The 71,785-nt window shown below is 49.0% G+C and overlaps 2 protein-coding genes across 2 annotated transcripts; both read right to left on the bottom strand.

The window, feature by feature from the left end:
- Positions 1 to 9,220: 9,220 nt before the first annotated feature.
- Positions 9,221 to 12,219, bottom strand: LOC144486751 (zona pellucida sperm-binding protein 3-like). Its single transcript, XM_078204778.1, has 8 exons — positions 11,797 to 12,219; positions 10,690 to 10,805; positions 10,499 to 10,602; positions 10,230 to 10,407; positions 10,016 to 10,142; positions 9,847 to 9,935; positions 9,643 to 9,764; positions 9,221 to 9,357 (listed from the first exon to the last, which is right to left on the bottom strand). Exons 1-8 carry the CDS (start codon positions 12,217 to 12,219, stop codon positions 9,221 to 9,223), a joined length of 1,296 nt encoding a protein of 431 aa, XP_078060904.1.
- Positions 12,220 to 39,908: 27,689 nt separating this feature from the next.
- On the bottom strand, positions 39,909 to 54,472 carry LOC144486753 (zona pellucida sperm-binding protein 3-like). Its single transcript, XM_078204780.1, has 7 exons — positions 54,444 to 54,472; positions 40,857 to 40,972; positions 40,671 to 40,774; positions 40,402 to 40,579; positions 40,188 to 40,314; positions 40,021 to 40,107; positions 39,909 to 39,938 (listed from the first exon to the last, which is right to left on the bottom strand). The coding sequence occupies exons 2-7, from the start codon at positions 40,970 to 40,972 to the stop codon at positions 39,909 to 39,911; spliced, it is 642 nt and encodes a 213-aa protein (XP_078060906.1). The 5' UTR covers positions 54,444 to 54,472.
- Between the last annotated feature and the right edge of the window lie 17,313 nt (positions 54,473 to 71,785).

Here is a 71,785-nt window from a genome sequence, read left to right as displayed (position 1 = left end):
GGGTGGGGAGGCCAAGAGGCCAGTGATGTTGGGGTCATTGGGGGATGGGGGGGGGGTGCGGGGGGCAGCGATGTCTGGGTCAGTGGGGGATGGGGAAGCCAGCGATTATCTTGTTTGGGGGGGGGGGGGGGCGCGTTGGTGAGAGGCCATTAATGTGTGTGTGGGGAGTGATAGGCCAGCAACAAGGCCAACAATGTCTGTGTGGGGAGTGATAGGCCAGCAACAAGGCCAACAATGTCTGTGTGGGGAGTGATAGGCCAGCGATGAGGCCAACAATGTCTGTTGGGGGGTTGAGGCCGGCGATCTCCATGCTGGGAGGACTTGTTTAGTGATCTCCCAGAGATCAGTGCATGCGCGGTGGCCCACTCAATGCACTGATTTCAGCCTCTTCAGCGGGAGTAGGCCCCACCATGGATTTTTCACGTGGTTCACACTAATGTCCTCTGCAGTGCACAGGATGTGGGAGATTCGTTTTGAAAACCCTGCTGTTAAAAAAGTGTGATTTACTCCAGCTTCCACATGAATTCGACACTTCAAAGTTTTTTGGGAGAGTCGCCCCCAAACATTTGGAAGTTTGGAAAATCTGGTGAAGGTTCAAGGCAGAGGAAGGGAGAGCCTGATAGGAAACACCGCTGAAGACTAATAGATGAAAGTAGGAAGTCAGCAAGAGGCAAAGAGAAAAAACAAATCAAGAATCAAGTGAAATCATGTGGCAGTATGTTAGTGGATTTATTATTGAAAGACCCCAGGAGGGAGGATCGTGTAACTGAAGAAATTGAGGAGCTGAGGGTGAACACTTTGAGGCAAGATAAAAATTTTCATGAAGGGTTATATGAACATATGAATAAGGAATAGTAGTGGCACGGTGGTTAGCACTGCTGCCTCACAGCACCAGGGACCCAGGTTCGATTCCTGGCTTGGGTCACCGTCTGTGCGGAGTCTGCACGTTCTCCCCCGTGTCTGCATGGATTTCCTCCGGGCTCTCTGGTTTCCTCCCATAGTCCGAAAGACGTGCGGGTTAGGTTGATTGGCTATGCTAAATTGCCTCTCATTGTCCAAAGATGTGCAGGTTAAGTGGATTGTCCATGCGAAATTGCCCCATGATGTCCAAAGACATGCGGATTAGGTGGATTGGCTATGCTAAATTGTCCCTCAGTGTTCAAAGATGTGCGGGTTAGGTCAATTGGCCATGGTAAATTGCCCCTGTGTCCCGGGATGCATAGATTAGAGGGATTAGCAGGGTAAATGTGTGGGATTATGGGGTTAGGACCAGGGTGGGGTTGTTGTTGGTGCAGACATAGAACATTACAAGGCAGTACAGGCCCTTCGGCCCTCGATGTGGCGCCGATTTGTGAAACAAATCTAAAGCTCATCTAACTACACTATTGCAATATCATCCATATGTTTATCCAATAACCCTTTAAATGCCCTTAATGTTGACGAGTCCACTACTGTTGCAGGCAGGGCATTCCATGCCCTTACTACTCTCTGAGTAAAGAACCTACCTCTGACATTTGTCCTATATCTATCACCCCTCAATTTAAAGCTATGTCCCCTCGTACTAGCCATCACCATCCGAGGAAAAAGGCTTACACTGTCCACCCTATCTAATCCGCAAATCTTTGTCTTGTCACTGGACACAGGTGAGGTCCCAGAGGATTGGAAGATTGCTAATGTGGTCCCGTTATTTAAGGGTAGCAAGGATAACCCGGGAAATTATAGGCCGGTGAGCTTGACGTCCGTGGTCGGGAAGTTGTTGGAGAGGATTCTTAGAGATAGGATGTATGTGCATTTAGAAAGGAATAAACTCATTAACGATAGTCAGCATGGTTTTGAGAGAGGGAGGTCATCCCTCACTAACCTGGTGGAGTTTGTTGAAGAAGTGACTAGAATGGTTGACGAGGGAAGGGCCGTGGATGTCATCTATATAGACTTTAGGAAAGCGTTTGACAAAGTACCTCATGGTAGGTTGGTGCAAAAGGTTGGATTTCATGGGATAAAGGGGAGGTGGCTAGATGGGTGGAGAACTGGCTTGGTCACAGAATAAGAGTTTTAACAACACCAGGTTAAAGTCCAACAGGTTTATTTGGTAGCGTATACCATTAGCTTTCGGAGCGCTGCTCCTTTGTCAGATGGAGTGGAAATCTGCTCTCAAACAGGGCACAGAGACACAAAATCAAGTTACAGAATACTGATTAGAATGCGAGTCTCTACAGCCAACCAGGTCTTAAAGATACAGACAATGTGAGTGGAGGGAGCATTAAGCACAGGTTAAAGAGGTGTATTGTCTCCAGACAGGACAGCCAGTGAGATTCTGCAAGAACTCTGCAAGGACTTGCAGAATCTCACTGGCTGTCCTGTCTGGAGACAATACACATCTCTTTAACCTGTGCTTAATGCTCCCTCCACTCACATTGTCTGTATCTTTAAGACCTGGTTGGCTGTAGAGACTCGCATTCTAATCAGTATTCTGTAACTTGATTTTGTGTCTCTGTGCCCTGTTTGAGAGCAGATTTCCACTCCATCTGACAAAGGAGCAGCGCTCCGAAAGCTAATGGTATACGCTACCAAATAAACCTGTTGACTTTAACCTGTTGTTAAAACTCTGACTGTGTTTACCCCAGTCCAACGCCAGCATCTCCACATTTTGGTCACAGAAGACAGAGGGTGGTAGTGGAAGGGTCTTTTTCCGGCTGGAGGCCTGTGACTAGTGGTGTTCCGCAGGGCTCTGTATTGGGACCTCTGCTGTTTGTGATTTATATAAACGATCTGGAAGAAAGTGTAACTGGGGTGATCAGTAAGTTTGCAGACGACATGAAATTGGCAGGACTTGCAGATAGTGAGGAGCATTGTTGGAGGCTACATAAGGATATAGATCGGCTGGAAATTTGGGCAAAGAAATGGCAGATGGAGTTCAATCCAGATAAATGCGAAGTGATGCATTTTGGTAGAGCTAATGTAGGGGGGAGCTATACGATAAATGGCAGAACCATAAAGGGTGTAGATACGCAGAGGGACCTGGGTGTGCAAGTCCACAGATCCTTGAAGGTGACGTCACAGGTGGAGAAGGTGGTGAAGAAGGCATATGGCATGCTTGCCTTTATAGGACAGGGCATAGAGTACAAAAGTTGGGGTCTGATGTTGCAGATGTATAGAACGTTGGTTCAGCCGCATTTGAAATACTGCGTCCAGTTCTCGTCGCCATAATACCAGAAGGACGTGGAGGCTTTAGAGAGAGTGCAGAGATTATTTACCAGGATGTTGCCTGGTATGGAGGGGCTTAGTTATGAGGAGAGATTGGGTAAACTGGGGTTGTTCTCACTGGAAAGACAGAGGATGAGGGGAGACCTAATAGAAGTGTATAAAATTATGAAAGGCATAGATAGGGTGAACGGTGGGAAGCTTTTCCCCAGGTCGGTGGTGACGTTCACGAGGGATCATAGATTCAAGGTGAGGGAGAGGGGGGGGGGGGGGGAGGTTTAACACGTATATCAGAAGGACATATTTTACACAGAGGGTGGTGGGGGCCTGGAATGCGCTGCCAGGCAAGGTGCTGGAGGTGGGCACACTGGGAATGTTTAAGACTTATCTAGATAGCCACATGAACGGAGTGGGAATGGAGGGATACAAAAGAATGGTCTAGTTTGGAGCAGGGAGCGGCACAGGCTTGGAGGGCCGAAGGGCCTGTTCCTGTGCTTTATTGTTCTTTGTTGTCTGGTCAAGGCCTGGGTGGGATTGTGGTCGGTGCAGACTTGATGGGCCGAATGGCCTTTTTCTGTACTGTAGGGTTTCTATGATTTCTATGATCTTGTATGCCTTTATTAAGTCACCTCTTAACCTACTTCTCTCTAACGAAAACAGCCTCAAGTCACTGAGCCTTTCCTCATAAGACCTTCCCACCATACCAGGCAACCTCCTGGTAAATCTCCTCTGCACCCTTTCCAATGCTTCCACATCTTTCCTATAATGCGGCGACCAGAACTGTACGCAATACTCCAAGTGCAGCCGAACCAGAGTTTTGTACAGCTGCAACATGACATCATGGCTCTGAAACTCAATCCCTCTACCAATAAAAGCTAATACATTGTACACCTTCTTAACAACCCCATCAACCTGGGTGCCAACTTTCAGGGATCTATGCACATGGACACCCAGATCTATCTGCTCATCCACACTACCAAGTATCTTACCATTAACCCAGTACTCTATATTCTTGTTACTCCTTCCAAAGTGAATCACCTCACACTTTTCCACATTAAACTCCATTTGCCACCTCTCAGCCCAGCTCTGCAGCTTATCTATGTCCCTCTGTAACCTGCAGCATCCTTCCGCACTGTCCACAACTCCACCGACTTTAGTGTCATCTGTAAATTTACTAACCCATCCTTCTACGCCCTCATCCAGGTCATTAATAAAAATGACAACAGCAGTGGCCCCAAAACAGATCCTTGCGGTACACCACTAGTAACTGAACTCCAGGATGAATATTTCCCATCAACCACCGCTGTCTGTCTTCTTACAGCTAGCCAATTTCTGATCCAAACCACCAAATCACCCTCAATCCCATGCCTCTGTATTTTCTGCAATAGCCTACTGTGGGGAACCTTATCAAAAGCTTTACTGAAATCCATATACACCACATCAACCGCTTTACCCTCATCCACCTCTTTGGTCACCTTCTCAAAGAACTCAATAAGGTTTGTGAGGCACGACCTACCTTTCACAAAACCGTATTGACTATCCCTAATCAAATTGTTCCTTTCTAGATGATTATAAATCCTATCTCTTATAATCCTTTCCAAAACTTTGCCCACAACAGAAATAAGGCTCACTGGTCTATAATTACCAGGGTTGTCTCTACTCCCCTTCTTGAACAAGGGGACAACATTTGCTATCCTCCAGTCTTCTGGCATTATTCCTGTAGACAATGATGACAAAGATCAAAGCCAAAGCCTCTGCAACCTCCTCCCTAGCTTCCCAGAGAATCCTAGGATAAATCCCATCTGGTCCAGGAGACTTATCTATTTTCACACTTTCCAGAATTGCTAACACCTCCTCCTTATGAACCTTGAAGAAGGGAAAGGGTTAATGTTTTTTGTACTCAATGTATTTTGTACCTAAAGGGTTGAACTTTGTACTTAGAATGCATCTTAGAAGGGCTGATCCCCTTGTTTATACTGCTTCTGACATGAATACAAGTTAACTTTTATTCTTATAACAATAGATAGTCAAATGTAAATGTGAGTGTGTTTGAGAGAATACCTTTTCTACCAGCTTGTGTGTGGTTTGCGGAAGGAAAGCAATTCCATGATGTTTGACAGAAGGACTCCCGCTGGGGCCGCTGACCGCACACAGTCACTTCAAAGGGAAGCCACGGAGGAGCAGGAAACCAGAGACTACATCGTGACTACAGCTGCCAGAGACTGGTGCTTCGTGACCTGAGAATCAGATACACTCTGATTTATGGTCAGATGCATCGTGCTTCATGATCAAGGACAGTTGTATGGACTTTGATTCATGACCAGACCAGTGTTTGTGTTGTGACTGGTGCTGGGAGCCATAATGTATATATATCCCCACTTTTCCATGTTCAGAGAGAATTTTGGCTTCTGCTTTCAAGGGCTCAGGTTCTCCCACAAGCTTGTGAGAATAAAGCCTACTCTATTTTGACACATACCAGCCTCAGGTATTTTTTACCTACTACAACGTCAATCCCATCTAGTCCAATAGTCTGTATCTCAGTATTCTCTTCGACAACATTGTCTTTTTCCTGTGTGAATACTGACGAAAAATATTCATTTAGCACCTCTCCTATCTCTTCGGACTCCACGCACAACTTCCCACTACTGTCCTTGACTGGCCCTCATCTTACCCTAGTCATTCTTTTATTCCTGACATACCTATAAAAAGCTTTAGGGTTTTCCTTGATCCTACCTGCCAAAGACTTATCATGTCCCCTCCTGGCACTTCTTAGCTCTCTTCAGGTCCTTCCTGGCTAACTTGTAACTCAGGTGCCCTAACTGAGCCTTCACGTCTCATCTTTACCAAGTCTCCTTCTTCCTCTTCACAAGAGATTCAACTTCTTTAGTAAACCACGGTTCCCTCACTCGACCACTTCCTCCCTGCCTGACAGGTACATACTTATCAAGGACATGCAGTCGCTGTTCCTTGAGCAAGCTCCACATTTCAATTGTGCCCATCCCCTGCAGATTTCTCCCCCATCCTTTGCATCCTAAATCTCACCTAATCGCATCATAATTTCCTTTCCTCCAGCTATAACACTTGCCCTGTGGTATATACCTATCCCTTTCCATCACTAAAGTAAACGTAACCGAATTGTGGTCACTATCGCCAAAGTGCTCACCTACCTCCAAATCTAACACCTGGCCTGGTTCATTACCCAGTACCAAATCCAATGTGGCCTCGCCTCTTGTTGGTCTATCTACATACTGTGTCAGGAAACCCGCCTGCAAACATTGGACAAAAACTGACCCATCTAGAGTACTCGAACTATAGCGTTTCCAGTCAATATTTGTAAAGTTAAAGTCCCCCATAACAAACACCCTGTTATTTTCACTCCTATCCAGAATCATCTTTGCAATCCTTTCCTCGACATCTCTGGAACTTTTTGGAGACCTATAGAAAACTCCCAACAGGGTGACCTCCTTTTCGGTTTCTAACCTCAGCCCATACTACCTCAGTAGACGAGTCCTCATCAAACATTCTTTCTGCCACCGTAATACTGTCCTTGACTAGCAATGCCACACTTCCCCCTCTTACCACCTTCCCCGATCTCACTGAAATATCTAAACCCCGGAACCTGCAGCAACCATTCCTGTCCCTGCTCTATCCATGTCTCCGAAATGGCCACAACATTGAAGTCCCAGGCACCAACCCATGCTGCAAGTTCACCCACCTTATTCCGGATGCTCCTGGCGTTGAAGTAGACACACTTCAAACCACCTTCCTGCCTGCCGGTACACTCCTGCGACCTTGAAACCCGATTCATGACCTCACCACTCACATCCTCCTGGAGCAACAATCCAGGTTCCCATCCCCCTGCCGAATTAGTTTAAACCCTCCCGAAGAGCATTAGCAAATTTCCCCCCCAGGACATTGGTACCCCTCTGGTCCAGGTGAAGACCATCCTGTTTGTAGAGGTCCCACCTACCCCAGAATGAGCCCCGATTGTCCAGGAATCTGAATCCTTCCCTCCTGCACCATTCCTGTAGCCACGTGTTCAGCTGCTCTCTCTCCCTATTCCCCTCCTCGCTAGCACGTGGCACGGGTAACAAACCAGAGATAACAACTCTGTTTGTTCTCGCTCTAAGCTTCCACCCTAACTCCCTGAATTTCTGCCTTACATCCCCGTCTCTTTTCCTACCTATGTCTTGGGTGCCTATGTGAACCACAACTTGGGGCTGGTCCCCCTCTCCCTTAAGGATCCCGAAAACACGATCCGAGACATCACGGACTCTGGCACCTGGGAGGCACCACACCAACCGCGAGTCTCTCTCACTCCCACAGAATCTCCTATCTGTCCCCCTAACTATGGAGTCCCCAATGACTAATGCTCTACTCCTCCCCCCCTTTCCCTTCTGAGCAACAGGGACAGCCTCTGTGCCAGAGATCTGTACCCCATGGCTTACCCCTGGTAAGTTGTCCTCCACAACAGTATCCAAAATGGTACACTTGTTATACAGAGGAACGGCCACAGGGGATCACTGCACTGACTGCTTCTTACCCCTTCTAACAGTCACCCAAGTATCCTTATTCCTAGGAGTATGAACCTCCCTGTAGCTTTTATCATAGAAGAAGAAGAAACCTTACAGTGCAGAAGGAGGCCATTCGGCCCATCGAGTCTGCACCGACCACAATCCCACCCAGGCCCTACCCCCACATATTTACCTACTAATCCCTCTAACCTACGCATTTTAGGATTCTAAGGGGCAATTTTTTTTTTAACCTGGCCAATCAACCTAACCCGCACATCTTTGAACTGTGGGAGGAAACCGGAGCACCCGGAGGAAACCCATGCAGACACAAGGAGAACATGCAAACTCCACACAGACAGTGACCCGAGCCAGGAATTGAACCCGGGACCCTGGAGCTGTGAAGCAGCAGTGCTAACCGCTGTGCTACCATGCCGCATATCTATAACTGTCTCTGCCTCCCGAATGATCCTGAGTTCATCCAGTTCCAGCTCCAGATCCCTAACACGGTCTTCAAGGAGCTGGAATTGGGTGCACTTCCTACAGGGGTACTCAGCTGGGACACTAATGGTGTCCCTCACCTCAAACATCCCACAGGAGGAACATTGCACTGACATCCCTGCTAACTTCCCTTACTAAGAAACAAAAGAGAAAAAGAAGAAAAAAAAACTCACCTGCTCTCACACCGAGTCTTTATTTTTAGGTTAGAGGAGGGGGAGGGTGGGAATGCGAATGCTGTCTTTGTCCATTAAGTACGGATTGTGGGTCTGGAAGGTGCTGTCTAAGGAAGCTTGGTGAATAGCAGCACATCTTGTCGATGGTACAAACTGCTGCCACTGTCAGCGGTGCAGGGAGAGTGTGGCAGGGATGTCAATCAATGAGCTGCTCTGTCCTGAACAGGGTTGAGATTCTGAAAGTCCATATCCACTCAGTGAACTCCAATGAAGGACAGTTCAGTCCCATCCACTGAAAGCCACACTAGCTCACGTGATCACCTTCTGTTTGAGTTGCATACACACTATTCCCCACAATAGACGGGCCTTAGTTAACTGGCTGATCAGAGAGAGGCAATCACCAAATCAGAACTTGAACAAATGCAGAATGATTTTGATCAAATTCACATTCTGTTTGCAGTGTGAGCAACACCCACTGGGTCCAGCAAAGCCCAAACATTCCAAAATACAGTCTGTCCCTCTCCCGGGGGTGAGCATCACCATGGGAGAGAAGGAGGCAGCCACAGCCAGGCTCAGCTCCACAAGGACATCCCCAGACCTGATCACACCGCCTCCCCCACTCTGGGCTCCGAAACAGACAGAAAACCAGCAGCAGCCCCATCAAATCCAGAGTTAGTGTTTCTCTCTCAACCCTCAGTAAACCAATCATTCAGCAGGCCCAGTTCTGCTGGGATTGGCTCACCCCAGCCACCAGTCTCATGGAGCTATTGGCTAACATGTGGAGGATGCATTGACCAATCAGCTCCCAGACACTAGAAACAAGGACTGAGTGCTTTATTGATCATTTGATGACTGGTTGAACAGAGTTTGTTTGTGTTTCCTGTACAGGAACAAGGTGATCAATGAAGCAAAGATCAGAGAGACAGCTGTCACAGTCAGGGTCACAATCAGGACCACCTCAGACTCCACACCTACAAAGCAATGAGAAACCAATGGTTACTGAAGCTACCACTGAGGGGGAAATGGAAACCAGCAGTCAGCCAACTCACCCCCTGGAGACCTCTCCTGTATCCTTCCCTCAGCCTCATTCAGGGAGGCTGTTGCCAGGTTGGTTCCATCAGTATCCAGAATGAGCAGGGGTCCAAGTGAGGCCTCAGCCTCCCACTTCAATCCAGCTTCACTCTCTGCAATATCAACCATTCCAGTTAGAGAGGGGAAAGGGGGAAGCTCCCACATCTAGAGGATCAATGTCCTACCAGCTTCAGCTGCAAGATCTCTCCTTCCTCTGGATCCAAATCCCAAATCCCTTGTGGCCCCACAGTTCCCCACATGGCAACAGGCACAAATGTCAAAGCTCGATTCCTCCAATGGGGTCCAGCTAAACAAGAGAAAACAGTCAACCAGGTTGTGCATCACTTCTCCACACAAACACATCCCTGAGGGAGAGAGGGGGAACTTACACATTCTGCATCTTCTGCAAAGTACAAGCTTTGTTCCTGGAATCTCTCCGATCCACTGGAACAACTTTCAGGTGACAGGTGATGAAAATCTGAGGGACACATTCAACACAAGTGGTTATTTAGTGACTCCCTCCCAACATGGAGACCCCAATGATCAGCTTCCCCTTACCAAGGAACGCTCATCTCCAAAGAAACGGAAGGCATCCAGGTCAAAGCGGAGTTTGTCCGACTCCCGCTCGTCTCCTGGCAACACAAAGGTTGAAAAGGAGTCCTCAGCTTTGCTGTCCAGGAGGCAGCTGAAGAAAGATGGAAAAAGGGACAAGAAGTGAATCCAGAGAAGCCATTGAGATGGGAGCAGCTGGAGAAAGCAGAGAGCTCCTTACCCATTGTAGTCAATGATGCTGTATCTCGGGCTGGAGTCCTTGTCTGGCCTCAATGTAGCTACACAGCGGTCAATGTAGAGCTTCAGGACCATGTGGTTGCTCATTGAAACAGAGGCCTCAATGTGAATGAGCTCACCCAGGTAGTAGACAGTCGAAGTGCGCTCTGTAAGCCAGTCACCTGAAGGACAAGAGGACAAGGGTTGGAGACAGTGGGTGTAACTCCCAGTGAATGAGGACAGGAAATCACTCCCCATCCACCCATCACATACCATTCATTAGGCGCAGTGAGAATGACAGATGCCCTTCTCCAGACCTGGTGGAGCTGAATGGGATCCAGGTGGGCTTGATGGGGTTACTGCTCACATTGCCCTTCCTGGAAAGACAATGCAGGCATTTTAGGACAAGGTCAGAGGTCACTAGCAGCTGGAGATCTTATTGACAATCGAGTAAAGATTCTCACCTAAAATAACGACACTCAATGGGAACGACCGCTCCATTGGTTCTCACAATAACAGATCCATGATACTCTGGGCTGTGGCTCAGGTGGGTGCTGTAGATCAGGAAATCTCCAGTCATCTGAAAGACAGCAGCTTAAGGAATGAAGAACTGATCTGAAATGAGAATGTTCTACACTGGGGTTAACAATGAACTCATCCCATTAAAACAATTCTTCAGGAGGATTGACAGGGTCAGTGTGAAGAGGCTGCTTCCCCCAAGCTGGAGATTCTGTTAGCAGGGAGTCTTCTCAAGTCAGGGGTCAGTCATTTAGGATTTAATGTGATGAGGAATTTCTTCATTCAGCAGCTGATGAATCTTTGGAATTCTCTCCAGCCCCAGAGAGCTGGGAATGGCCACTCACTGAGGATATTCAGGACAGAGGCATTTATTTTTGGCCATTGAGGGAATCATGTTGTGAGGACAGGAACATGGAGGCTGTGGGAAGCTCAGTCCTGATCATAATGACTGGGGAACAGGCTGAAGGGCCTCATCTGGTTAGCAGTGTTGCTATGCAACCTCAGCCCTTCCTGCAAGGAGAGATCATGAGCACAAGACCAGAATCAATTAACAGGGAAGTGATTCAATAAAAGCTTCAGTTAACAGGAAAAGGAGCCACAAGTTGTCAGCAATTTGGAACATGGCAATAGAACAGTTTGTAATCAGAGCCCCATTTATTCCAATGACTGGGAAAGTGGGAAGTGTAGAGTTCCTCTTTAGTCCAATCGATCTCAATTCCTATTTCATTCAGATTTAACCCAATTGGATTAAAAAGTGGACTGAAACTCAACCCTCAGTTGAGTTGATGTGAATGAGGGGAAATCAAACTGAAAAATTCTCAAAATAGGGAAAGCTTGGAGGAAGCAAAGAGATGCTTCCAGAACAATGGGGTTGGAGAGACTCAGACCAGTGAAAGTAAAGCACAATCCTGAATAGAAAGCTAATTTGGGGTTTATAAAGCAGGAGACAGCTATCTCCTCAATATCAATGACATCTCACCAAGTGCTGGAGTGAAGAGTGGGGAACAACCTACAGCCCCAGCTCAGAGGCAAAGTTTGAGGATTCACATTACCTGCAATCTGCTGCCACACTCATGGAGTCCATAGTCAAAGAGGACGGTGTGATTCTGAGAGTAGATCCTGGTTGGCCGACAACCTGCTGTCCCCAGGGTCAGATCAGCAGCTTTAACCAGGTGCCTGGTTCCAAATAAATCCAGCTGGACCCTGACCAGCAGCTTGTCCTCTCCACACTGCACCCTCACACTCTGCACTGGAGACACACCTTGACCCTCAGACACACGGAAATGGGAATCAAAGGGAGGCCCAGGAGGAGGGAATGTCTGAGGCCGAGGGGTGGCTTTGACTATTATCCATGGAAACCTGTGGCCTGGAAACTGTTGCCAAGTATCAGAGCAACAAACAGCTCCAACTAACACCAGCACTGGGAAGAAACCCCTCACTCCAAAATCCCCCATCATCCCAAACAACTGAACCATCCCGTCAGGCACCAAGCGACACCTTTTATACACACAGCCCACACTCAGCTGACAGCAATTATTCCAGAATCAATAACAACAATTGAACCAATTACTCATTTCTTTCGACACCAATCAAGTAAACGAACTCAAATTAACTTAGGGACAAAGTAAAAGGGGCGGCTCCCCAAAAGGAAGGGGGGAACAGCCCGAACCAAAAACAAAGTCGAAAGAAAACTTAAAACGTCAAACCAAAAGGTGATTATCGGGGTCGATAATACACCCCAGCCCCTGCGGCGCCCAGCGGTCGCGGAAGGCGTCAACCGCGCCCGTGGACACCGCATGCTCCCTCTCCAGAGACACCTGGCCGCGAATGTAGCCGCGGTAGAGGGGCAGACAGTCGAGATGGACGGCCCCGTCGATCGCCCGCTGCCTGGACCTATTGATGGCGCGTCTCGCCAGGCCCAGGAGCAGGTTCATGAGGATATATTCCGCCCATATTCCTGACCATTGGGCACTGGCACGCTGGCACAGTCGTTAGCACTGCTACCTCACAGTGCCAGGGGCCGAGGTTCAATTTCCAGCTTGGGTCAGTGTCTGTGCAGAGTCTGCACGTTCTCCCCGTATCTGCGTGGGTTTCCTCCGGGTGCTGAGGTTTCCTCTCACTGCCTGAAAGACATGCTGGTTAGGGTGCTTTGGCCATGCTAAATTCTCCCTCAGTGTACCCGAACAGGCGCCAGAGTGTGGCAACTAGCGGATTTTCACAGTAACTTCATTGCAGTGTTAATGTCAGCCTACTTGTGACACTAATAAATCAACTTCAACTTTTTTGGGGGGACAATTGTGCCCCAGATGTCTCCAGGTGTGACTGGTTGCCTAGTAACTGTCAGAATGTAACAGGAAGGACTGGGAACGTCCGACATGTGGAGTTTTTTCAAGGAGCAGCTACTGCGAGTCTGTGATAGGTATGTCCCTGTCAGGCAAGGAGGAATTGGTAGGGCTAGGGAACCGTGGTGCACCAAAAAAGTTTCTTTGTTGGTTAAAAAGAAAAAGGAGGCTTATGTTCGGATGAGACGTGAGCACTCGGGTAGTGCACTAGAAAGCTTTAGATTGGCTAAGAGGGAGTTGAAGAGCGAGCTTAGAAGGGCTAAAAGGGGACATGAGAAGACTTTGGCGGATAGGGTTAAAGAGAATCCTAAGGCGTTCTATAGGTATGTCAAGAACAGAAGGTTGGTTAGGGCAAGTTTAGGGCCAGTTATAGATGGCAGAGGGAAGTTATGTGTGGAACCGGAGGAGATTGGTGAAGCATTGAACCAATATTTCTCTTCGGTGTTCACGCAAGGGGACAGGAATATAGCTGAGGAGGACACTGGGTTGCAAGGGAGTAGAATAGACAGTATTACAGTTGATAAGGAGGATGTGCAGGATATTCTGGAGGGTCTGAAAATAGATAAATCCCCTGGTCCGGATGGGATTTATCCAAGGATTCTCTGGGAGGCAAGAGAAGTGATTGCAGAGCCTCTGGCTCTGATCTTCAGGTCGTCGTTGGCCTCTGGTATAGTACCAGAAGATTGGAGGTTAGCGAATGTTGTCCCATTGTTTAAGAAGGGGAACAGAGACTTCCCCGGGAATTATAGACCGGTGAGTCTCACTTCTGTTGTCGGCAAGATGTTGGAAAAAATTATAAGGGATAGGATTTATAGTTATTTGGAGAGTAATGAATTGATAGGTGATAGTCAGCATGGTTTTGTGGCAGGTAGGTCGTGCCTTACTAACCTTATTGAGTTTTTTGAGAAAGTGACCAAGGAGGTGGATGGGGGCAAGGCAGTGGACGTGGTATATATGGATTTTAGTAAGGCGTTTGATAAGGTTCACCATGGTAGGCTTCTGCAGAAAATGCAGATGTATGGGATTGGGGGTGATCTAGGAAATTGGATCAGGAATTGGCTAGCGGATAGGAAACAGAGGGTGGTGGTTGATAGTAAATATTCATCATGGAGTGCGGTTACAAGTGGTGTACCTCAGGGATCTGTTTTGGGGCCACTGCTGTTTGTAATATTTATTAATGATCTGGATGAGGGTATAGTTGGGTGGATTAGCAAATTTGCTGATGACACCAAAGTCGGTGGTGTGGTAGACAGTGAGGAAGGGTGTCGTAGTTTGCAGGAAGACTTAGACAGGTTGCAAAGTTGGGCCGAGAGGTGGCGGATGGAGTTTAATGCGGAGAAGTGTGAGGTAATTCACTTTGGTAGGAATAACAGATGTGTTGAGTATAGGGCTAACGGGAGGACTTCGAATAGTGTGGAGGAGCAGAGGGATCTAGGTGTATGTGTGCATAGATCCCTGAAAGTTGGGAATCAAGTAGATAAGGTTGTTAAGAAGGCATATGGTGTCTTGGCGTTTATTGGTAGGGGGATTGAATTTAGGAGTCGTAGCGTTATGTTGCAACTGTACACAACTCTGGTGCGGCCGCACTTGGAGTACTGTGTGCAGTTCTGGTCCCCACATTACAGGAAGGATGTGGAGGCTTTGGAGAGGGTGCAGAGGAGGTTTACCAGGATGTTGCCTGGTATGGAGGGGAGATCCTATGAGGAGAGGCTGAGGGATTTGGGATTGTTTTCGCTGGAAAGGCGGCGGCTAAGAGGGGATCTTATTGAAACATATAAGATGATTAGAGGTTTAGATAGGGTGGATAGTGATAGCCTTTTTCCTCTGATGGAGAAATCCAGCACGAGGGGGCATGGCTTTAAATTGAGGGGGGGTAGTTATAGAACCGATGTCAGGGGTAGGTTCTTTACCCAGAGGGTGGTGAGGGATTGGAATGCCCTGCCAGCATCAGTAGTAAATGCGCCTAGTTTGGGGGCGTTTAAGAGATCCGTAGATAGGTTCATGGACGAAAAGAAATTGGTTTAGGTTGGAGGGTCACAGTTTTTTTTTTTAACTGGTCGGTGCAACATCGTGGGCCGAAGGGCCTGTTCTGCGCTGTAATGTTCTATGTTCTATGTTCTATGTTCTAAAGAAAGAAATGAGACCAAATGAAAGCAGCAGAAAAGCCGGAATGAAGGTGGAGAGTCTGATGTGAAATTGTTGAACTCAGAGCTGAGTCCAGAATGCTGCCGAGAGTCCATTCGAAAGAGGAGCTGCTGTTCCTCCAGTTTGCGTTGAGCTTCATTCCAACCCTGTCGCAGGACAAGGACAGAAAGGTCAGAGTGCCAGCAAGGTGGAGGATTGACATGACAAACCACAGGAAGCTCAGGGTCATGTCTGTGGAAGGAATGGATGTGTTCCTCAAAGCGGAAACCCAGTCTGTATCTGAACTCCCCAATGTAGAGCAGAGCACATTGTGAGCATTGAATACAGTGTACTCAATAGAAAGTTCAAGCCAGTGTCCAAAGTCTTTTCCTCTCTTTGTCCATATTCCTTCCTTATCTCTAGTTATCCCATCTACTCCTGTTGTACCTTTCCAATCCCATTCTCTATGATACTGGATCAATCCTCAATCCCTATCTCCTCCACTCTTTAACACCATTTCATATCAATTCTTTATCTTTTCTGAGTTTTTCTGTTTTGATGAAATCCTTGATGTGGAAACATTGAAACTGGAAGCAGGAGTAGGCCATTCGGCCCCTTGAGGCTGTTCCACCATTCATTTTGATCATGGCTGATCATCACATTCAATATCCTGAAGTGTTCAATAGCACAGTGTTGGACCTTCACCTGACACTTGTCGCACTTTGTGTAACTCACTGCGTTAGTTACACAAAGAGAGTGGCGAATGTTGTTCCTCTGTTTAAGAAAGGGAATAGAAATGACCCTGCTAATTATAGACCGGTTAGTCTTACTTCGGTGGTTGGTAAATTGATGGAAAAGGTCCTTAGGGATGGGATTTACGACCATTTAGAAAGATGCGGATTAATCCGGGATAGTCAGCACGTATTCATGAAGGGCAAGTCGTGCCTCACAAATTTGATTGAATTTTTTGAGGCGATAACTAAGTGATTTGATGAAGGTAGGGCAGTTGATGTCATATACATGGATTTTAGTAAGGCGTTTGATAAGGTCCCCCATGGTCGGCTTATGATGAAAGTAAGGAGGTGTGGGATAAAGGGAAAGTTGGCCGATTGGATAGGTAACTGGCTATCTGATCGAAGACAGAGGGTGGTGGTGGATGGGAAATTTTCGGACTGGAGGCAGGTTGCTAGCGGAGTGCCACAGGGATCAGTGCTTGGTCCTCTGCTCTTTGTGATTTTTATTAATGACTTAGAGGAGGGGGCTGAAGGGTGGATCAGTAAATTTGCTGATGACACCAAATTGGTGGAGTAGTGGATGAGGTGGAGGGCTGTTGTAGGCTGCAAAGAGACATAGATAGGATGCAAAGCTGGGCTGAAAAATGGCAAATGGAGTTTAGAACATAGAACATAGAACAGTACAGCACAGAACAGGCCCTTCGGCCCACGTTGTTGTGCCGAGCTTTGTCTGAAACCCAGATCAAGCTATTTCCTCCCTATCATCCCGAAGTACTCTATGTGCCTATCCAATAGCTTCTTAAATGTTCCTGAAGTTTCTGACTCCACTATCACTGCAGGCAGTCCATTCCACACCCCAACCACTCTCTGAGTAAAAAACCTACCTCGGACATCCTTCCTATATCTCCCACCATGAACCCTATAATTATGCCCCCTAGTTACCACTCCATTGCCCCTCTGGACACTTTTGTATCTCTCCTCTCTCACCTTAAACCTATGCCCTCTAGTTTTAGACTCCCCTACCTTTGGGAAAATATATTGACTATCGAGCTGATCTGTGCCCCTCATTATTTTATAGACCTCTACAAGATCACCCCCTCAGCCTCCTACTCTCCAGAGAAAAATGTCCCAGTCTATCCAGCTTCTCCTTATAACCCAAACCATCAAGTCCTGGTAGCATCCTAGTAAATCTTTTCTGCACTCCTTCTAGTTTAATAATATCCTTTCTATAATAGGGTGACCAGAACTGCACACAGTATTCCAAGTATGGCCTTACCAATGTCTTGTACAACTTCAATAAGACGTCCCAACTCCTGTATTCAATGTTCTGACTGATGGACAACCCATTGAAGTGACACTTGGCACCGAGGATGGTGTCGGGTTGCCACCGTCCATCGGAATGATCTCTGAAAGCGGAAGGGCATGTTAGTAGGGTGGTGAAAAAGGCATATGGGACACTTGCCTTTATCATTCCAGGGATAGATTACAAAAGCTGGGAAGTCTTGATTTGGTGAGGCCACAGCTAGAATACTGTGTGCAGTTCCGGTCGCCACATTATAGGAAGGTCACCACCTCGTGGAACCCAGCTGGTGATAGTCAGGAGGCTGCCCCTGTCCATGCGGCTGAACTCAAACACATACCTGGAAGGCAGTGCAGAAGGAGCATCGACGTCTATGCCTCAAGGGTCCACAATGGGCACCCCCGCGCTCCCACCCGTATGCTCCCCCTGCCTGCCGTGGCCAGTTTGTTAACGGTAGGTGATGCGCTATCAATAAGGCGAAAGACTACCGATATGCCAATATAAGTGTAGGCTTTTATTCACAACAGAATCAGGAGCAGATCCCAACAAATAACCGACCTGGACTGAACAAGGGGGAGGAGACAGCCACCTTTATACTAGGTGCTGAGGGGAGGACCCAAACTGGAAGGGGATGTGTCCAGGTATGACAAGCACACACAACGGTGGTCCATATAGGACAAAGGCACAACTGAGGTCCACCACAGTAGGCAACCCATTGAGGTGACATGCGTGGCACCGGGGATGGTGTTGGGTTGCCACCATCCAGACTCATGGGGACACTGGTTATTGGGAGGGGGTGGGGAGCTGGGATGAATAATCGGACAAAGCGTTTCTCCCTCTCTGCCACCATCCAATGATCCGCACCCCCATCCCAATCCCCTGACCCCCCCACCCACCATCCACCACACACCGCCCCCAATGTGCCAAGGATGCACCTTGGCATAACCCACCGGACATTGAGCAGTGCCACGGGGATGGGGACAGAGGGAGGTGGCACCTACTGAGAGGGCACATGAGGGGGTGGCAGATCAGTGGGGGGGTTCTGCTGCCACTCTGCATAGGGATCGTGAGCAGAGGGAGAGAAGGGCTGAATGGGGCTGGCCATCAGCGTGGGAAGGGGTCGTCCTGCTGGGGAGGTTCGGTGCTGTGGGGGAGGGGTGCGATCGGAAGACCGGGCTGGGAGAGTGGAAACAAGTAGTGTGGGAGGATCGAGACTGCAGGGGTTGGGGGGATCGAGGTATCAAGGTGGGCGGGAGAGGATGGTGGGTGGGAGAGGATGGTGGGATCGAGGTCATGGCTGGCCCAGACACATCCGGAAGGCCAGCGATTGGGTGGGTTGGGAGGGGGGAGGGGGGTGGTGGAGCTGGGTCCGGAAGGCCAGCGATCGGGGGGTGGGGAGGGGAGGGTCACATGGCCAGCAATTGCGGGCGGTGTTGCTGTGCTGGCCAGTGATCGGGAGGCCGGCGGTGCGGGCCTATTGTGCATGTGCCAATCTCGGCGCTGAATGATGGGAGCAGGCACAGTGTCCCGCTCAGTGCTACGCTGCCGGCCTCTCCAGCGGGAATGGGCCCCGTCGACTGATTTTCAGCACGATTGACGCTCCGGCTCTTGGTGATGCACAGAGTGTGGGAGATTCATTTTGAAACTCCCGCTGAAAAAAGCAACGGGATTTACTCTACTTTTTACACAAATTCAGCTCTTAGAATCTGTTTGGGAGAATCCCACCCAGGGTGTGCGTGAAATTATAAAGTTACTTTTCAATCGCCAATACCGTGAAGTCAATCTTGATTCAAAAATAAATGATTGCCCTCTATTCATTGGAGGAGTTGTCCATCTGGAGAACAAATGGCATCGACACAATGCAACAATCACCAATCCTCATCGTGGCTCAGTTATCACGTGGATGGTTTTTAGCTGAGACCTCTGGGTCTTATCCATTGCACGTTACGACAAGGACATGCCGAGGCAGGCGGTGGCACAATGGTATCGTCACTAGATTTGTAATCCAGAGACCCAGGTTCAAATCCCACCACGGCCGCTGGTGAAATTTGAATTCAATAAAAATCTGGAATTAAACGTCGAACAATGACCATGAAATGATTGTCAATTGTTGGAAAAACCCATCTGGTTCACTAATGACCTTTAGGGAAGGAAATCTGCCATCCTTACCCGGTCTGGCCTACGTGAGACTCCAGACCCACAGGTGTGTGGGTGACTCTCAAATGCCCTCTGAAATGGGGGGCAGTGAGGGATGGACAATAAACGCTGGGTCCAGCCGGCAACTCCCACATCCCATAAATGAATAAAAATATAACAATATGGAAAGAACAAGCAGATTATTTGATCCAGGTGGAAAGTTGTTTGTTTATCTTATTTTATTAACATGTTAAAGGTTGGAATGATTTATCCAGTTGTTTGCATGAAGTCAAATTGCTGCATATTTGTTGAAGCTAACAATGAAACAGCAATCGGTGGCGGGATGTTTTGCTCTGGGCATGTTTTAATTTCTATTTGTTTCCCCAGCAACATTTCAAGATGAGAGTGATGGGATATTTCAGCACAGACTTCAATTCGTTACGGAATTTATTCTGAGTTGCTGCATAAATGCAGGTATTTGTGCAAGAACTCAAAAGCTGAAGCATGAAACCGATTTCTTGTAGGACATCCGAAATGCTAATTGATGCATTATCTTGCATCATGGCCATTCGCAAGCAAATAGAATTCACCAGAAACATCACCCAGAGCAAGATAAAATTTCCTGAGATGACAAAGAGTAAAATGATGGATTTTCTTCGCTTCTCGATTTCGGGATCACTGGGATTCTTCCCACTGCTGTGGAGCCGGAGTCTCCTCCGGGCCCCGCTCGACACCAGAATGTGTCTAACAGTCAGCGCATTGAGCAGCAGGATCAGCAAGAAAGGGACAAATGGAGTTAAAATATAATGTACTGTTTCTACTGCTCCCCATATCCTTGAAAGAAGAAAGCTGTCTAACACGTTACAAAACCAAGGCGTGTTAAACAGCATATATTCACTGGTTAAAATAAAGTACCAGAAAGTATTTTTCAATAAGAACAGCACCGTCACGCTTCCCACAACTGTAGTCGCCGTTCTCTCTGTGCAATATTTTACTTTCAGCTTCTGGCAACAGATTGTCACAAATCGATCAAAGGTAAAAGCAACTGTGTCCCAGACTGAACAGTCAGTTATTGCATAAAGCAGGACGCCATGTATATTACACAATTTAATGTTCTGTACAAAAAGGAAGTGTGCGGCGTAAGCAATGGGAATCTGTCCGAGTATCACATCAACTATAATAACCAGTAGATCTGCCGCTGCCATGGACACCAGGTATCGAGCGACACATTTAGAGAGACCACATCGTCCTTGAGATAGGATCACAATCGTCACTAAGTTCACTGTAAGGGAGTTTGCAAAAGAAAAAGCAGCAGTATTCAATGAGAGTTCAGTCTGAAATTAGAATTTTCATTACTGCATATATTTAGAGTGTTTTCTTTGAGAGAGTTTCTCCTGTTGGAGACAGGCTTTGCAAAAGCAGCAATGGACTGTGAAATAAAGAACTGAACAGGATCAAACTATCTTTAATAGATACAGAATCTAAGTTTTTAAAGTTAAAGTGTATTTATTAGTGACACAAGTAGGCTTACATTAACACTGCAATGAAGTTACTGTGAAAAATCCCGTCGTCGCCATAGTTCGGCACCTGTTCGGGTACACTGAGGGAGAATTTAGCACGGCCAATGCACCCTAACCAGCGTGTCTTTCAGAATCTGCTGCAAACCTTAAGAAATGTGATTCCTGAGATGGAGGATTGCTGCTCCATCTTGTAGAAAATAACAAGCTATTGTTTGTGAAAGCAACAATCACCCAAACTTGGAAAGAACTGAAAGCTGTGCAGAATTGGGCTTTAACTGTAATAGATATCAGGCTGCTGTTGCCTGGGAGGGCGATATGGGGCGTGGATATTCCTGTGATCACTGCTCACCGATTGTTGGAAGAAAGTGCACAAATGTGGAAACAATACGGGTTCACAGTCCAGTTCAGCGCTGGGGCATCAAACTCTCCTACCCACACTCCATTGAGACAGAGCTTTTCCAGGGAACAGCTTTGCGGAGGCGGATTGTTCGGGGGAGATTAAAGTTGGCATTATTGGAAGAAGAACATAGAAATCTCGGCATTCTTGCCAACTGTGCCACATGAGGCAACATCCGTGGACAACTTATCCAATTGATCTGTGAAAAATGACAGAGTATTTTGCTACACTTTTCCACTAACTCAGTAAGGTGAAACATGAGCTACTTCTCGATGCGGTGCCCTGTGTGATGATGCATGCACAATTCCAGACCCATTTTCCAGCACTTCCTGCATCGTGTTGTTTGCAATGGTGTTTGCAGCGTTCCTCTAAATGCTTCTTAAATGTTGTGAAGGGGAGAGGGAGGGGGCTGGCTAAGATGCTCTGTCAGAGAGTCGGTGCAAACTCGATGGTCTCCTTCTGCACTGTCGGGATTCTATGTTCAACTCTTTGTCTGCGTATTTATCACCATTCTGTCACATTGCTGCTCTACATCTGAAAATGTGTGCAGAATAAAGAATTGGAAATGCAAAAAAAAGTCTTGAAAACATATCTGAGCGAATAGCAACATGCAGTTTTACATCAGGCATTGTGTCCAAACGATGTGTTAAACTATCAAAGCTTGCTGTGTTCTGGTAAAGCAGGCATCAGAATTTATAAACCCCATGGAATTGAAGGGAGTGTGTTCGCATGGGTTGAAAACTGGCTGTCACATAGAAAACAGAGTTGGAATAAATGGGTCCTTGTCAGAGAGGAAAGATATAACCAGTGGAGTACCACAGGGATCAGTTCTTGGCCCACAATTGTTCACTATTTGCATTAATGACCTGGAGGAAGGAACAGAATGGGAGGTGTCTAAATTAGCTGATAAGATAGGTGGAAGGGCAGGTTGTGATGAGGAGATGGTGATTCTGCAGCAGGATAGAGATAGATTGGGTGACTGGGCAAAGGGCGTTTCATGTGGGGAAGTGTGAGGTCATGCACTTCAGTAGGAGGAATGAAAAGGCAGATTGGAGAGAGACTGCAGGCGAGAGAAGTACAGAGGGATCTGGGTGTTGTAGTGCATGAATCAAAAAGCTAGCAGGCAGGCTCAACACGTAGTTAAGGCAAATGGCATTTTGGCCATTATTGCAAAGGGGTTGGAGTTTAAAAATAGGGAGGATGTGTTACAATTGTACAGGGTGTTGGGGAGGCCTCACCTGGAATACTGCATACAATTCTGGTCACCTTTCCTAAAAAAGGAGAGAGAGTAACCTTAAAAGGCAGTCCAAAAGGAGATTCACCAGGCTAAATTCTTGGGATCAGAAGTTTGTCTTATCAAGCGAGATTAAGTATTCTGGGCCTCTATTCCTTGGGAGTTTGGAAGAGTGAGGGTGACCCTTATTCAAATATACAAGATGCTGAGGGGGCTTCACAGGGGAGATAGTGAGATGTTTTCACTCGTAGGAGAATCTGGAGCAAGGTGACATAGCTCCAAGATAAAGGGCTGGCCATTTAAAACAGTGTAGAAATTCCTTCTGAGAGAATGGAATTCTCTGCCCCAAAGTGGGGGGAGGAGACTGGATCTGAACACCTAGAAACTTGAAGCTCTCAAGCATTCCCACTTGACTCCTGTTGATGTAGACAGGGGCATGTCCTCCACTACACTTCCTGAAGTCGATGACTCTCTCCTCAGTTTTACTGACATGGAGAGATTGCTGTCACCAATTCTCTTCCCTGCGCTCTCATGGTTTGAGCTCTAACCCCCTACAGCAGCGTCATTAGCAAATGTCAAAATGGAGTCAGTTGGGGGGTGGGAGAGAGAAATTTTGTCACAGCTGTAGGTATAAGGAGTATAGAATTCCGACAATGCAGAAGGAGTCCATTCAAAGAACATTAAAGCACAGGAACAGGCCCTTCGGCCCTCCAAGCCTGCACCGACTATGCTGCCCGAGTGAACTAAAACCCCCTACCCTTCCGGGGACCATATCCCTTTATTCCCATCCTAGTCATGTATTTGTCAAGACCCCCCTTAGAAGTCACTCCCGTATCCGCTTCCACTACTTCCCCCGGCAGTGAGTTCCAGGCCCTCACTACTCTGTAAAAAATCTGCCTCATACATGTCCTTTAACCTTGCCCCTCACACCTTAAACCTGTGTCCCCGAATAACTGACTCTTCCACCCTGGGAAAAAGCTTCTGACTATCCACACTATCCAGGCTTCTCAATCTTGTAGACTTCTATCAGGTCGCCCCTGAACCTCTGTCGTTCCAGTGAGAACAAACCAAGTTTCTCCAACTTCTCCTCATAGCTAACGCCCTCCATAACAGGCAGAATCCTGGTAAATCTTTTCTGTACCCTCTCCAAAGCCTCCACATCCTTCTAGTAGTGTGGCAACCAAAATTTAACATTATATTCCAAGTGCGGCCGAACTAAGTGATGCGCTACTCAAACACGAGGCCCGAAGCTCGGTAAATGAAAGGCTTTTATTTACTGTAATGAAGCAGCCAGTAATTATATACACTATCCCAGACTGAAGGGGTCCCGGCCAGAGCGGGGACTCTTATACCTCTCCCAGGAGGCGGAGCCCGACTGGGATGTGCCACAACACTACAGTACAATGGTGTAACAACCCCACCCTAACCCCAACAGCAACAATAGCACAACCCAACAGTAAGATATGTACATCCTTGTAGTACTGGCCAGACCCTGGCTCAGTACTATCCAGTGGGAACCAACGATGGTTCACCACATTCACCCCTCCTTTGAGAACAAAGGCCGGCGGGGTACAAAAACAGAATAAAGTGTCAGTAGTCTATAAGTTCAGATGGTCAGGGGGACCGCACCGTCATTGTGACCTCCTCAATACCGGCGGTGGCACCTTGTAGGCACTTGCGGTGGCGTTCTCCCCAAGGCGGCGTCCAGCTGTTCTTCCACGGACTCACAGGCCGGTTGACCCTGAGGTGAAGGTAGTCCATGGGATCCTGACACGCCCTGCAGTGGCGACCATCTTCTGGGCTCAGGCAAGCTGTAAATGGGAGTAAAATGGTTAAGCAATGGTCCCGATGCTGCCCGCGCCGTGTCCGGGGAAGAAACAAGAGATAAAGGGTTTGTTACAGGGGGTATGGGAGTGACAGGGGTTGCTACGTCCCCTGCTGGCGCCAGGTCTCGGATCGAGACCGTATCCTCTCGCCCGTCAGGGTATGCCACATAGGCATACTGAGGGTTGGCGTGGAGGAGATGGACCTGTTCGACCAATGGGTCGGACTTGCGGGCCCTTACATGTCGCCGCAGGAGGACGGGTCCTGAGTCCGTCAACCAAGACGGTAATGAGGTCCCCGAGGAAGACTTCTGAGGGAATGAAAACATCCTCTCGTGGGGAGTAGCATTGGTTGCCGTACACAGGAGGGATCGAATAGAATGGAGCGCATCAGGGAGCACCTCTTGCCAACAGGAGACTGGAAGGCTTTTTGACTTCAACGCCAGTAAGACAGCCTTCCAGACTATAGCATTCTCACGTTCCACCTGTCCGTTACCCCGAGGGTTGTAGCTCGTGGTCCTACTAGAGGCAATCCCGTATGAGAGCAGGCATTGCCTCAAGTCATCGCTCATGAACGACGAGCCCCTGTCGCTATGGATGTAGCCGGGGTACCCGAACAGGGTAAAGAGATCACGGAATGCCTTGATAACCGTGGCAGCGGATGTATCAGAGCAGGGAACAACAAAAGGGAACCGAGAGTACTCGTCAATGATATTGAGGAAGTACACATTCCGATCTGTTGAGGGAAGGGGTCCCTTAAAATCGACACTCAGTCTCTCGAAGGGACGAGTGGCCTTGACTAAATGTGCCCGGTCAGGTCGGTAAAAGTGCGGTTTGCATTCCGCGCAAACCCGACAGCTCCTTGTTACTGACCTGACGTCCTCCACCGAGTAAGGCAGGTTGCGGGCTTTTATAAAGTGGTAGAGCCGAGTGACCCCAGGATGGCATAGGTCATTATGGAGGGCCTGCAAACGGTCCTCCTGTATACTAGCGCATGTTCCACGCGAGAGGGCATCCGAGGGCTCATTGAGTTTCCCTGGACAGTACATGATGTCGTAGTTATAGGTGGAGAGTTCAATTCTCCACCGCAAGATCTTGTCATTCTTGATCTTGCCCCTCTGCGTGTTGTTAAACATGAACGCCACGGACCGCTGGTCTGTGATCAGGGTGAACCGTTTTCCCGCCAAGTAATGGCGCCAGTGCCTGACGGCCTCCACAATGGCCTAGGCCTCCTTTTCCACCGCTGAATGCCGAATTTCGGGGCCTTGGAGGGTGCGGGAAAAAAATGTGACGGGCCTGCCCGCCTGGTTAAGTGTGGCGGCCAGGGCGAAATCAGATGCATCTGATGCGCGACAATCAAGCACGAGGTACAAGGCTTCAGCGATTGAAGGCTTTTATTGACAAACAATGGAACTATCTAACACGAGTACACCAATACAGACTGGAGGGGTCCCGCCTGAGCAGAGGGTCTTATACCTCTCCCCAGGAGGCGGGGCCCGACTGGGATGTGCCATAACAGCATCCACCACAGGTATATTAATCCCACAGTGTAAACACCCTAACCCAACAACAACATTATAACAACCCCAACAGTGGCAACACCCTAACCCAACAGTAACATTGGAATAACCCCACAGTGGTAACCAACGATGGTTCACCACATTCACCCCTCCTTTAAAAACAAAGGCCGGCGGGGTGCGAAAACAGATCACATATATACAAAATTCACAAGTCCAGATGGTCTGGAGGACCGCACCGTCGCTGTGATCTCCTCAACACCGGTTGCGACACCGGAGCAGGTGCTTGCGGTGGCGTTCTCTCCAAAACAGCGTCCGGCTGTCCCCTCGAGGACTCCCGGGCCGGTTGACCCTGGTGAGGCGGTGATGCAGGGGATCCTGGTACCTTCTGTGGTGGCGCCGATCTCCGAGTCTCAGGCAAGCTGTACATGGGAGTATAACTGGTCCCGGTGATGACCGCGCCACGTCTGGGGAAGAAAGAAGTGAAAGGGGGTTCGTGACAGGGGGTATGGGAGCGACAGAAGTTGCTACGTCCCCTGCGGGCGCCAGGTCTCGAATCGAGACCGTGTCCTCTCGCCCGTCAGGATATGCCACATAGGCATACTGAGGGTTGGCGTGGAGGAGTTGGACCGGTTCGACCAAGGGGTCGGACTTGCGGGCCCTCACATGTCGCCGCAGAAGGACGGGTCCTGGGTATGTCAACCAGGCTGGTAAGGAGATCCCCGAGGACGACTTCCGAGGGAATGAGAACATCCTCTCGTGGGGAGTAGCATTGGTTGCCATACACAGGAGGGAGCGAATGGAATGAAGCGCATTTGGAAGGACCTCCTGCCAACGGGAGACTGGAAGGCCCCTGGACTTCAGCGCCAATAGGACAGCCTTCCAGACTGTAGCATTCTCCCTCTCCACCTGTCCGTTACCCCTAGGGTTGTAGCTCGTGGTTCTACTAGAGGCAATCCCGTATGAGAGCAGGAATTGCCTCAAGTCGTTACTCATGAACGACGAGCCCGTCGCTATGTATGTAGCAGGGGTACCCGAACAGGGTAAAAAGATCACTGAATGCCTTAATCACTGTGGCAGTCGACGTGTCCGCACAGGGGACAACAAACGGGAACCGGGAGTATTCATCTATGATATTGAGAAAATAGACATTCCGGTCCGTTGAGGGAAGGGGGCCCTTAAAATCCACACTCAACCTCTCGAAGGGGCGAGTGGCCTTGACCAATTGCGCCCGGTCCGGTCGATAAAAGTGCGGTTTGCATTCCGCGCAAATCCGACAGCTTCTCGTTACTGACCTGACATCCTCCACCGAGTAGGGCAGGTTGCGGGCTTTTATGAAGTGGTAGAGTCGAGTGACTCCAGGATGGCACAGGTCATTGTGGAGGGCCTTCAAGCGGTCCTCCTGCATGATAGCGCATGTTCCGCGCGAGAGGGCATCCGAGGGCTCATTGAGCTTCCCTGGACGATACATAATATCGTAATTATAGGTGGAGAGCTCAATTCTCCACCGCAAGATCTTATCATTCTTGATCTTGCCCCTCTGCGTATTACTGAACATAAACGCCACGGATCGTTGATCCGTGATCAGGGTGAACCGCTTCCCCGCCAGGTAATGGCGCCAGTGTCTGATGGCCTCCACAATGGCCTGAGCCTCCTTCTCCACCGCTGAATGCCGAATTTCGGGACCTTGAAGGGTGCGGGAAAAGAACGCGACGGGCCTGCCTGCCTGGTTTAGTGTGGCGGCCAGGGCGAAATCCGATGCATCACTTTCCACCTGAAAAGGGATGGATTCATCCACCGCGTGCATCGTGGCTTTCGCAACGTCGCTTTTCAAAGCCTTGAAGGCCAATTGGGCCTCCGGCGTGAGTGGGAAGGTCGTGGACTTGATGAGCGGACGGGCTTTGTCCGCGTAGTTGGGGACCCACTGCGCATAATAAGAAAAGAAGCCGAGGCATCTCCTCAGTGCTTTTGCGCTAGCGGGCAAGGGAAGTTCAGTAAGGGGGCGCATACGGTCTGGATCAGGGCCGATGACCCCGTTTTCCACCACGTATCCAAGGATAGCTAACGTGCGCGTACGGAATACACACTTCTCCCTGTTATAGGTCAGATTCAGGCGAGATGCAGTGCGCAGAAAGTTTTGGAGATTCGTGTCATGGTCCTGCTGGTCATGGCCGCAGATGGTGACGTTATCCAGGTACGGGAAGGTAGCCCGCAACACGTTCTGGTCCACCATTCGGTCCATAGCACGCTGGAAGACCGAGACCCCATTGGTGACACCAAATGGAACCCTAAGAAACTGATATAGACGACCATCCGCCTCAAAAGCCGTGTATTATCGGTCCTCTGGGCGGATGGGGAGTTGGTGGTAGGTGGACCTAAGGTCTATGGTGGAGAACACCCGGTACTGCGCAATCTGATTGACCATATCAGATATGCGCGGGAGAGGATACGCATCCAGCTGCGTATAACGGTTAATGGTCTGACTGTAGTCGATGACCATCCGGGGTTTGTTCCCGCTTTTAACCACCACGACCTGCGCTCTCCACTGACTAGCACTGTGCTGTATGATCCCTTCTTTGAGGAGCCGCTGAACCTCAGATCTGATAAAGATCCGGTCTTCAGCGCTGTAACGCCTACTTTTAGTAGCGATGGTACCAGATTCTTAAATAAAGAAGGTGTGGTGATCTTTAGTGTGGAAAGATTGCATGCGGGGCGCTTTGGGCAATTTGGAGGCTGCGGCTGATTCCCTACTGCCAGCGAAGGGAGTGGCCCACCGTACTGTAGGATCACACTCTTCATGTGGACCATAAAGTTTAGTCCGAGGAGAATTGGCGCGCAAAGGTGCGGCAACACAAGGAGCCTGTATCGCTCGTAAATTGTGCCCTGCACCTCTAGGGTTACCATACAACGTCCTTGGATCGGTACAGACCGGGACCGTGATGCCATAGAAATTGTCTGTTTGGCAGGTAGAACCCGGAGTCCACACCTTTTTGCAGTGTCAGGGTGAATAAAACTCTCAGTGCTCCCACTGTCAAACAGACAATACACAGTACGACCATTTACCTTGATGTTCATCATCGAACAGTCAAGCCTGTGATGCTTTGTCTGGTCCAGAGAGATCGACGCCACCGTTGGCCCTAGGGCGTCACTTCATGCAGCCGAGGTTGATACCGAGGACCCCTGCTGGTCGCTCCTGGTCGTCGTCGACCATGATGGCCGCCCCCATGAATCGCTCGTGGGTGAGGGCGCCGAGCGTAGCGACTCCTGGTGGTCATCCTCCTCCTCCGTCAGCCACGATGGCGCCATCCTGGATTCGCACGTGGTCGGGCCTCGCGGGTACTGCAACGCCGAAGGAGATTGTCTCCGCTCTGGAGGGTCACAGGCTGCACTGCCATTCTTGGGCTTCGACCTGCAGACTTTAGCATAGTGCCCCTTTTTACCGCACTGACTGCAGATCGCCGTTTTTGCTGGACACTGTTGCCGTGGATGCTTGGCTCCTCCGCAAAAATAGCATCGCTGGCCGCCTGGAGCTGCCGCCGTCGTCGGGTCGATATGGGAGCGCGAGCCCGTGGGGCGAGGAGGGATTTGTGCTTGCTCCTGCCACGTTGTCTCCACGTGGTCTTCGGGGTACAGAGCCAAGCTTTTCAACGCTGCCTCCAGCATCTCAGCCATCTCCATCGCTTGGGTCAAGTTGAGGTTCCCTTTCTCCAATAGCTTAAGCCGGGTGTACGAGGACCCTACCCCTGCTACAAACGCATCTCGGGCGAGGTCGTACATATACTGCTCAGCCGACACAGCTTTGCAGTCGCAGCCCCTGGCAAGCTGCAAGAGCTCATTGGCGTAGTCCTCCATGGTTTCGCCCGACTGCCGACGTCGTGTAGCGAGGAGGTAACGAGCGTGAATCTCGTTGGGTGGTCTCGTGTATCGTTTCTTCAAGAGCTCGATGGCCCTCGGGTAAGTGGTGGCCGCACGAATTGCGAGGTAGACCGTGTCGCTTACCCTCGCGTGGAGGACCTGGAGTCTGTCGTTGTCCGTAGTAACTGCTGCAGAGGCCGCCAGGCAGTCCTCGAAACACTTCAGCCAGTGGTCGAAGGTGTTAGAGGCACCGACCGCACGGTGGGTCCAGCATCAGACGCTCTGGTTTCAGCATTTGCTCCATACTCTCTTTACTGTCGAGAGTTTTATGTTTGTCAATAAAATTGATGCGCGACAATCAAGCACGAGGTACAAGGCTTCAGCGATTGAAGGCTTTTATTGACAAACAATGGAACTATCTAACACGAGTACACCAATCCAGACTGGAGGGGTCCCGCCTGAGCAGAGGGTCTTATACCTCTCCCCAGGAGGCGGGGCCCGACCGGGATGTGCCATAACAGCATCCACCACAGGTATATTAATCCCACAGTGTAAACACCCTAACCCAACAACAACATTATAACAACCCCAACAGTGGCAACACCCTAACCCAACAGTAACATTGGAATAACCCCACAGTGGTAACCAACAATGGTTCACCACAGCATCGCTCTACACCTGAAAGGGGATGGACTCGTCAACAGCGTGCATCTTAGCTTTCGCGATGTCGGCTTTCAATTTATCGAAGGCCAATCGGGCCTCTGGCGTTAGGGGAAAAGTCGTGGACTTAATGAGCGGACGGGCTTTGTCCGCGTAGTTGGGAACCCACTGCGCATAATAAGAGAAGAAGCCCAAGCATCTTCAGTGCTTTTGCACGAGCAGGCAAGGGAAGTTCAGAAAGGGGGCACATACTGTCTGGATCAGGGCCAATGACCCCGTTTTCCACCACGTATCCTAGGATGGCTAAACGGCACGTACGAAACACACACTTCTCCCTGTTGTAGGTCAAGTTCAGGCGAGATGCAGTGCGTAGGAAGTTCAGGAGATTCGTGTCGTGGTCCTGCTGGTCATGGCCGCAGATGGTGACATTATCCAGGTACGGGAAGGTAGCCCGCAGCCCGTTCTGGTCCACCATTCGGTCCATAGCACGCTGGAAGACCGAGACCCCATTGGTGACACCAAAGGGAACCCTGAGAAAGTGATACAAGCGACCATCCGCCTCAAAAGCCGTGTATTGTCGGTCCTCTGGGCGAATGGGGAGTTGGTGGTAGGCAGACTTGAGGTCTATGGTGGAGAACACCCAGTACTGCGCAATCTGATTGACCATATCAGATATGCGCGGGAGAGGATACGCATCCAGCTGCGTATATCGGTTTATGGTCTGACTAGTCAATGACCATCCGGTGTTTGTTCCCGCTCTTGACCACCACGACCTGCGCCCTCCACGGACTAGCGCTGGGTTGTATGATCCTTTCTTTGAGGAGCCGCTGAACCTCAGATCTAATGAAGATCAGCGCTGTAACTTTTAGTCGCGATGGGCTTGCAGCCTGGCACAAGATTCTGGAACAAGGAGGGTGTGGTGATCTCCAGTGTCGAGAGGCTGCAGGCAGGGCGCGTTGGGCAATTTGCAGGCTGCTGCTGTTTTCCCACTGCCAGTGAAGGGAGTGGCCCACCGTACCTGTAGGATTACACTCCTCAAGTGGACCATGAAGTTTAGTCCGAGAAGTATTGGCGCGCAAAGATACGGCAACACGAGGAGCTTGAAACAACGGTAAACTGCGCCTTGCACCTTCAAGGTTACCACGCAACTCCCTAACACGGTAACAGACCGGGACCTTGATGCCATAGAGATTGTCTGTTTGGCAGGTTGAATCTGGAGTCCACACCGCTTCACAGTGTCTGGGTGGATAAAGCTCTGTGCCCCCGCTATCAAACAGACAATAAATCACGTGGTCATTTACCTGGATATTCATCATAGATTTGTCAAGTCTATGAGGCTTGGCCTGGTCCAGGATGATCGACGCCACCGTTGTTTCATGAGCACCACTGCAGGCAGCTGAAATCGATGAGGAGGACCCCAGCTGGTCGTTCGTGGTCAGTGTTGACCAACATGGCCGCTCCCATGAGTCGCACGTGGGTGAGGGCGCCAAACTCAGCAACCCCTGGTGGTCATACTCCTCCGACTCCGTCGACCGTAATGGTGTCGTCCTGGCCTCGCACGTGGACGAACTCCTCGATGACTTCGACGACGAAGACCCGAGCTCTGAAGAATCGCAGGCCGCACTGCCGTTCCTGGGTTTAGATCGGCACACTTTTGAATAATGCCCTTTTTTACCGCATGCGGTGCACAACACAGCTTTAGCGGGACACCGTTGCCGAGTATGCTTCGCTCCCCCACAGAAATAGCACCGCGGGCCGCCCGGGGCTGCTGCCGCCGTCTGGCCCGAGTGAGCGCACGCCATGATGCAGCATTTTGAACCCGAGGGACGAGGAGGGATTGGCGACTGCTCCTGCCACGTTGTCTCCATATGGTCCTCCGGATATAAAACTAAGCTTTTGGAGGCCGTCTCGAGCATCTCCGCCAGCGCGATGGCCTGGGTAAGATTAAGGTTACCCTTCTCCAACAGTTCAAGTCGAATGTACGACGATCCGACCCCCGCCACAAACGCATCTCGGGCGAAATCGTTCATGCTCTGCTCAGCCGACGCAGCTTTGCAGTTACAGCCCCTGGCTAGCTGTAGGAGCTAGTTCGCATAATCCTCCATCGTTTCGCCAGACTGCCGTCGTCGAGTGGCTAGGAGGTAACGAGCGTGTATTTCATTGGGTGGTTTGATATAACGCTTCTTCACAAGCTCGAGGGCCTCAGTATAAATCGGTGGCCACACGGATCGCGAGTTAGACAGTGTCGCTTACCCTCGCATGGAGGACCCGGAGTCTGTCATCATCTGTGGTGACCGCTGCGGAGGCTGCCAGGTAGTCTTCGAAACACTTCAGCCAGTGGTCGAAGGTGTTAGAAGCGCCCACCGCACGTGGATCTAGTGTAAGGCGTTCCGGCTTCAGGATTTGCTCCATACTCTCTCTTTTATTCTTCGACGAGAGTTTAACGACAGCAAATAAAATTGATGCGCTACTCAAACACGAAGCCTGAAGCTCGGTAAATGAAAGGCTTTTATTTACTGTAATGAAGCAGCCAGTAATTATATACACTATCCCAGACTGAAGGGGTCCCGGCCAGAGCAGGGACTCTTATACCTCTCCCAGGAGGCGGAGGCCGACTGGGATGTGCCACAACACTACAGTACAAAGGTGTAACAACCCCACCCTAACCCCAACAGCTACAATAGCACAACCCAACAGTAACATATGGACATCCTTGTAGTACTGGCCAGACCTGGCTCAGTACTATCCAGTGGGAACCAACGATGGTTCACCACACTAAGGTTCTATAAAGCTGCAACATGACTTGCCAATTTTTAAACTCAATGCCCTGGCCTATGAAGGCAAGCATGCCGTATGCCTTCTTGACTTTCTCCACCTGCATTGCCACTTTGTGACCAGAGTACCTGTACACCCAGATCCCTTTGCCCATCAATGTTTCTGCCATTTACTGTATATTTCCTATCTGTATTAGATCTTCCAAAATGCATTACCTCACATTCAGCCCATCAGGCTTGCACTGACAACAATCCCACCCAGGCCCTAACCCCAGAACCTTGCATATTTACCCTGTTACAGTCAGGGGGGCCAAGAGGCAATTTAGCATGGCCAGTCAACCAAAACCACACGCCATTGGACTGTGGGAGAATATGCAAACTCCACACACACTCTCACCTGAGGCCAGAATTGAATCTGGCACCATGAGGCACATTGCTAACCACTGTGCCACCATGCTGCCTGAGTAAAGTAAGGGGCTGAGGACACAGCTTTCTAAGGCACCAGTGTTGCAGTCTCTCCTTGTTGGCTTAATGGTAGGGCTGTGGGAGCCTTGTGAAACAGACAGGGGTGCCTGGGAGGATTAGGTGTGACATTGAAAGTTCATTAAAAAAAAATCACAAGGGGGAAAATAGGCAAGGTCTTTTCCCCCAGAGTAGGAGCAACCTTTCCCCACAGAGAGTGGTGTGTATGGAATGAGCTACCACGGGAGATGGGTACAATTACAACATTTCAAAGACATGTGACAGGTACGTGGATGGGAAAGGTTTAGAGGGATATGGGACAAACACTGGTCCATCGACAACCAGGTTTCCTAAACTGAACTAGTCCCATTTGCAAGTTGGGCTGAAGAGCCTGTTTGTTGTATATCTGTCTGATACCAGAGTCAGCCTATAGGGCGTTGATCTGATCCATTGGTTGGGAGATTGCTTAGTGTTGTCCTGCACGCTGCTTCCACTGAGGCATGCAGACAGTGCTCACACCAGAAGAATTGCTAGATTTGTAAATCTCACATTGAGCACAGTGCTAATGTCACACAGCAATGGGCCGTGTGAAGGGACTGTGGATGGACACTTGAACCAAAGCTGTAATGGGCAGATGTATCTGTGGCAGGGAGATTGGGGAGGATGAGGCCAGGTAGTTTTCTCCCTCAACATGTCACAGACAGTCCAGCAGATATGTCCAATAGGACTCAGTAAGAGTTTTAACAACACCAGCTTAAAAGTTCAGGTTTATTTGGTAGCAAATGCCATCAGCTTTCAGAGCGCTGCTCCTTCGTCAGATGGAGTGGAAACATGCTCTCAAACAGGGCACAGACACAAAATCAAGTTACAGAATACTGATTAGAATGCGAATCCCTACAGCCAGCCAGGTCTTAAAGATACAGACAGACAATGTGAGTGGAGAGAGCATTAAGCACAGGTTAAAAAGAGATGTGTATCATCTCCAGACAGGACAGCCTGCAAGTCCAGGAGGCAAGCTGTGGGGGTTACTGATAATGTGACGTAAATCCAACATCCTGGTTTTGGCCGTCCTCATGTGTGCGGAACTTGGGTATCAGTTTCTGCTCAGCCACTCTGCGCTGTCGTGTGTCATGAAGGCCACCTTGGAGAACGCTTACCCGAAGATCAGAGGCCGAATGCCCGTGACTGCTGAAGTGCTCCCCCACAGGAAGAGAACAGTCTTGCCTGGTGATTGTTGAGTGGTGTTCATTCAACCGTTGTCGTAGTGTCTGCATGGTTTCCCCAATGTACCATGCCTCGGGACATCCTTTCCTGCAGCGTATAGGGTAGACAACGTTGGCTGAGTTGTAAGAGTAGGTACCGTGTACCTGGTAGATGGTGTTCTCACGTGAGATGATGGCATCTGTGTCGATGATCCGGCACGTCTAAGTGGAGAGGATCTCCAAGAAGATTGCGCATATCGACAGACATCTAGTTTCTACAAACATGCAAGAAAGCAGACAAGATACCGAAAGGACTACGGATCAACAACCCACTCAGGTCAACCTATAACACAGACTACGCTGAGAGACTTGGCAGTCGCACCTCTCTCACCCTCCTCAAACACCTCAAACACCAGCTCTACAGCAAACGCCACAGCCTGGAAACCAAGATAGAGTCCATATTGTCAACTTGCGCTCAGGATGCAAACCAGCTGCGGAACACTGCCAAGCAGACGAGACAAAGGAACTACACCATCTACATGCACACCGAGAACAGGAAACTTGAGAAACTCGGCATCACCACCAGCAGCAACCAAGCCTCCCCCGGTACCACAGTAGAAAACAGTACCACTGCAGGGAAGTCTATAGTCTGACAAGTTGACAACTCACTTCAGCCAGATGAAATCGAAGTTCTCAGCCGAGGGCTCAACTTTTGCCCCACTATCAAAATAGACCCCAGTCTCACTGCGGACACTGAGGAATTCATCAGGCGAATGAGGCTGCAGGAGTTCTTCCACAAACCCCAAGAGGCCAACAGCAAACACAATGAGACAGCCAATGAACTGGAACAGCAGACAGAGAGATCCGCAGTGCAATCAAAGAGGAAAGAGTCAAATTGGACTCCTCCGGAAGGCCGCTGCCCTCGACTTGACATGCATGTCCAAGCCATCAGGAGGTGCATCAACACCAAATTCATCAGCCGCACTCACAAGACAGCACCGAACATCACCCAAGCACAACGCAACGCCATCCACGCTCTCAAGACCGACCGCAACATCAAACCAGCGGACAAAGGAGGGGCCATCGTCATACTGAACAGAAAGGATGACTGCAAAGGAGTGTACCGACAACTGAACGAGGAACACTACAGACAGTTACCCACAGATCCGACCAAAGAACACACCTGTCAACTCAACACTCTGATCAAAACCTTTGAGCCGGACCTTCGAAGCACCCTCCGTGCTCTCGACACGTTGGAGATCTCTACTGCCTCCCAAAGATACACAAGGCAAACACACCCGGCCGTCCCATAGTTTCAGGCAATGGAACCCTGTGCGAGAACCTCTCCGGCTATGTCGAAGGCATCTTGAAACCCATTCATACAAAGAACCCCCAGCTTTTGTTGCAACACTACGGACTTGGATGTGCGTTGTTTGTGTAGGAGCAGTTGAACCAGGAGCACTCCTCGTCACAATGGATGTCTCGGCACTCTACACCATCATCCCCCACGATGATGGCATTGCTGCAACTGCCTCAGTACTCAATGCTGTCAACTGCCAGTTTCCAGATGCAATTTTACAACTCATCCGCTTCATCCTGGACCACAAGATCTTCACCTTCAACAACCAGTTCTTCATCCAGACACACGGAACAGCCATGGGGACCAAATTCGCACCTCAATATGCCAACATCTTCATGCACAGGTTCGAACAAGACTTCACCGCACAGGACCTTCAACCGATGCTATACACTAAATACATGGACGACATTTTCTTCCTTTGGAGTCATGGTGAGCAATCACTGAAACAACTATATGACGACATCAACAAGCTCCATCCCACCATCAGACTCACCATGGACTAGTCTCCGGAATCTGTTGCATTCTTGGACACACGCATCTCCATTAAGGAGAGTCACCTCAGCACCTCACTGTACCGCAAGCCCACGGATAACCTCACGATGCTCCACTTCTCCAGCTTCCACCCTAAACACGTTAAAGAAGCCATCCCCGACAGACAAGCCCTCCGAATACACAGGATCTGCTCGGATGAGGAGGATCGCAACAGACACCTCCAGACGCTGAAAGATGCCGTCATAAGAACAGGATATGGCGCTCGACTCCTCGATCGACAGTTGCGACACGCCAGTGAAAAACCACACCGACCTCCTCAGAAGACAAACACGGGACATGGTGGACAGAGTACCCTTCATCGTCCAGTACTTCCCCGGAATGGAGAAGCTACGGCATCTCCTCCGGAGCCTTCAACATGTCATTGATGAAGACGAACATCTCGCCGAGGCCGTCCCCACACCTTTCCTTCAAACAACCGCACAACCTCAAACAGACCATTGTCCACAGCAAACTACCCATCCTGCAGGCTAACAGTGACCACAACACCACACAACCCTGCCACCACACAACCCTGCCACAGCAACCTCTGCAAAACATGCCGGATCATCGACACAGATGCCATCATCTCACGTGAGAACACCATCTACCAGGCACACAGTACCTACTCTTGCAACTCAGCCACCGTTGTCTACCTGATACGCTGCAGGAAAGGATGTCCTGAGGCATGGTATATTGGGAAAACCATGCAGACGCTGAGACAACAGATGAATGAACACCACTCAACAATCACCAGGCAAGACTGTTCTCTTCCTGTGGGGGAGCACTTCAGCAGTCATGGGCATCCAGCCTCAGATCTTCAGGTAAGCGTTCTCCAAGGCAGCCTTCACGACACACGACAGCACAGAGTCACTGAGCAGAAACTGATAGCCAAGTTCTGCACACATGAGGACAGCCCAAACCAGGATGTTGGATTTATGTCACATTATCAGTAACCCCCACAGCTTGCCTCCTGGACTTGCAGGCTGTCCTGTCTGGAGACAATACTCATGTCTTTAACCTGTGCTTAATGCTCCCTCCACCCACATTGTCTGTATCTTTAAGACCTGGCTGGTTGTAGGGATTCACATTCTAATCAGTATTCTGTAACTTAATTTTGTGTCTCTGTGCACTGTTTGAGAGCACATTTCCACTCCATCTAACGAAGGAGCAGCACTCCAAAAGCTTATAGAACAGTACAGCACAGAACAGGCCCTTCGGCCCACGATGCTGTGCCAAGCATTATCTGAAACCAAGATCAAGCTATCCCACTCCCCATCATCCTGGTGTGCTCCATGTGCCTATCCAATAACCGCTTAAATGTTCCTAAAGTGTCTGACTCCACTATCACTGCAGGCAGTCCATTCCACACCCCAACCACTGTGTAAAGAACCTACCTCTGATATCCTTCCTATATCTCCCACCATGAACCCTATAGTTATGCCCCCTTGTAATAGCTCCATCCACCGAGGAAATAGTCTTTGAACGTTCACTCTATCTATCCCCTTCATCATTTTATAAACCACTATTAAGTCTCCCCTCAGCCTCCTCCACTCCAGAGAGAACAGCCCGAGCCCCCTCAACCTTTCCTCATAAGACCTACCCTCCAAACCAAGCAGCATCCTGGTAAATCTCCTCTGCACTCTTTCCAGCATTTTCACATCCTTCTTGTAGCGAGGTGACCAGAACTGCACACAATATCCCAAATGTGGTCTCACCAAGGTCCTGTACAGTTGCAGCATAACCCCACAGCTCTTAAACTCCAACCCCCTGTTAATAAAAGCTAACACACTATAGGCCTTCTTCACAGCTCTATCCACCCGAGTGGCAACCTTTAGAGATCTGTGGATATAGACCCCAAGATCTCTGTTCCTCCACAGTCTTCAGAACCCTACCTTTGACCCTGTATTCCACATTTAAATTAGTCCTACCAAAATGAATCAACTCACATTTATCAGGGTTAAACTCCATTTGCCATTTTTCAGCCCAGCTTTGCATCCTATCTATGTCTCTTTGCAGCCTACAACAGCCCTCCACCTCATCCACTCTGCCACCAATCTTGGTGTCATCAGCAAATTTACTGATCCACCCTTCAGCCCCCTCCTCCAAGTCATTAAAAATCACAAAGAGCAGAGGTATTTGCTACCAAATAAACCTGTTGGACTTTAAGCTGGTGTTGTTAAACTCTTATTGTGTTCACCCCAGTCCAATGCCGGCAGCTACACAATAGGACTCAGCCAGCTTGACCAGTAGAACATTCTCCCAGGTCAATTCCTCATCTCTGTTCACTCAGTGAAAGTGATGCAGAGTTAGGCAGCCAGGGAGGACAGCTGCTTTAGTGAACTGACCCTCTCCAGGGGGTGAACATCACCATGGGAGAGAAGGAGGCAGCCCCAGGAAACAGCCACAGCAGCCAGGCTCAGCCCCACAAGGACATCCCCAGACCTGATCACACCCCCTCCCCCACACTGGGCTCTGAAACAGACAGAAAACCAGCAGCAGCCCCATCAAATCCAGAGAGTTAGTGTTTCTCTCTCAACCGTCAGTAAACCAATCATTCAGCAGGCCCAGTTCTGGGCTGGGATTGGCTCACCCCAGCCATTAGTTCAATGAAGCCATCGAACTAACATGGAGGATGCATTGACCAATCAGCTCCCAGACACTGGAAACAAGCACAGGTCTTTATTGATCATTTGATGACTGGTTGAACAGAGTTTGTTTGTGTTTCCTGTACAGGAACAAGGTGATCAATGAAGCAGAGATCAGAGAGACAGCTGTCACAGTCAGGGTCACAATCAGGACCACCTCAGACTCCACACCTACAAAGCAATGAGAAACCAATGGTTAGTGAAGCTAACACTGAGGGGGAAATGGAAACCAGCAGTCAGCCAACTCACCCCCTGGAGACCTCTCCTGTATCCTTCCCTCAGCCTCATTCAGGGAGGCTGTTGCCAGGTTGGTCCCATCAGTATCCAGAATGAGCAGGGGTCCAAGTGAGGCCTCAGCCTCCCACTTCAATCCAGCTTCACTCTCTGCAATATCAACCATTCCAGTTAGAGAGGGGAAAGGGGGAAGCTCCCACATCTAGAGGATCAATGTCCTACCAGCTTCAGCTACAAGATCTCTCCTTCCTCTGGATCCAAATCCCAAATCCCTTGTGGCCCCACATTTCCCCACATGGCAACAGGCACAAATGTCAAAGCTCGATTCCTCCAATGGGGCCCAGCTAAACAAGAGAAATCAGTCAACCAGGTTGTGCATCACTTCTCCACACAAACACATCCCTGAGGGAGAGAGGGGGAACTTACACATTCTGCAACTTCTGCAAAGTACAAGCTTTGTTCCTGGAATCTCTGATCCACTGGAACAACTTTCAGGTGACAGGTGATGAAAATCTGAGGGACACATTCAACACAAGTGGTTATTTAGTGACTCCCTCCCAACATGGAGACCCCAATGATCAGCTTCCTCTTACCAAGGAACGCTCATCTCCAAAGAAACGGAAGGCATCCAGGTCAAAGCGGAGCTTGTCCGGCTCCTGCTCGTCTCCTGGCAACACAAAGGTTGAAAAGGAGTCCTCAGCTTTGCTGTCCAGGAGGCAGCTGAAGAAAGATGGAAAAAAGGACATGAAGTGAATCCAGAGAAGCCATTGAGATGGGAGCAGCTGGAGAAAGCAGAGAGCTCCTTACCCATTGTAGTCAATGATGCTGTATCTCGGGCTGGAGTCCTTGTCTGGCCTCAATGTAGCTACACAGCGGTCAATGTAGAGCTTCAGGGCCATGTGGTTGCTCATTGAAACAGAGGCCTCAATGTGAATGAGCTCACCCAGGTAGTAGACAGTCGAAGTGCGCTCTGTAAGCCAGTCACCTGAAGGACGAGAGGACAAGGGTTGGAGACAGTGGGTGTAACTCCCAGTGAATGAGGACAGGAAATCACTCCCCATCCACCCATCACATACCATTCATTAGGCGCAGTGAGAATGACAGATGCCCTTCTCCAGACCTGGTGGAGCTGAATGGGATCCAGGTGGGCTTGATGGGGTTACTGCTCACATTGCCCTTCCTGGAAAGAGTGCAGGCATTTTAGGACAAGGTCAGAGGTCACTAGCAGCTGGAGATCTTGACAATCGAGTAAAGATTCTCACCTAAAATAATGACACTCAATGGGAACGATCGCTCCATTGGTTCTCACAATAACAGATCCATGATACTCTGGGCTGTGGCTCAGGTGGGTGCTGTAGATCAGGAAATCTCCAGTCATCTGAAAGACAGCAGCTCAAGGAATGAAGAACTGATCTGAAATGAGAATGTTCTACACTGGGGTTAACAATGAACTCATCCCATTAAAACAATTCTTCAGGGGGATTGACAGGGTCAGTGTGAAGAGGCTGCTTCCCCCAAGCTGGAGATTCTGTAAGCGGGGAGGTCATCTCAGGGCAGGGGGTCAGTCATTTAGGATTTATGTGATGAGGAATTTCTTCATTCAGCAGCTGATGAATCTTTGGAATTCTCTCCAGCCCCAGAGAGCTGGGAAATGGTCACTCACTGAGGATATTCAGGACAGAGGGATATATTTCTGGCCATTGAGGGAATCATGTTGTGAGGACAGGAACATGGAGGCTGTGGGAAGCTCAGTCCTGATCATAATGACTGGGGAACAGGCAGAAGGGCCTCATCTGGTTAGCAGTGTTGCTATGCAACCTCAGCCCTTGCTGCAAGGAGAGATCTTTAGCACAAGACCAGAATCAATTAACAGGGAAGTGATTCAATAAAAGCTTCAGTTAACAGGAAAAGGAGCCACAAGTTGTCAGTAATTTGGAGCCGGGAAACAGTTTGTAATCAGGGCCCCATTTATTCCAATGACTGGGAAAGTGGGAAGTGTGGAGTCCCTCTTTAGTCCAATCCATCTCAATTCCCATTACATTCAGACTCATCCCAAAATTGGATTAAACAGGACTGAAACCCAACCCTCAGTGGAGTTGATCTGAATGAGGGGAAATCAAACTGAAAATCCTCAAGAGGAAAAGCTTGGAGGAAGCAAAGAGAAGCTTCCAGACAATGGGGTTGGAGACTCAGACCAGTGAAAGTGAAGTACAATCCTGAATAGAAAGCTAGTTTGGGGTTTATAAAGCAGGAGACAGCTATCTCCTCAATATCAATGACATCTCACCCAGTGTTGGAGTGAAGAGTGGGGAACAACCTACAGCCCCAGCTCAGAGGCAGAGTTTGAGGATTCACATTACCTGCAATCTGCTGCCACACTCATGGAGTCCATAGTCAAAGAGGACAGTGTGGTTCTGAGAGTAGATCCTGGTTGGCCGACAACCTGCTGTCCCCAGGGTCAGATCAGCAGCTTTAACCAGGTGCCTGGTTCCAAATAAATCCAGCTGGACCCTGAGCAGCAGCTTGTCCTCTCCACACTGCACCCTCACACTCTGCACTGGAGACACACCTTGACCCTCAGAAATGGGAATCAAAGGGAGGCCCAGGAGGAGGGAATGTCTGAGGCCTCGGGGTGGCTTTGACTATTATCCATGGAAACCTGTGGCCTGGAAACTGTTGCCAAGTATCAGAGCAACAAACAGCTCCAACTAACACCAGCACTGGGAAGAAACTCCTCACTCCAAAATCCCCCATCATCCCAAACAACTGAACCATCCCTTCAGGCACCAAGCGACACCTTTTATACACACAGCCCACACTCAGCTGACAGCAATTATTCCAGAATCAATAACAACAATTGAACCAATTACCCAGCACCCACAACCCCACCCCCCCCCCACCCCCTCCTCCCTCTTTCAGGCATTTCTTTTTTTTGTTTCGATACCAATCAAGTAGCTTTTTCGGCACCAATCAAGTAAACGAACTCAAATTAACTTAGGGACAAAGTAAAAGGGGCGGCTCCCCAAAAGGAAGGGGGGAACAGCCCGAACCAAAATCAAAGTCGAAAGGAAACTTAAAACGTCAAACCAAAAGGTGATTATCGGGGTCGATAATACACCCCAGCCCCTGCGGCGCCCAGCGGTCGCGGAAGGCGTCAACCGCGCCCGTGGACACCGCATGCTCCCTCTCCAGGGACACCTGGCCGCGAATGTAGCCGCGGTAGAGGGGCAGACAGTCGGGATGGACGGCCCCGTCGATCGCCCGCTGCCTGGACCTATTGATGGCGCGTCTCGCCAGGCCCAGGAGCAGGTTCACGAGGAGGTCGGCATCCCGACCCGCCCCTCTCCGCACCAGGTGCCCGTAGATCAGGAGCGTGGGACTGAAGTGCAAACAAAACATCAGTAAAAGGTGTTTGAGGAAACCAAAAAGGGTGTGCAGCCTAAAACACAGAACGTAGACATGGTCCACGGACTCCACGAGGCCACGGAAAGGGCAGTCTTGGGAGCCCGTGAACCAGTGAATCCTACGGTTGTGCGGAACTGCTGCATGCATCACCCTCCACCCCAGGTCCCCGACGTAATTGGGGGAGATCCCTCTGTAGAGGGACCTCCACTGGGGACCTCCGCCGCCCGGCGGCAACAAGTCCCACCAAGGTGTATCCGGGCGAAAGGCGAGGATGCGGTAGTGGAAGGTGTGCAGCAACAGCCCGTACAGGAAACACCTCCGCGCGGTAGAAAAAGGCACGGAGGACATTTCCGTGACGCGGCTCATGCTGTGGGGCACCTGACCCGGGAGGGGCGGCATAGGCTTTGGGCCAATGTGGAATTCCGTCCGAGCAGGGGAACGCTCAGGTGGGATCCCACCGCACATCTGCGCCACCTCGAGACCGCGTGTGCACTCGGGGCTGAGAACAACCGTCTTAAGGTGTTGGATGGCTTTGGCCGTGCGCCGGACGGCCACCTCCGCGCGCTCAGCCAGCACACGGGGGCTCATCCAGCCCGCTCCTCCGCCATCCAGCACGTCCCCAATCCTGGTCACCCCGGCGTCCACAGCCCCCCTCTCCGCCAGCCACCTGAAGTTATCCGGCTGCAGGAGCGGATTCCTGAGCAGCGGCTCTCGCATGAGAGGCGCTACTCTGACGAGGGAGAGCTGCGTCGCGAGGCGACCGTGTTCCAAACAGTGAGCCTCTTTTAGGGCCAAACAAATAAACCAACTCAAATTAACTCAGGGATAATGTAAAAGGGGCAGCTCCCCAAAAGGAGGGGGAACAGCCCGAACAAAATCAAAATACAAAGGAAACTTAAAACATCAAATCATAATGTGATTACTCGGATCGATAAAGCACCCCAACTCCTGCGGTGACCAATGGGTGCGGAAGGTGTCAACTGCGCTCGTGGACACCTGGCCGCGAACATAGCCGCGGTAGAGGGGCAGACAGTCAGGATGGACGGCCCCCTCGATCGCCCGCTGCCTGGACCTGTAAATGGCGCATTTCGCCAGGCCCAGGAGCAGGTTCACGAGGAGGTCGCCACCCTGACCCGCCCCTCTCCGCACCAGGTGCCCGGAGACCAGGAGCGTGGGACTGAAGTGCAAACAAAACATCAATAAAAGGTTCTTCAGGAAAACAAAATGGAAGTGCAACCTGAGACACAAAATGTCGACATGGTCCATGGACTGCACAAGGCCACAGAAGGGGCAGTCTTTGGAGCCCGTGAACCAGTGAATCCTACGGTTGTGCGGAACTGCTGCATGCATCACCCTCCACTCCAGGTCCCCCATGTAATTGGGGGAGATCCCTCCGTAGAGGGACCTGTACTGGGGACCTCCACCGCCCGGCGGCAACAAGGCCGCCAAGGTGTATCCGGGCGACAGGTGAGGATGCGATAGTGGAAGGTGTGCAGCAGCAGCCCGTACAGGAAACGCCTCGGTGACGTGGAAAAAGGCACGGAGGATATTTCCGTGACGCGGCTCATGCTGTGGGGCACCTGACCCGGGAGGGGGGGCATAGGCTTTGGGACGGTGTGGAATTCCGTCCGAACAGCGGAACGCTAGAATGCGAATCCCTACAGCCAACCAGATCTTAAAGATATAGACAATGTGGGTGGAGGGAGCATTAAGCACAGGTTAAAGAGATGTGTATTGTCTCCAGACAGGATAACCCGCAAGTCCAGGAGGCATGCTGTGGGGGTTACTGATAATGTGACATAATTCCAACAACCGGGACGTGAGGCTGATTACAATATGCAGAAGCTGCTCAGTATCTATTTAGCGAGCCCAGGACCCAATCACCCGGCTTTGCAAAGGTTTCCCACCCCGCCAGTGCAGGTCATAGAGTCATAGAGGTTTGCAGCATGGGAACAGGCCGTTCGGCCCAACTTGTCCATGCCGCCCTTTTTTTTTAAACCCCTAAGCTAGTCCCAATTGCCCGCATTTGGCCCAGATCCCTCTATACCCATTTTACCCATGTAGCTATCTAAATGCTTTTTAAAAAACAAAATTGTACCCGCCTCAACTACGACCTCTGGCAGCTTGTTCCAGACACTCACCGCCCTCTGTGTGAAAACATTGCCCCTCTGGACACTTTTTCATCTCTCCCCTCTCACTTTAAACCTATGCCCTCTAGTTTTAGACTCCCCTACCTTTCATAGAAATCATAGAAACCCTACAGTGCAGAAGGAGGCCATTCGGCCCATCGAGTCTGCACCGACCACAATCCCACCCAGGCCCTACCCCCACATATTTTACCCACTAACCCCCCTAACCTACGCATCCCAGGACTCTAAGGGGCAATTTTTTTTTTTTTTAACCTGGCCAATCAACCTAACCCGCACATCTTTGGACTGTGGGAGGAAACCGGAGCACCCGGAGGAAACCCACGCAGACACGAGGAGAATGTGCAAACTCCACACAGACAGTGTGGAAAAGATATTGACTATCTCGCTGATCTGTGCCTCTCATTATTTTATAGACCTCTATAAGATCACCCCCTCAGCCTCCTACGCTCCAGAGAAAAATGTTCCAGTCTGTCCAGCCTCTCCTTATCACCCAAACCATCAAGTCCTGGTAGCATCCTAGTAAATCTTTTCTGCACACCTTCTAGTTTAATAATATCCTTTCTATAATAGGGTGACCAGAACTGTACACAATGTTCCAAGTATGGCCTTACCAATGTCTTGTACAACTTCAACAAGACGTCCCAACTCCTGTATTCAATGTTCTGACTGATGGACAGTGGCAACCCATTGAAGTGACGCTTGGCACCAAGGATGGTGTCGGGTTGCCACTGTCCATCGGAATGATCTCTGAAAGCGGAAGGGCATGTTAGTAGGGTGGTGAAAAAGGCATATGGGACACTTGCCTTTATCATTTGATGATGTGGAGATGCCGGCGTTGGACTGGGGTAAACACTGTAAGAAGTCTCACAACACCAGGTTAAAGTCCAACAGGTTTATTTGGTAGCAAAACCTACTCGCTTTCGGAGCGCTGCCCCTTTGTCAGGTAAGTGGGAATTCTGTTCACAAACAGGGCATATACAGACACAAACTCAATTTACAAAATAATGGTTGGAATGTGAGTCTTTACAGGTAATCAAGTCTTAAAGGTACAGACAATGTGAGTGGAGAGAGCGTTAAACACAGGTTAAAGAGATAGAGTCATAGAGGTTTACAGCATGGAAACAGGCCCTTTGGCACAACTTGTCCATGCCGCCCAGTTGTTACTACTAAGCTAGTCCCAATGTGTATTGTCTCCAGACAGGACAGTTAGTGAGATTTTGCAAGCCAAGGCAAGTTGTGGGGGTTACAGATAATGTGACATGAACCCAAGATCCCGGTTGAGGCCGTCCTCAAGTGTGCGGAACTTGGCTCTCAGTTTCTGCTCAGTGACTCTGCGTTGTCGTGTGTCACGTCACAGCGAAAAACTGCACCGACCTCCTCAGTAAACAAACACGGGACACGGTGGACAGAGTATCCTTAGTCGTCCAGTACTTCCCCGGAGTGGAGAAGCTACGACATCTTCTCCGGAGCCTTCAACATGTCATTGATGAAGACGAACATCTCGCCAAGGCCACTTCTTGCTTTCAAACAATCGCACAACCTCAAACAGACCATTGTCCGCAGCAAACTACCCAGCCTTCAGGAGAACAGTGACCATGACACCACACAACCCTGCCACAGTAACCTCTGCAAGACGTGCCGGATCATCGACACGAATGCCATCATCTCACTTGAGAAAACGATCCACCAGGTACACGGTACCTACTCTTGCAACTCGGCCAACATTGTCTACCTGATACGCTGCAAGAAAGGATGTCCCAAGGCATGGTACATTGGGGAGACCATGCAGACGCTACGACAACGGATGAATGAACACCGCTCAACAATCCACCAGGCAAGACTGTTCGCTTCCTGTGGGGGAGCACTTCAGCAGTCACGGTCATTCAGCCTCTGATCTTCGGGAAAGCGGTCTCCTTCACGACACAGGACAACGCAGAGTCGCTGAGCAGAGACTGATAGCCAAGTTCCGCACACATGAGGACGGCCTCCACCGGGGAGCTGGGATGAATAATCGGACAAAACGTTTCTCTCTCTCTGCCACCATCCAATGATCCGCACCCCCATCCCAACCCCCTGAACCCCCCACCCACCCACCATCCATCCACCACACACCGCCCCCAATGTGCCAAGGATTCACCTTGGCACAACCCACCGGACATTGATCAGTGCCAAGGGTATGGGGCCGAGGGAGGTGGCGCATACGGAGAGGGCACATGGGGGTGGGGGGGGGCAGATAAATGGAGAGGTTCCGCTGCCACTCTGCATGGGGATCGCGAGCAGAGGGAGAGAAGGGCTGAACGGGGCTGGCCATCGGAGTGGGAAGGGGTCGTCCTGCTGGGGAGGTTCGGTGCTGCGGAGGAGGGATGCGATCGGAAGACCGGGCTGGGAGCGTGATAACAGGTAGTGTGGGGGGATCGAGACTGCAGAGGGTCGGGGGGAGGGGGGGAGATCGAAGTATTGAGGTGGCCAGGAGAGTGTGGTGGGCGGGAGAGGGTGGTGGGGTCTGGGTCATGGCCGGCCCAGACACATCCGGAAGGCCAGCGATTGAGTAGGTTGGGCCGGAGGGCTGGGTCCAGAAGGCCAGAAATCGGGTGGGTTGGGGGGGGTGGGGAGGGGGGGTCACATGGCCAGCAATTGCGGGTGGCGTTGCCGTGCTGGCCAGCGATCGGGAGGCCGGCAGTGCGGGCCTATTGCACATGTGCCAATCTCGGCGCTGAATGATGGGAGCAGGCACAGTGTCCCGCTCAGTGCTACGCTGCCGGCCTCTCCAGCGGGAATAGGCCCCGTCCACTGATTTTCAGTGGGATTGGCGCTATGGCTCTTGGTGATGCACAGAGTGCGGGAGATTCATTTTGAAACTCCCCCTGAAAAAAGCAGCAGGATTTACTCCAGTTTTTACACAAATTCAGCTCTTAGAATCTGTTTGGGAGAATCCCACCCAGGGTGTGCGTGAAATTATAAAGTTACTTTTCAATCGCCAATACCGTGAAGTCAATCTTGATTCAAAAAGAAATGATTGCCCTCTATTCATTGGAGGAGTTGTCCATCTGGAGAACAAATGGCATCGACACAATGCAACAATCACCAATCCTCAATGTGGCTCAGTTATCACATGGATGGTTTTTAGCTGAGACCTCTGGGTCTATTCCATGGTATGTTACGACAAGGACATGCCGAGGTAGGCGGTGGCACAATGGTATCGTCACTAGATTTATAATCCAGAGACCCAGGTTCAAATCCCACCACGGCCGCTGGTGAAATTTGAATTCAATAAAAATCTGGAATTAAAAGTCTAACAATGACCATGAAATGATTGCCAATTGTTGGAAAAACCCATCTGGTTCACTAATGACCTTTAGGGAAGGAAATCTGCCATCCTTACCCGGTCTGGCCTACGTGAGACTCCAGACCCACAGGTGTGACAGACAGCATGGTTTTGTAAGAGGGAGGTCGTGCCTTACAAATTTGGTGGAGTTTTTTGAGGAAGTGACAAAAACGGTTGATGAAGGAAGGGCCGTGGATGTCGTCTATATGGATTTCAGTAAGGCATTTGACAAAGTCCCACATGGCAGGTTGGTTAAGAAGGTTAAGGCTCATGGGATACAAGGAGAAGTGGCTAGATGGGTGGCGAACTGGCTTGGCCATAGGAGACAGAGGGTAGTGGTCGAAGGGTCTTTTTCCGGCTGGAGGTCTGTGACCAGTGGTGTTCTGCAGGGCTCTGTACTAGGACCTCTGCTATTTGTGATATATATAAATGATTTGGAAGAAGGTGTAACTGGTGTAATCAGCAAGTTTGCGGATGACACGAAGATGGCTGGAATTGCGGATAGCGAAGAGCATTGTCGGGCAATACAGCAGGATATAGATAGGCTGGAAAATTGGGCGGAGAGGTGGCAGATGGAATTTAATCCGGATAAATGCGAAGTGATGCATTTTGGAAGAAATAATGTAGGGAGGAGTTATACAATAAATGGCAGAGTCATCAGGAGTATAGAAACACAGAGGGACCTAGGTGTGCAAGTCCACAAATCCTTGAAGGTGGCAACACAGGTGGAGAAGGTGGTGAAGAAGGCATATGGTATGCTTGCCTTTATAGGACGGGGTATAGAGTATAAAAGCTGGAGTCTGATGATGCAGCTGTATAGAACGCTGGTTAGGCCACATTTGGAGTACTGCGTCCAGTTCTGGTCGCCGCACTACCAGAAGGACGTGGAGGCATTGGAGAGAGTGCAGAGAAGGTTTACCAGGATGTTGCCTGGTATGGAGGGTCTTAGCTATGAGGAGAGATTGGGTAGACTGGGGTTGTTCTCCTTGGAAAGACGGAGAATGAGGGGAGATCTAATAGAGGTATACAAGATTATGAGGGGTATAGATAGGGTGAACAGTGGGAAGCTTTTTCCCAGGTCGGAGTTGACGATCACGAGGGGTCACGGGCTCAAGCTGAGAGGGGCGAAGTATAACTCAGACATCAGAGGGACGTTTTTTACACAGAGGGTGGTGGGGGCCTGGAATGCGCTGCCAAGTAGGGTGGTGGAGGCAGGCACGCTGACATCGTTTAAGACTTACCTGGATAGTCACATGAGCAGCCTGGGAATGGAGGGATACAAACGATTGGTCTCGTTGGACCAAGGAGCGGCACAGGCTTGGAGGGCCGAAGGGCCTGTTTCCTGTGCTGTACTGTTCTTTGTTCTTTGTTTGTTCTTTGTGTGTGGGTGACTCTCAAATGCCCTCTGAAATGGGGGGCAGTGAGGGATGGACAATAAACGCTGGGTCCAGCCGGCAACTCCCACATCCCATAAATGAATAAAAAATATAACAATATGGAAAGAACAAGCAGATTATTTGATCCAGGTGGAAAGTTGTTTGTTTATCTTATTTTGTTAACATGTTAAAGGTTGGAATGATTTATCCAGTTGTTTGCATGAAGTCAAATTGCTGCATATTTGTTGAAGCTAACAATGAAATAGCAATCGGTGGCGGGATGTTTTGCTCTGGACATGTTTTAATTTCTATTTGCTTCCCCAGCAACATTTCAAGATGAGAGTGATGGGATATTTCAGCACAGACTTCAATTCGTTACGGAATTTATTCTGAGTTGCTGCATAAATGCAGGTATTTGTGCAAGAACTCAAAAGCTGAAGCATGAAACCGATTTCTTGTAGGACATCCGAAATGCTAATTGATGCATTATCTTGCATCATGGCCATTCGCAAGCAAATAGAATTCACCAGAAACATCACCCAGAGCAAGATAAAATTTCCTGAGATGACAAAGAGTAAAATGATGGATTTTCTTCGCTTCTCGATTTCAGGATCACTGGGATTCTTCCCACTGCTGTGGAGCCGGAGTCTCCTCCGGGCCCCGCTCGACACCAGAATGTGTCTAACAGTCAGCGCATTGAGCAGCAGGATCAGCAAGAAAGGGACAAATGGAGTTAAAATATAATGTACTGTTTCTACTGCTCCCCATATCCTTGAAAGAAGAAAGCTGTCTAACACGTTAGAAAACCAAGGCGCGTTAAACAGTATATATTCACTGGTTAAAATCAAGTAGCAGAAAGTATTTTTCAATAAGAACAGCACCGTCACACTTCCCACAACTGGAGTCACCGTTCTCTCTGTGCAATATTTTACTTTCAGCTTCTGGCTACAGATTGCCACAAATCGATCAAAGGTAAAAGCAACTGTGTACCAGACTGACCAGTCAGTTATTGCATAAAGCAGGACGCCATGTATATTACACAATTTAATGTTCTATACAAAAAGGAAGTGTGCGGCGTAAGCAATGGGAATCTGTCTGAGTATCACATCAACTATAATAACCAGTAGATCTGCCGCTGCCATGGACACCAGGTATCGAGCGACACATTTAGAGAGACCACATCGTCCTTGAGATAGGATCACAATCGTCACTAAGTTCACTGTAAGGGAGTTTGCAAAAGAAAAAGCAGCAGTATTCAATGAGAGTTCAGTCTGAAATTAGAATTTTCATTAGTCCATATATTTAGAGTGTTTTCTTTGAGAGAGTTTCTCCTGTTGGAGACAGGCTTTGCAAAAGCAGTAATGGACTGTGAAATGAAGAACTGAACAGGATCAAACTGTCTTTAATCGTTACAGAATCTAAGTTTTTAAAGTTAAATTGTATTTATTAGTGTCACAAATACACTTGTATTTACACTGCAATGAAGTTACTGTGAAAATCCCCTAGTCGCCATAGTTTGGCACCTGTTCGGGTACACTGAGGGAGAATTTAGCACGGCCAATGCACCCTAACCAGCACGTCTTTCAGAATCTGCTGCAAACCTTGAGAAATGTGATTCCTGAGATGGGGGATTGCTGCTCCATCTTGTAGAAAATAACAAGCTATTGTTTGTGAAAGCAACAATCACCCAAACTTGGAAAGAACTGAAAGCTGTGCAGAATTGGGCTTTAACTGTAATAGATATCAGGCTGCGGTTGCCTGGGAGGGAGATATGGGGCGTGGATATTCGTGTGATCACTGCTCACCGATTGTTAGAAGAAAGTGCACAAATGTGGAAACAATACGGGTTCACAGTCCAGTTCAGCGCTGGGGCATCAAACTTTCCCAACCACACTCCATTGAGACAGAGCTTGTCCAGGGAACAGCTTTGCCGAGGCGGATTGTTCAGAGGAGATTAAAGTTAGCATTATTAGAACATAGAACATGGAACATTACAGCGCACTACAGGCCCTTCGGCCCTCAATGTTGCACCGACCTGTGAAACCAATCTAAAGCCCATCTAACCTACACTATTCCAATATCAACCTTATGTTTATCCAATGACCCTTTAAATGCCCTTAATATTGACGAGTCCACGACTGTTGCAGGCAGGGCATTCCATGCTCTTACTACTCTCTGAGTAAAGAGCCTACCTCTGACATCTGTCCCATATCTATCACCCCTCAATTTAAAGCTATGTCCCCTCGTGCTGGCCATCACCATCTGAGGAAAAATGCTCTCACTGTCCACCCTATCTAATCCTCTGATCATCTTGTATGCCTCTATTAAGTCACTTCTTAACCTTCTTCTCTCTAACGGAAACAACCTCAAGTCACTCAGCCTTTCCTCAGAAGACCTTCCCACCATACCAGGCAACCTCCTGGTAAATCTCCTCTGCACCCTTTCCAATGCTTCCACATCCTTCCTATAATGCAGCAACCAGAACTGTACGCAATACTCCAAGTGCGGCCGCACCAGAGTTTTGTACAGCTGCAACATGACCTCATGGCTCTGAAACTCAATCCCTCTACCAATAAAAGCTAACACACCGTACGCCTTCTTAACAACCCTATCAACCTGGGTGCCAACTTTCAGGGATCTATGCACATGGACACCGAGATCTCTCTGCTCATCCACACTGCCAAGTGTCTTACCATTAGCCCAGTACTCTGTATTCTTGTTACTCCTTCCAAATTGAATCACCTCACGCTTTTCCGCATTAAGTTCCATTTGCCACCTCTCAGCCCAGCTCTGCAGCTTATCTATGTCCCTCTGTAACCTGCAACATCCTTCCGCACTGTCCGCAACTCCACCGACTTTAGTGTCATCCGCTATTTACTAACCCATCCTTCTACGCCCTTATCCAGGTCATTTACAAAAATGACAAACAGTAGTGGCCCCAAAACAGATCCTTGCGGTACACCACTAGTAACTGAACTCCAGGATGAACATTTCCCATCAACCACCACCCTCTGTCTTCTTACAGCTAGCCAATTCCTGATCCAAACCGCAAAATCACCCTCAATCCCATGCCTCTGTATTTTCTGCAATAGCCTACCATGGGGAACCTTATCAAACACTTTACTGAAATCCATATACACCACATCAACTGCTTTACCCTCATCCACCTCTTTGGTCACCTTCTCAAAGAAGGTTTGTGAGGCACGACCTACCCTTCACAAAACCGTGCTGACTATCCCGAATCAAATTGTTCCTTTCTAGATGAGTATAAATCCTATCTCTTATAATCCTGTCCAAAACTTTGCCCACAACAGAAGTGAGGCTCACTGATCTATAATTACCAGGGTTGTCTCTACTTATTGGAAGAAGAACATGGAAACCTCCACATGAGGCAACATCCGTGGACAACTTATCCAATTGCTCTGTGAAAAATGACAGAGTATTTTGCTACACTTTTCCACTAACTCAGTAAGGTGAAACATGTGCTACTTCTCGATGCAGTGCCCTGTGTGATGATGCATGCACAATTCCAGACCCATTTTCCAGCACTTCCTGCATCGTGTTGTGTGCAATGGTGTTTGCAGCGTTCCTCTAAATGCTTCTTAAATGTTGTGAAGGGGAGAAGGAGGGGGCTGGCTAAGATGCTCTGTCAGAGAGTCGGTGCAAACTCGATGGTCTCCTTCTGCACTGTCGGGATTCTATGTTCAACTCTTTGTCTGCGTATTTATCACCATTCTGTCACATTGCTGCTCTACATCTGAAAATGTGTGCAGAATAAAGAATTAGAAATGCAAAAAAAGTCTTGAAAACATATCTGAGTTAATAGCAACATGCAGTTTTACATCAGGCATTGTGTCCAAATGATGTGTTAAACTATCAAAGCTTGCTGTGTTCTGGTAAAGCAGGCATCAGAATTTTATTCCGTGTCCTGACTTGGGAATATATTGCCGTTCCTTCATGGTTGCCGGGTAAAAATCCGTGGAGTCTGGGATTGCTTGGGTTCCTATATCACAAAGTACAGCAGCAGAAGTGCCTCTACTGCACCGTCCCAAGAGCAAGAACGATTGGACAATAAATGCTGAACACACAGACGCCCACGCCAACTCAGTAACAGAAAGAGACATCTGGCAAAGTGAGGAGGTGATTGTGTAACAAACAGAATTAGGCAGATGTGTTCCAGTGTGACACCTGGAGACGGATACATGGAACACACTGAGCATGGCAAATTGCGATTTAACTCACAAAATCTCTCTCAATCCAACACGTTTACCATAACTGCTGGTTGTCTGGAAGAGCGCACATAACTGTTGGAGATTAAGTGATCAATGATTATTACTTTTACACAGCATTCGTTATTTTATTGAGGGTTTATCTAATATCAGCTGAGTCTGTGAGCATCTGGATTAAAATGCGGCCCAGCAGGAACTTTTCCAATAAGTTCATACTTCATGTTTCTTCACCATCAACAGCACTAATTCAGCATGTGTTACTTACCAGGACCAGCAATGAGCTGAGAGAGTGAAAGGAATCTGGATGTACAGAGGAGAAATGCCACAGTGAAACATGATGCATGGAGTTAACAGCGACACTTACAGGGAACGCCAAGAGCAGCGATGATGGGATAATATATCTTCTGCACTTCCCAGACTGTGAATAGCACACGGATGGTTATTGAGAATTCCCGAAGCATGTTTCGACTTTGGCAGCAGAGAGTGAACCAGTCAGCACTCGAGGCGAGTGAGGCAGTGTGGGAGAGCGTTGAAAGAAGCCTCACATTTATGTGGGAGTGGAATCCACAGGGAGGAGTTTCTCTGGGGATTAAAATTACTGACAATGAATAAACAAACACAATGCTTTCAATATTTCACATCTAACATGCTGAGATTTTCAAAAATGCAGCTCAGCAGACACTGCCTGGACAGAAAGGGAAAGCATTCAACAAATCAAACAGACAATTATTGGGAGGATCTCTCAGTGTGCAAGTTGAGTAGGAATTTCAGATAGATTTATTGAATCATAGAATCCCTACAGTGCAGAATCAGACCATTCGGCCCATCCAGCCTGCTCCAACAACAATCCCACCCAGATCCTATCTCTGTAACCCCAGGTATCAACCATGCTTGTCCCCCTGACACTGAGAGGTAATTTAGCATGGCCAATGCACCTTACCCCCAAATCTTTGCAGTGTGGGAGGAACCTGGAGACCCGGGGAAAACCCACACAGACACGGGGAGATTTCACATTTCTACACAGTCAGTCACCAAGGCCGGAATCGAACCTGGGTCTCTGTCGCTGGGAGTCGGCAGTGCTAACCACTGTGCCACCGTGCCGCCCGGCATTCATTGCCAACAGTACGTACCATTGAGGTATAAATCCTGAATTCCTCAATTTGAGAAGCGGGGCAGGGAGGGAAAGCAGAATTCTTATCCATAATTCTGATGTTAGCTGTGGAAATGCTGAAAGCCGGGGTCAGGGGTCATGGACATGAAGTGAGAGCAGCTTCTCTGAGAGAGTCTGGCTCATTTCTGAAACATGAGAGGACCATTAGATTTCCTTAAAGCCAGGCCACTGTTTGAATGTTTGGACATGTGAATGCACACACGCTACTCATCAGCTTTCATCACCGTTCTCTGGAAGTGGGGAGATTGAATGGCCACATGAGTGTCGGCACGGTGGCACAGTGGTTAGCACTGCGGCCTTACAGTGCCAGGGACTCGGGTTCAATTCCAGCCTTGGGTCACTGTCTGTGTGGAGTTTGCACATTCTCCCCGTGACTGCATGGGTTTCCTCCCACAGCCCAAAGATATGCAGGTTAGGTGGATTGGCCATGGTAAATTTCCCCTTAGTGTCAGGGGGACTAGCTCGGGTAAATGCATGGGGTTATGGGGATAGGGCCTGTGAGGGATTGTGGTTGTTGCAGGCTTGATGGGCCAAATGGTCTCCTTCTGCACTGTAGGATTCTGTGATTCTCTCTTGTTACTCCTAATTTACATCGATATGTTTAGTGTCACATCAGCAAGAGATGGCTCCTCTATCTAAAATCACATCAGTCTACATTGCTGTGGTGTCCATCTCTCTCTCTCTCTCTGTGTCAGTGTGTCCCTATGCTTTTTAAATGTACAATTTTCCATATTTTGATAAATATCAATTGTTTTTTGCTAATCCTGAGGATTGATGCAATATGATAATAGTTGTGATTCACTGTTCATTCTGGGTTCTAATGGATATTTTGGGGCAATTGTCTGACAGTGAGGAGGTTTCTGAAGTGAAGTTTCACACACTAAATCACTTCTCACTTGTTTGCATTTTAATTATTTCTGCCAGGTGTCCGTCCAGTCCACCAAGTTGCCGATGTCCTGCTGAAATTCTACAATATACGCCACAGGTCACAATGCTTCCGAGTTTGGTCAATTCCGCAACATTTGAGATTTTGCCATGCACACCGAAGCGTGGGTGTGTTTGGTTTAATTTTGTCATGGAACGTGGGTGTTGTTAACTCGGCCAAGATTTATTATCGTTGTAAAGGTGACAGTGAGCTGCGTTCTGGAACCACTGTAGTCCATGTGCTGTTAGTGCGCCCATTGTGCTGTTAAGGTGGGTGTTCCACATTGTCACCCAGCAACAGCGGAGGAACGGGATATCTTTCCCAGTCAGGATGGTGAGTGGTTTGCGTTGGGAGGCGGGGGCGGGGGGTGGAGGGGGGACGGGGGTGGGGGCAGGGGGCAGGGCATGGGGGTGGGGTGCAGGGCGGGGCGGGCAGCAGGCAAGGGGCAGTGGGGGCCAGCCAGCAGGCGGGCAGACAGCGGGGGGGTGGAAATATCCAGGTGGTGGGGGTTCCGAGCACCTGCTGCCCTTTCCCCTCTCGATGATCGTGGTCCAGTGGTCCTGTGTTGGAAGGTGCTGTCTGAGGGAGTGCAGGAGTACATCTTGTCGATGGTACACACTGCTACCACTGTGTGTGGGTGGTGGAGGGAGTGGATGTTTGTGGATGGGGTGCCAATCAAGCGGATTGCTTTGTCCTGAAATCTGGCGAATATCTTGAGTGTTGTCGGAGCTGCGCTCATCCAGGAACGTGTAGAGCTTCCTATCACACTCCTGACTTGTGCTTTCCAGATGATGGTCAAACTTTTGTGAGTCAGGAAGTGAGTTACTATCTGCAGCATTCCTAGCCTCGGACCTGCTCTTGTAGCCACAGCATTTATATGGCTAATCCAGTTCAGTTTCTGCTCCATTTTAATCCAGCATTAGGCTGTTCAGTGATGGCTATGCCATTGAAAGTCAAGGGGCGCTGGTTAGATTCTCTCTGGCCAGGCATGGCTATGGTTTGTTTGGTGCCAATGCTAATTACCTTTTGTCATTAATTGGAGCAGAAGGAGTTTGTGTATTGACACCGAACACAGGAATCCTCTAAAATTAACTCAACTCCAACCCTGGAAAACAGCCTTTCATTCCGGCTCCCTCTTAGTTGGGAGTTTGCCAGTTTGGTATCAATATTGTTCCTCTCCCGGTTGGTGCAGGAGTTTTAATGTTGCTCCGTCTCAGTGATGCAGGATTTTATTTACTCCCTTTTGGGAAACCACGTTAACTCTATTCCTCTCAGCAATACTTTCTGTTACAGCATCAACAACTGCAGCAAGTCAGTCCAGCGCGTTCTTCTCTTATCAGCTGGATTCATTTAATAAACATGCATTTGCACAAGTGAAGATTCATGTTACTCCATCAGAACATGAACAATAGTAGCAGGAGGAGGCCATTCAGCCCCTCGATTCTGCTCCCCCGGCAACAGGACCAATCCAGATCTGATGTTGCACCAACTCCACTTTCAATCATCTCCACACGAACCTGGTGTGGTGAACCATCGTTGGTTCCCACTAGATAGTACTGAGCCAGGGTCTGGCCAGTACTACAAGTATGTATATATGTTGCTGTTAGGGTTAGGGATGGGTTGTTCTACTTGTTGCTGTTGGGGTTAGGGTTGGGCTGTTACACCTTGTATTATAGTTATTGTGGTACATCCCAGTCGGGCTCCGCCTCCTGGGAGAGGTATAATGGTCTCTGCTCTGTCTGGGACGCCTCAGTCTGGGATCGTGTATATAATTAGTAGCTTCGTTGTTACAGCAAATAAAAGCCTTTATTTCCTGAGCATCTCAAGCCTCGTGTGTGATAACGCGCATCAATTTTATTTGCTGTAAATAAACTCTCGTCGGAAAAAAAAAAAACGATATAGAGAGTATGGAGCAGATACTGAAGCCTGAACACGTGCGGTGGGCGCCTCTAACACCTTCAACCACTGGTTGAAATGTTTTGAGGACTACCTGGCAGCCTCCGCAGCGGTCACCACAGATGATGACAGACTCCGGGTCCTCCATGCGAGGATAAGCGACACTGTCTACCTCGCGATCTGTGCGGCCACCGACTACACAAAGGCCCTCGAGCTTCTTAAGAAGCGTTATATTAAACCGCCCAACGAAATACACGCTCGTTACCTCTTAGCCACTCGACGACAGCAGTCCGGTGAAACGACGGAGGAATACGCGAACGAGCTCCTACAGCTAGCCAGGGGCTGTAACTGCAAAGCAGTGTCGGCAGACCAGAATATGAACGACCTCGCTCGAGATGCGTTTGTGGCGGGAGTCGGATCATCTTATATCCGACTCAAACTACTGGAGAAAGGTAATCTTGACCTCACCCTGGCAATAGAACTAGCGGATATGTTGGAGACGGCCTCCAAAAGCCAAGTATTGTATCCTGAAGACCACGTGGAGACAACGTGGCAGGAGCAGTCGCTGATCCCTCCTTGTCCCTCTGGTTGGAAATGCTGCGTGATGGCGTGCTCACACTCAGGCCAGACGACGGCAGCAGCTCCGGGCAGCCCGCGGTGTTACTTCTGAGGGGGAGCGAAGCATACTCGGCAACGGTGTCCCGCTAAAGCTGTGTTGTGCTCCGCCTGCGGTAAGAAGGGGCACTATTCGAAAGTGTGCCGATCTAAATCTGCTTCTCGGAACAGCAGTGCGGCCTGCGATTCCTCGGAGCCCGGTTCTTTGTCGTCGGCATTGTCGAGGGTTTCGTCCACGTGCGAGGCCAGGATGACGCCATTACGGTCGACGGAGTCGGAGAGGTGTGACCACCAGGGGTCACTGAGTTTGGCGCCATCACCCACGTGCCACCTATGGGAATGGCCATGTTGGTCGGCACCGACCGCGAACGACCAGCAGGGGTCATCCTCGTCAATCTCAGCCGCCTGCAGCGGCGCTCCTGAACCAACGGTGGCGTCGATCATCCTGGACCAGGCCAAGCCTCATAGACTTGACAAGTCTATGATGGACATTCAGGTAAATGACCACTTGATTTATTGTCTGTTTGACAGCAGGAGCACTGAGAGTTTTATCCACCCAGACGCTGTGAAGCGGTGTGGACTCCGGATTCAACCTGTCAAACAGACAATTTCTATGGCATCAAGGTCCCGGTCTGTCACCGTGCTAGGGAGTTGCATGGTAACTTTAACGGTGCAAGGCACAGTTTACGAGCGTTTCAAGCTCCTGGTGTTGCCGCACCTTTGCGTGCCAATACTTCTCGGACTAAACTTCATGGTCCACTTGAGGAGTGTAACCCTACAGTACGGTGGGCCACTCCCTTCGCTTTCAGTGGGAGAACACCAGCCTCCAAATTGCCCAACACAAATTGCCCAGCGCGAGAGGCCTGTAGCCTCTCGACGCTGAAGATTACCACACCCTCCCTGTTCCAGAATCTTATGCCAGGCTGCAAGCCCATTGCGACTAAGAGTAGGCATTACAGCGCTGAGGATCAGATCTTCATTCGATCTGAAGTTCAGCGGCTTCTCACGGAAAGGATCATACAACCTAGCGCTAGTCCGTGGAGAGCGCAGGTCATGGTGGTCAAGAGTGGGAACAAACCCCGGATGGTCATTGACTATAGTCAGACCATTAATAGATACACGCAGCTGGATGCGTATCCCCTCCCGCGCATATCTGACATGGTCAATTAGATTGCACAGTACCGGGTGTTCTCCACCATAGACCTCAAGTCTGCCTACCACCAACTCCCCATTCACCCAGAGGACCGACAATACACGGCTTTTGAGGCGGATGGTCGCTTGTATCATTTTCTCAGGGTTCCCTTTGGTGTCACCAATGGGGTCTCGGTCTTCCAGCGTGCTATGGACCGAATGGTGGACCAGAACGGGCTGCGGGCTACCTTCCCGTACCTGGATAACGTCACCATCTGCGGCCATGACCAGCAGGACCACGACACAAATCTCCTGAATTTCCTACGCACTGCATCTCGCCTGAACCTGACCTACAACAGGGAGAAGTGGGTGTTTCGTACGCGCCGTTTAGCCATCCTCGGATACGTGGTGGAAAACGGGGTCATTGGCCCTGATCCAGACCGTATGCGTCCCCTATTTGAACTTCCCCTGCCCACTAGTGCAAAAGCACTGAGAAGATGCTTAGGCTTCTTCTCTTATTATGCACAGTGGGTTCCCAATTACGCGGACAAAGCCCGTCCGCTCATTAAGTCCACTTCTTTTCCCCTAACACCAGAGGCCCGATTTGCCTTTGATAAACTAAAAGCCGACATCGTGAAAGCTACGATGCACGCTGTTGATGAGTCCATCCCCTTTCAGGTGGAGAGCGATGCATCTGATTTCGCCCTGGCCGCCACACTTAACCAGGTGGGCAGGCCCGTCGCCTTTTTTTCCCGCACCCTCCAAGGCCCCGAAATTAGGCATTCAGCGGTGGAAAAGGAGGCCTAGGCCATTGTGGAGGCCGTCAGGCACTGGCGCCATTACTTGGCGGGAAAACGGTTCACCCTGATCACGGACCAGCGGTCCGTGGCGTTCATGTTTAATAACACGCTGAGGGGCAAGATCAAGAACGACAAGATCTTGCGGTGGAGAATTGAACTCTCCACCTATAACTATGACATCATGTATCGTCCAGGGAAACTCAATGAGCACTCGGATGCCCTCTCGCGTGGAACATGCGCCAGTATACAGGAGGACCGTTTACAGGCTCTCCATAATGACCTATGCCATCCTGGGGTCACTCGGCTCTACCACTTTATAAAAGCCCACAATCTGCCCTACTCGGTGGAGGATGTCAGGTCCATAACAAGAAGCTGTCGGCTTTGCGCTGAATGCAAACCGCACTTTTACCGACCTGACCGGGCACAATTAGTCAAGGCCACTCGTCCCTTCGAAAGACCGAGTGTCGATTTTAAGGGCCCCCTTCCCTCAACAGATCGGAATGTGTACTTCCTCAACATCATTGATGAGTACTCGAGATTCCCTTTTGTTATTCCCTGCTCTGATACATCCGCTGCCACGGTTATCAAGGCATTCCGTGATCTTTTTACCCTGTTCGGGTACCCCAGCTACATTCACAGCGACAGGGGCTCGTCGTTCATGAGCGATGACTTGAGGCACTACCTGCTCTCATACGGGATTGCCTCTAGTAGAACCACGAGCTACAACCCTAGGGGTAATGGACAGGTGGAACGTGAGAATGCTACAGTCTGGAAGGCTGTCTTACTGGCGTTGAAGTCAAAAAGCCTTCCAGTCTCCTGTTGGCAAGAGGTGCTCCCTGATGCGCTCCATTCCATACGCTCACTCCTGTGTACGGCAACCAACGCTACTCCCCATGAGAGGCTGTTTTCATTCCCTCAGAAGTCTTCCTCTGGGACCTCATTACCGTCTTGGTTGACGTACTCAGGACCTGTCCTCCTGCGGCGACATGTAAGGGCCCGCAAGTCCGACCCGTTGGTCGAACAGGTCCATCTCCTCCACGCCAACCCTCAATATGCCTATGTGGCATCCCCTGACGGGCGAGAGGACACGGTCTCGATCCGAGACCTGGCGCCAGCAGGGGACGTAGAAACCCCTGTCGCTCCCATACCCCCTGTTACAAACCCCATAACTCTTGTTTCCCCTCCGGACACGGTGCGGGCAGCATCGGGACCATTACTTAACCCTTTTACTCCCATGTACAGCTTGCCTGAGTCCAGAGGATGGTCGCCACTTCAGGGCGTGTCGGAACTCCATGGATTACCATCACCTCAGGGTCAACCGGCCCGTGAGTCTTTGGAGGAACAGTTGGACATCGCCTTGGGGAGAACGCCACCGCGAGTGCCTACTCCGGTGTCACCGCCGGTATTGAGGAGGTCACAACGATGGTGCGGTCCCCCTGACCGTCTGAACTTATAGACTGATGACAAATTATTCTGTTTTTTTTGTACCCCGCCGGCCTTTGTCTTCAAAGGAGGGGTGAATGTGGTGAACCATCGTTGGTTCCCACTAGATAGTACTGAGCCAGGGTCTGGCCAGTACTACAAGTATGTATATATGTTGCTGTTGGGGTTAGGGATGGGTTGTTCTACTTGTTGCTGTTGGGGTTAGGGTTGGGCTGTTACACCTTGTATTATAGTTATTGTGGTACATCCCAGTCGGGCTCCGCCTCCTGGGAGAGGTATAAAGATCTCTGCTCTGTCTGGGACCCCTCAGTCTGGGATCGTGTATATAATTAGTAGCGTCGTTGTTACAGCAAATAAAAGTCTTTATTTCCTGAGCATCTCAAGCCTCGTGTGTGATAACGCGCATCACCTGGGCTCCCTGTCCATTCACAAAGCTTCTCACAGCCTTCAGCCTGTGAACTCCCACAGCCTCTCCCGGGTGGGTGGGGAGAGATTTCCAAACTTTACCCAAACTCTGGGGGAAGGAGTCGGTCACCACCTCTGTCTGTGTCACAAATTATCACTTCTAGAATCTTCCACACCACTGAATAGAACCCGAATGGTCTGTAGCTAAGGGCTTGTCGGTTTTTGAAACAGGCCTGTATATTAGCAAACCTATCGCAGTCCTTCCCCTTTGTCCCCTCACTCCCCTCCCTCCGCCTCTGCGCTTGTTTCCCATCTGTTACATCTCTGACTTTTCCAGCTCGGATCAAAGATCATCCAGCTGGAAGATTCTTTGTTTCTCACTCCACAGACCCGACCAGACCTGGTTCCTTTCAATGAGTAATTCCTGTTCAGAAAAAGGCCCTTTGGCCCATCACATCTGTGCCAGTCAAAGTCAAGACACCTAACTACTCCAATCCCATTTCCCAGCACTTGGCCCATTGCCTTGGCACCATAAGGGCACATCGAAATACTTCTCAAATGTTATGAGGGTCTCTGCCTCCACCACCCTTTCAGGCAGTGAGTTCCAGACTCCCAGCACCCTCTGGGTCAAACAGTTTTCCCTCACATCCCCTCTAAACCCCCTGCCCCTTCCCTTCAATCTCTGCCCCCTGCTCATTGATCCCTCCACCAAGGGGAAAGCTTTCTTCCTGTCTGCTCTCTCTGCCTCTCATCATTTTACATTAGTTTCAACCTGATCGTGGATAAGGATAGATCTGGTCCTCGGGTTGAAGTTCTGAACTGGAAAAAGACCAAATTTGATGAAATGAGAAGGGATCTGGGAAGTGTGGATTGGCACAGGCTGTTCTCTGGTAAGGATGTTAATTGAAAGTGGGAGGCCTTCAAAGGAGAAATTTTTGAGAGTGCAGAGTTTGTATGTTCCTGTCAGGATTAAAGGCAAAGTAAATAGGAATAAGGAACCTTGGTTCTCGAGGGAGATTGTAACACTGATTAAGAGGAAGAGAGAGTTGTATGAAATGTACAGGCAGCAAGGAACAGATCAGATGCTCGAGGAGTATAAAAAGTGCAAGAAGCTACTTAAGAGGGAAATCAGGAGGGCTAAAAGAAGACATGAGGTTGCTTTGGCAGACAGAGTGAAGGAAAATCCAAAGAGCTTCTATAGGTATGTTAGGAGCAAAAGGATAGTGAGGGATAAAATTGGTCCTCTTGAAGACCAGAGTGGTAGACTGTGTATGGAACCAAAAGAGATGGGGAGATACTAAATGGTTTTTTTGCATCCGTATTTACTGAGGAAACGGGCATGGAGTCTACGGAAATAGGGCAAACTGGTAGGGAGGCCATGGAACCTTTACAGATTAAAGGGGAGGAGGTGCTCGCTGTCTTGAGGCAAATCAGATTGGATAAATCCCCAGGACCGGACAGGTTATTCCCACGGACCTTGAGGGAAGCTAGTGTTGAACTTGCAGGGGCCCTGGCAGACATATTTAAAATGTCAGTATTCACGGGGGAGGTGCCAGATGATTGGAGGGTGGCTCATGTTGTCCCGTTGTTTAAAAAAGGTTCCAAAAGAACTCCGGGAAATTATAGGCCAGTAAGTTTGACGTCGGTGGTTGGCAAGTTATTGGAAGGTGTGATAAGGGATAGGATCTACAAATATTTGGAGAGACAGGGACTTATTAGGGAGAGTCAACATGGCTTTGTGCGTGGTAGGTCATGTTTGACCAATCTATGAGAGTTTTTCGAGGAGGTTACCAGGAAAGTGGATGAAGGGAAGGCGGTGGATGTTGTCTACCTGGATTTCAGCAAGGCCTTTGACAAGGTCCCTCATGGGATGTTAGTTAGGAAGGTTCAGTCGCTAGGTATACATGGGGAGGTAGTAAATTGGATAAGACACTGGCTCAATGGAAGAACTGATGTGGAGATGCCGGCGTTGGACTGGGGTAAACACAGTAAGATGTTTAACAACACCAGGTTAAAGTCCAACAGGTTTATTTGGTAGCAAAAGCCACACAAGCTTTCGGAGCTGCAAGCCCCTTCTTGGACGGGTTCATGGATGAGAGGGGTGTGGAGGGATATGGTCCAAGTGCAGGTCAGTGGGACTAGGCATAAAATGGTTCGGCACAGACAAGAAGGGCCAAAAGGCCTGTTTCTGAGCTGTAATTTTCTATGGTTCTATCTCAATCATGTCCGAGTATTTCCAGCATTCTCAGATTGTAAAGTTAGGAGTCACTTGGTAAAAGGAACAGAAGGGAAGGTCTGTGATAGGGAGCGAGGCAGGATCGATGGCAGGTGACAAATGGTTAACAATACAGAACATTTAGAAAGGCAAGAGGGACCTTAAGAAAGTAATTAGATGAACAAAAATGGGGCATGAAAGAGGACGTGAACAAGATGGAGAATTCCAAGATATTCTATAAATATATTAAGGGGAAGAGGGTAACCAGGGTAAGTGCAGGGCTGATTAGGGACCAAGGGGGCAATGTGTGTGTGTGAAACCTCAGGACATTGGAAGAGTGTTAACTGAATACTTCTCATCTTCACTCAGGAAAAGGGACTGAGGAGCTTGAGCAGTTTGACATTGGAAGTGAGGAAGTATTGGAGGCTTTGACTGGTATACAATTGGACAAATCCCCAGGCCCGGATGAATTGCATCCCAGGCTGCTGTGGGAGGCGAGGCAGGAAATTGCAGGGGCTCTGACACAAATGTTTAAATTCCACTCTGTCCACAGGGGAAGTGTTATAGGTTGACCTATAACACCAACGACACAGAGACTTTGCCGTCACACCTCTCACTTCCCAACCACCTCATACACCAGCTCGACAGGGGAAGTGCCAGAGGATTGGGGAATGGCTAATGTGGGTCCATTTTGAGAAGGGTGGGAGAGATGAACCAGGAAATTACAGACCTGAGAGTCTCACGTCAGTGCCAGGAAAACTACTGGAGAAAATTACTATCTAATTGGAAAGGATAGGTTAATTTGGGATTGTCAGCATGGCTTTGTCACAGGGAGGTCATTTTGAACTAATTTGATAGAATTTTTTGAAATTGAGTGTGGATGAGGGAAGTGCAGGTGATGTCATTCATACACTGGGTCCACTTCTTTCCCATTTCTATTGATGATTTGGATGGAAATTGAGGCAGGTGTACTAGGTTTGCAGATGATACCAAGATTGGTGGCATAGTGGACACTGAAGATTATCTCGGATTGCAACTGAATCTTGATCAATTGGGCCAATGGGCTGACGAATGGCAGATGGAGTTTAATTTAGATAAATGTGAGGTGGTGTATTTTGGTTGATCGAACCAGGGCAGTACGTACTTGGTTAATGTTAGGGCATTGGGGGGAGTTATAGAACAAAGATCTATGGATACAGGTTCATAGCTCCTTGAAAGTGGAGTCACAGGTGGACAGAGTGGTGAAGGCATTCAGCACGCTTGGTTTCATTGGTCAGAACATTGAATCCAGGAGTTAGACATAGACATAGAACAGTACAGCACAGAACAGGCCCTTCGGCCCACGATGTTGTGCCGAGCTTTATCTGAAACCAAGATCAAGCTATCCCACTCCCTATCATCCTGGTGTGCTCCATGTGCCTATCCAATAACCGCTTAAATGTTTCTAAAAAGTGTCTGACTCCACTATCACTGCAGGCAGTCCATTCCACACCCCAACCACTCTCTGCGTAAAGAACCTACCTCTGATATCCGTCCTGTATCTCCCACCACGAACCCTATAGTTATGCCCCCTTGTAATAGCTCCATCCACCCGAGGAAATAGTCTTTGAACGTTCACTCTATCTATCCCCTTCATCATTTTATACACCTCTATTAAGTCTCCCCTCAGCCTCCTCCGCTCCAGAGAGAACAGCCCTAGCTCCCTCAACCTTTCCTCATATGACCTACCCTCCAAACCAGGCAGCATCCTGGTAAATCTCCTCTGCACTCTTTCCAGCGCTTCCACATCCTTCTTATAGTGAGGTGACCAGAACTGCACACAATATTCCAAATGTGGTCTCACCAAGGTCCTGTACAGTTGCAGCATAACCCCACGGCTCTTAAACTCCAACCCCCTGTTAATAAAAGCTAACACACTATAGGCCTTCTTCACAGCTCTATCCACTTGACTGGCAACCTTTAGAGATCTGTGGATATGGACCCCAAGATCTCTCTGTTCCTCCACAGTCTTCAGAACCCTACCTTTGACCCTGTAATCCACATTTAAATTAGTCCTACCAAAATGAATCACCTCACATTTATCAGGGTTAAACTCCATTTGCCATTTTTCAGCCCAGTTTTGCATCCTATCTATGTCTCTTTGCAGCCTACAACAGCCCTCCACCTCATCCACTCTGCCACCAATCTTGGTGTCATCAGCAAATTTACTGATCCACCCTTCAGCCCCCTCCTCCAAGTCATTAATAAAAATCACAAAGAGCAGAGGACCAAGCACTGATCCCTGTGGCACACCGCTAGCAACCTGTCTCCAATCCGAAAATTTTCCATCGACCACCACCCTCTGTCTTCAGTCAGACAGCCAGTTACCTATCCAATCGGCCAACTTTCCCTCTATCCCACACTTCCTCACTTTCATCATAAGCCGACCATGGGGGACCTTATCAAACGCCTTACTAAAATCCATGTATATGACATCAACTGCCCTACCTTCATCAACACACTTAGTTAGCTCCTCAAAAAATTCTATCAAATTTGTGAGGCACGACTTGCCCTTCACGAATCCGTGCTGACTATCTCGGATTAATCCGCATCTTTCTAAATGGTCGTAAATCCCATCCCTAAGGACCCTTTCCATCAATTTACCAACCACCGAAGTAAGACTAACCGGCCTATAATTACCAGGGTCATTTCTATTCCCTTTCTTAAACAGAGGAACAACATTCGCCATTCTCCAGTCGTCTGGCACCATCCCCGTGGACAGCGAGGACCCAAAGATCAACGCAAAAGGCTCTGCAATCTCATCCCTTGCCTCCCACAGAATCCTAGGATACATTTCATCAGGCCCAGTTGGGACGTCCTGTTGAAGGGGAGAAATACAGAAGAGCCCAGAGGGGCAATTTTTTCCCCGCAAACAGTGGCGAGTGTCTGGAACAAACTGCCACAGGTAGCATTAGAGGTGGGTGCAATTTTGTAGCATTTGGACAGTTACATGGGTAAGATGGTGTTGTAGGGAAATATCCCTTACCAGTGCAGAATAGAAGTTGAGTCGCAAATCAAGGTTCAAAGCGTGTCTTTATTGTACAATTACTGGGATCCCAGGGAGACCCCCGTAGCCAGCTCAGAAACAGTGGCTTGGCCACGTTGATCTCCATTAAATCACATCAGCTCTGGATCTTTATAGGGATCCAAAATTCGCGCGGGAACATTTGATTATGCCTTTTTTTACACAATGTATAAAGTGGTCTGTCAGTTTCAAAAGTCCCTAGGAAGTTTCATGGATTAGCATTTGTATGGTGTGTGTTCGTGTTAATGGGATTACTTGGTCCTGCCCCGGTGTCTAAATGCGTTTTCCATTACCATCTCTATGTGTCCTCTTATTTAAATTGATCCCATTGTTCCGTGTCTGTGTTTCCTGCTTGTGAGATTGAGTGTTAATGTCATCCTGTCCTGTTGGGTGTCTGGGGTATTTCATTCTTAACCTTTTATCCTTATCTCTTAGTTTATCAGATTTTTATGTCTGCCTTGGCCAGTTTAAAAATGCAGCTACGTGCTGTTGCTAGGCAGATTAGGGATCTTCCGTAGTTTCTGAAATTCGTGAGTCTCTCAGCTGTGCAGGGGGGGGACCCGATCGAATATCCATCCGGGGGTGCCCCTCTGCATTGTTGGCCCGTTATGAGTGGTGCCAATTAGTCCAATAAAAATATGTTTGATGATACAAATATGGTTTTCTGGAAAATTTCCTCCTTCAGTCCCTCCTCTCGTCCAGGGGGTGCCATTCATGGCTGACCCCCCATGGACGACCTTCAGAGGAACAGTGATTTGTACAGCTGTTGTCCTTGCCGTTGTTCCTCCTCTTCTGTGTCGTTGTTAAGTTCTTGCATCTGGATACTGGCAGTGGGTAGCATTCTTGATGTAATATTTGCACATATCACTTTAATACAGGTTAGGCCAAGGCAGAGTGTGAACAGGATGGCTACTACTAGGATTAATCCCTTCATAATATATGCTCCCCAAACTGTGTTAAACAGCCATCCTAACCACCCATCAGTCCCTGTTAACCCCTGTTTAAAGTTATCCAATTGCTTTTGTATCCCGGACATGGCTGCTGTTATGTTTAGTGTCTCGTCGTGTACGTATGTGATGCATTTTTCCTTGATGATGGTGCATACCCCCCCTTGTCTGGCTAGCTGATAGTCCACCGCATATCTCGTTTGTTGTGTGTATAGTCTGAGTTCTGCGAGTTCTTGGTCAATTGCGCCTAATGCTTGTAGGGTGTTGTTTCCTAAAATGGTCAGTCCACATATGAAGAAGTTCCTATTACTGGCACTGATCACCCCTGCGGCGCCTCCCAGGGATAGTGTCCCCAGAAATCCATATCCTAAAGAAGACCCTAGTGTGACAGGGGCCTGCCAGTCGGAGCAAAATTCTGCGCTGATGGCCCTGGTCACTATGCGTTTCTGGACATGCCCTTCGCTTGGGCATGGAACCGTGAGAGATCTGATTGTCCCTACGGAAAAGAACCTTGGAGGCCTGTCTGTGGCCGTCATATATACATTTTTAAATAAAAACACGTACCCGTCTTTAACCCGATAACATGCATTACCCCGGGGTCGTTTGACCGCATGGCCCCATCTTGTGGAACCTTCCCTCCCCCTGGACTGTCCACTTGATTGTACCTCTTGGTGAGAATCAAATGGATATGTCCCTGAGGCTGAGCCTACGTGGGTGCTGTTGCACTTGCCACACATAAGCTGCCTACCCGCGGTGACTGCAATGCATTTTTGTTGCTTGCAGTCACAAGTGAAGTGTCCTTCCCAGACCCGGCACTCCTGGAGAGCACAATGTGCCTCAGCGCACGAATCATTTTTAGGGACAAAGGCATGCACGCACCCCCATCCCTCTCCCTTAAAACATTGTGGGTAGTTCCCATGTGTCTCCTCCGGTTGGGGTCCCGTCCCCCTTAGAATTCCCGGCTCAGTGAGCTCTACACACCTTCCTTGTATCCCTTGCTTAAAGTACCCAATATGTTCTTTGCAGGGTGCCCCCGATGTGTCAATAGTGAATAACTCTTGTGGGAGCCACCCTGGTGTTGCGATGAATAGGGAGTTTACTGATCGCGCTGAGGGGTAACAAGCGGTCCTATTCCCATAGATCTGGATGTGTGTTTTCAGGAATAGGTTTCCTTCCATGATTGGTGGTTCTGCTCCCCTAACCCCCATATGTTGGAGTGTATTTACAATGGTCAGGGTTATTATCAGATATGTCCCTGTTCCCATATCGCTCTTTTTTTTCAACAGTATTTTACAATTACAGTATATACAGAAAATAAACAGGCAATCAAATTAAAGGTAGTTGGTTCCGACGTCTTGATAGTAGATCTGGTCCTGGTTCCTGTGGAAGTTGAATGAGCAAAACGGTATTTTTTTTAGTTCATTTGTCCTCATATAGTTTTAATTGGGTCCCGTGTTTCCAGACCCCCTGTCCCCTTATATCTATACAGGCACAGGTATCTCCGCTAATAATGACCTCGTAAGGTCCGTGCCATCTTGGGGCAAATCCTGGTTTTGCAGGAAGCACTTTTGTTAATACCCGGCTCCCGGCTTTTGGGACTTCTGGTAATATTTCTGAGTCCCCCTCTGCGTCGACCTGTGCCTGATTAGAAATTACGGACCGGCGCATCCCCTTCAATTGGGTGCTAAGGTCTCGGATGTATTGTCGGATACATCCATTCATTTGTATGTAGTCTTATCAAAAGACATCGCTTTCCCCATTAAAATCACATGCCATACAGTTCCGATCTTTATATGAGTACTCTTACACTATCTCCAATTTGATCATCTGTTTGCGTGCAAGCGCTACACCACAGTACTTCACAAAATAATTATGTCTTTATCAATGCCCAATAGAGTATATGAATATATCATACAAAGTTGGTTAAGGCTTTTCAGGATTTGATGTTATTCTTGTGTCTATATGGCAGTGCTATACTGTATAATAAAAATAATCAAGCGGCAGTTGTATCATACCACTTTACACATCGTACCCGTGATATCCAAACCCTTTTAATTTAAGCCGTTTCTTTTTTTTAAACTGAGCTCCAGATCGAAACCCCCGCACTCTAGGAAAAGTAACAGGCGCCGAATCAAAATCAAAGCAGGTACAATACATACCAGTTATTTGATTAGGAACATTTTGGTTTCTTAACTGGCTAGGTTTTAAGCTTTGCAGTGCTTTTATATTTGGCAAACCTTGAACCTTGATGGCTCATGAAATTCCGACGGCAGTACATAATTTTAACTAGTTCAGAATACTAAACTATCTGACGTTCGCAAATCGCGATATTCTGCGATTAATACTGTATTTCACTGACTTGATATACTTTAAACTAATTCATAGACCTCAGTCTTTTGTTCCTGCTTTTCTACCTTTCCACAAAATAACTTATTTTCTTCTCTTAACTCCTCAACTAACTCCTATAATTTCTACTTCAAGACAAAGGAAAGAGCACATGCTTCCTTCCAAGGTTTAAATCCTTTCTTAACATTAAAAACAACAACAAAGCATCCACGCAACCACTTTGTTTAAACACACACACATGGAAGCTTCCAAAAGTCATTCCACAGTACATCCTTTTTCATTCAAACTTATCATTTCAGACTGGGATGAGTGTAAAACATTCAAAGAGAATACAGAACATTGATTAAGACAATCGCTTTTATTCTTCTTTCTTCCAAACTGTAATTAACTCAAAACAGAAGTAAATTCAAGAAATCCTATCACTTTAATCTTTAACAGTTTTAACACTCTCCCAGCCCCCTGAGGCTAAACCAAGGTGCAATGTACTGCACCCACTGCCTGTAGCAAACATTCCACAGGAACAAAGAGCTCCCTGCTCTCAATCTAATTACAACAACAACCACCTACATTCGACAAGCTACCAGATCTCACAAACACACTGAAATACAAAAACTAAGATCTCTCCTATCCATCTGCTGCCTTTCCCCTGGCGTAAAAGGCTTATAGGTGGCCTTTGGTTGTGCTAACGTCCCTCCTCTCGTGACTGGCGCTAGATTATAATTTTCTACGTTTTCTTCTGATGCTGGAG

The sequence above is a fragment of the Mustelus asterias genome, unplaced genomic scaffold (assembly GCF_964213995.1).
Source record: "Mustelus asterias unplaced genomic scaffold, sMusAst1.hap1.1 HAP1_SCAFFOLD_448, whole genome shotgun sequence".
In the NCBI taxonomy this organism is placed as follows: Eukaryota; Metazoa; Chordata; class Chondrichthyes; order Carcharhiniformes; family Triakidae; genus Mustelus; species Mustelus asterias.
The sequence above is the reverse complement of the archived record's forward strand: the minus strand, read 5'-3'. Positions and strand labels throughout refer to the sequence as shown.

What these genes read in the sequence shown, in the direction of transcription:
- LOC144486751 (XM_078204778.1), bottom strand. Translation starts at nt 12,219, where the DNA reads ATGGTTCAGTTGTTTGGGATGATGGGGGATTTTGGAGTGAGGGGTTTC. An exon ending in CTCACTGCGCCTAATGAATG is followed by an intron (nt 10,408 to 10,498) that starts GTATGTGATGGG and finishes CTTGTCCTTCAG; the next exon opens with GTGACTGGCTTACAGAGCGC. An exon ending in TTGCAGAAGATGCAGAATGT is followed by an intron (nt 9,765 to 9,846) that starts GTAAGTTCCCCC and finishes TCTCTTGTTTAG; the next exon opens with CTGGACCCCATTGGAGGAAT.
- LOC144486753 (XM_078204780.1), bottom strand. Translation starts at nt 40,972, where the DNA reads ATGACTGGAGATTTCCTGATCTACAGCACCCACCTGAGCCACAGCCCA. An exon ending in ATTGAGTGTCATTATTTTAG is followed by an intron (nt 40,775 to 40,856) that starts GTGAGAATCTTT and finishes CACTCTTTCCAG; the next exon opens with GAAGGGCAATGTGAGCAGTA. An exon ending in TTGCAGAAGTTGCAGAATGT is followed by an intron (nt 39,939 to 40,020) that starts GTAAGTTCCCCC and finishes TCTCTTGTTTAG; the next exon opens with CTGGGCCCCATTGGAGGAAT.